This window comes from Plectropomus leopardus, chromosome 22 (genome assembly GCF_026936395.1).
Source record: "Plectropomus leopardus strain MGB_pleo_1.0 chromosome 22, ASM2693639v1, whole genome shotgun sequence".
Lineage (NCBI taxonomy): Eukaryota > Metazoa > Chordata > Actinopteri > Perciformes > Serranidae > Plectropomus > Plectropomus leopardus.
Genome location: NC_142197.1, coordinates 26,892,181 through 26,964,269, shown reverse-complemented (window position 1 = coordinate 26,964,269; position 72,089 = coordinate 26,892,181). Strand labels below are relative to the sequence as shown.

Sequence of the window (72,089 nt, the reverse complement as noted above, 5' to 3'; positions counted from 1 at the left end):
TGATCCTAGATTGTGTTTCCCTTTTTCTTGTTTAGTTGCATGTCCTAGCGCCTCAAGAAAAACTTTTTTTTGTCAAAAAAGCGTTGGAAAACTGTTTGCATGTTATGAACGCTGTTCCTGATAATATTGTATAGATATATACTTTTTTTCAACCAATGTATAGAGAACTGCAAGAGAGAATTAATAACATCCAGTTTGCAAAAGGGCTACTAGACTCTTTTGAAGATGAAACCCACTTTCCCTCCGACCTTACACACTTGGTTATTTTAGATGACCTCATCTTACAAGCTTCCAATCATCCAAAGGTGGTGAGAGTTTTTATCCAGTACCATCATCACAGAAACATGAGCATCATGCTCACTCAGATGGTTTTTCATCAGAGCAAATTTAGCGGCACCATTAGTCTGAATCGTAATTACCTAGTGTTTAAACATCCGCAAGATAAAATGCAGATTATTCTAGCTCAACAAATGTTTTTACTTGTTCGGAGGATGCTACCAGGCATTACAGCAGCAGTTCCTATACTAAGACAGTTAATAGAAGGCCTGGTCAGAAAATCAGATTGTCCTCGACAGAAGATGGCGTCCAAGACAGTGCAGAAAATGTTTTTGGTTTCGCCTCAGCAGTTAAACCCTCTGACTCAAACTGCCTCAGCAACGATCAGCAACAACATCAGACAAAACCGCCGAACACGATTTAGATTTGAAGATGAAAGAAATATTAGCGGAGCGAGGACTCAGTCCTTAAGAAAATATGAAAAAGTACAATGCTCTTCTGTAACATTACCTTAATCTCATCAAACAAGGGCAGAATGAAGTACACCGCTTGACCTTGACTCTACCATAAGATGAATTAAAAGACGAAGAATACGAAGAGGAAAAACGAGATATTGAAAAACCTTCCTGTTCATGATCATACAAATGTGGAGTATGTATTGAATAAACTACCAGAAGCTCAGAGCAGGTGGACTCCTAGAGAAGAGTTTATTTACAGAGGTAGAGCAGTGAGAGGTTCCCATGTGATCGACCTGATCAAACACCTAATCAGTTAAGAAATTCAGCGCCCCCTCACCCAGAGGCTGGACCCTGTTTCTTGAAACTCTATCTGAACTGAATATTCCAGAGACCTCTGATCTAACCCGCATGCTCGTGAACAATTTAGAAAACTAAAATACCAAGGACAATTTCTCATGCAGGATGATTATGAGCTTCCCTCCTCAAAAAAACAGCGCAGAAAAAATAAGAAGAAAAGAAAGGTGTCCAGTGTGCCATAGCTAGGGTTTTTCCCCATAATAATGCATGATTCAAAACAATGTATTATTACTATAAAGACTCTGTAATGCCAGTTGATGTTTGTTCTGTATGATTTTATCAAATTAAATAAAAACATGATTAAACAGATGCAAGGTTTTGGCTTTTTTTTCTACATCTCACAGTCTATGACAGTCTTTAAACAGTTGTATAAACATGACAGTTGGTCACAAGACCTCATGCAGGGAGCGAAAATACAATGTTGATATTTTTCAACAAATTCTAACACCATCACATAATTTTTTACCACGTTGTCTGAACAGTGAGATCATCATGGCCATCTCTTTAAGATGACCCACATGCTCTCTGACAAAAGTAATACATGGTGTATTGCCCACATACACTGGATGGTTCATGTTGAAGTTGACAGGTATAGTAGAAAATGTTCTTCATCCCACAGTGATTTTCCAGGAAAGAGAGAGTGCTTTTAGGGTAACAGTCCAATTCAGGGCTAAATCTAAAAGAGCCAAAGTGTCATGAACTGTGGCACAGGAAGGTAGGACCCAAATGCAAAACTCAGACCAGGTAAGAGCAGCGAAACAAGGTTTATTCCCAGCAGAGAAGTCCAGAGCAAGAGGCAAAAAGCAAGGTCAAAAAACAAGCGAGGTTCAAACACAAAAAAGCTACTGACAAGGCTGCGGACCAAAGCTGTAACGTGGACGAGGAGGATCAACGAACTGGCGACGAGACAAGACACAAAGGGGGAATATATGCAGGACTGATGGGGCGTGATGTGACACAGGTGCGGGAAACACAATCAGGGATCAGGTGCACACCGACAAGGAGGGGGCAAGGCAGACAGGAACCTGAAACAGAGACAGAGGTGAGTGATACCAAAATAAAACAGGAAGTCAAGACATGAAACATGAGGGCGAAAACAAAACACTAGACAGACCGCAGACCATGACACAAAGAAGGTAGCCTTTCCCCCTTCTTCCAGAGTGATAGCCAGCCAGCATTCTCCTGCCAAGTGTCGAGGGTGAGTGTTTACAATATAGTCAGCAGATAGCAATAGGGGCTGCAGGGTGCTTAATTCATCCGAAGCCCAACCACCGCAGAATATGTTACCCAGTAAGCGTCTTAGGAGTGTATCAAGTTCACCAGTGTTTATCTTCTCAGTAATAATCCACCAGCACTTCTCGCTTTGAATTAATCTCTAAAACAGAATTGTATGCAGCTTAAACCATGAGAGTCACCATGTGAGGTAAGGGGACTCAGAATCTTATCTCGAGCCTTAAATTACCATTAGAGACAGGGGAGAGAGCCCCATCATCCTCATTGGGCTTTAAATTAAAAACAAAAAGGCCATAACCCTGCTCAAAATCTTCTCTGTCGATACACAGAGGTAAATCTTTGAGATGTCTTCCAGTGGCAGTGAAGAGGTTGTAAAACTATCTGACAGAAATCCCAATTGTTAAATTGGGGTTGGAAGGCTTTTGATGGAATCTGTCTACCATCTTGACACAGAGTCAAATACTCCACATTGTAGTGGGCAAAGTTGAAAGGTCAAAGATGTCTTCTCCCCATAAATGCATTATTATTTACAAGAGCAATGACCAACAATTTTGGCAATGAGCCAAAAGTGACATTATCTTGGTTACATATTCTGGAATTTTGGGGGATGGAGTAGGTTTTCACATTAATTCTGGATAATAGGTAGAGAGCATTGCCTTTCAGCAGGGCCACGGAATGGCCCAGACGCACCGCTAGGGAAACTGCCACCTTTTTCACAAAAAGAGAAGCCCCCAGTATTTTTAATCTGAAATCAGAGTTGGGCTGTCCCATTAAATAAAAAGCGTCACTGGCTCTGGTCAGCTTGATTCGTAGGTCTACATTGTTTAAAATAAGTTGGTTGCAGAAAAAGATGTCAGTGTGCAATGAACCAAAAATGTAAAACTCACTCGATGGGGTGCTAAACCAAACCCATTAAACCAACCCTCTGTTGGGTCCATCTGCCACAACAACAGTGGAGTCCACAGCCCCGGCTCAGACCCACTGTGAATTGACTTTTTAGTGAATTGTCGGCAGGGGCGTAGCCAGATTTTTTCATGGGGGGGGCACAGGGGGTACCAAGATCTATGTTGGGGGGGCAAATGCGAAAAAAATTTGGGGTTCTCAAAATGCATTTTCTGGGCACTAGGGGTGTGTGAGCGCTTAGACAACTGGGCACTGGGACATGAGGGCAGCTAGACAACTGGTGTTTAGGTGTCCACACGTCCCTAGTGCCCAGTTTTCCAGTTTGGGAAACACTGGTTGCTCTAACTGCATATGTGCAAAATCACATAACAAAATACTCAAGAGTTTTTCAGAGACAGATCTCATCAAGTTAAGGGTCTGTGGACCACATTAGAGGTCCCTGATATTAAAAGGTTGATAATCACTGCTATTAATTACAATTAGAGAATGAATAACAGTGTAGAAGAACTTTGTTTTGATATATAATACTGACAACCGGAATGAATGTAATCATTTTATCAGTTTATTATTATTATCATTTAAGCAAATGAATAAAGGTGGCCAAAAATACAAAATACAAAAAGAATGACTCATTCACTCATTCAGTCATATTATGCCAGACATAAGGCCAAATACTGCATTTTCTTTTTTTTTTTTTTTTTTAGAAATCCTCAATATAAAACACAAAGGAAATTGTTGAAAATAAAAGTATAATTTTAGGTGCAGACACTTCAAAATAATAGTATTTTGCGATTTCCATGTGAGTCACAAAACACCCTTAGGAACTCATCCATATCCAAGGCCTTGGCCCTCTTGGACTCAACACTTAGCACCCCAAGATCACTCAGTCTGTCATCATTCATGGTGGTGCGCATGTGATTTTTTATCAATTTCATTGCAGAAAAGCTGCGTTCACAAGAAGCTGTGCTGACAGGTAGGGCCACTGCAATTTTGCACAACCTGAACAGTTCAAAGAAGACCTCACTGTATGGCTCTAGGAATACTGTGAACTCCAGTAAACTGGTTAGAGTCTGCATCCCAGCCGCCTTCTTCCTCTCCAAGATGCGCTTAGAAATAGAATGATCGTACTTACCTCACGTAAACAGAAGGACCGAGTTCTGACGCGGCAGTGACGGTCTTGAATTTCGTCATGTCTTCCGGAAACAGGACGTGCGAATCCAGTCAGATTTCAAAATAAATTAGATTAAATGAAGTTTATATTGTGTTGCTTGTCCATAGTCGGGCCAAAACACGAGAGATAAACACACACGCGCGCGAATAGACGCCTGTCCAAACACACGATCTCACACACACACACACACACACAGCCTAGAAGGAGAAAAATGAGAGATCCCTCCCAAACGCTCTGTGTTTACTTACCGCTAGTGAATGTGGAAAAACTAAAAGCAGGTGGAGATAGCCAAGCACTGCCGAGCAAAGTCGATGTTTGACCGGCGCAGAAAGAACGCAGCAGAACGCGATTATGATGCATACAGCCAAGCGCCTTTCAGATTTGACGATTTAAAAGCACGTCCCGCATGATGATTGACGACCATCAGAGCCAATGGAAATGGGGGGGCACACGGGGGGGCCAATGAGATTACAGGGGGGGCAGGTGCCACCCTGTGCCCCCCCCCAAGCCCCGCCCCGATCGTCGGAAAAATTCAACAAAGTCTCAATCATAGCTCTGTAGGGGAGGGTGGCACTGGAATGAGAAATCAGCCTGTCGCCTAGGGTTACATCCACCTGCAAGAAGATTTTATTAACTGGATAGTTTATCATCCCTACGCAGGCATCCTGCACCAAGTTTGTTCCGTCCCCATTGACAATTTGCAAATGCAGATGAAGCAGAGTGTTACTGAGATCTACATAGCAATCGCCTTGACCTTGAAGCACAAACTCCAGGGGACAAAAGTCAGTGAGAGCTGAGATTGGTGTTACCTTAACATACTGACTTTGTTCGATAGAGAGCTGAATGGGTGGGGCTGCAAGTCCAGCTCTGACGTGCTGCATTCCGGAGATTTATGATGTAGAAGATAGAATCACAATATATTTGAGAGTCAAAATAATGTATCGCTGGACCTCCTTCTCATGGCATGTCTTTCCTGCATTGATTTGCTCCAACGGTTGGACTTGCACTTTTTATGATCCCCTACACGACGCCCTGGGGGTCTTTTTCCTGGTCTTGGAGCTAGAAGCATAAGACCTGCGCTGTATTGATCTCCCGCAACTGAAGCTTGTTTGTGAGATACATGTCCCGGCCTAGGGGGAACCTGGACTAAAGTCACTTGAAAGTCAGAAGTGGTGTTTTCTGTATACACGCTGAGGCTGGCGTTAGAAGGCAGAGTCACATGAAATCCTTCTTCAGACTTTGCGTCCATGGCTCTTTGTGATTTGTATCAAAAGCTGTGTGCTGCCTCTATGCATCAGTCAGCTGAATGGCCTCCACCTAACTATTGAATTTCTCTGGCCAATTTTTCTAGTGCACTAGGACATACTTTTCACAGCGAGAATCTCTTCCACTTGATACAGTTTATTTTTACCAAGCATTACTTTTTGTAATTCAGCTTCATTAAAGGTCCTATCAGTGAGCTCTACATCATAATCTTTTATTTTGTAAATTGTACAATGGGTAAATGTCCCATACAGGTTTTGAAATACCTGCGGGGTGTTTTCAGGAGTGACTTCGTTCGGTTTTATTTTTATGCTTTGATGATAGCTGTCATTATAACTTTTTAACAGATCCTGTAATACATCTACGTAACAACGTGCATTTTTAGCTGTAAAGTATCTCCACATTAGTGCACAGTTAAAACTCTCAACCACAGAAGCTTTCAGATTACTGCCAGTGACAAAGTGAACAATATTGTGTTTCCTCATTAACACCTTAAAATTTTTGTTGAAAAATTCTCTACCAGCATCGGTTTGCACCTACTCAGGCACTTTGCTGTCTGTTAACACTGAGGCAAATTTTTTATTTTTTTTAATAACTTTATTAAACGTTTCACAGAACATAACAATACAACATAAAAACAAGAAGGGGGTTTTGTCAGGGGGTTACATACATGGTATTCCTTTTTTTTTTTTTTTTTATAAATAAGTTTCTTTACAAAAAGACATTAAAAAGGGTACACAGGTTCAGGGTCTTGACAGTTTTACTGTTGGTTGAGTTTTTGATTGTTTTTATATACTGTTTGGTTTCATTTATAAAAAAAGAAAGCAAGGATTTTTATTTATGTATCGGCATTTATGAATATGCCATTTAGCCAACAGAATAATAAGATTAATTATATAATATTGTTTGTTTTTGGAGGGTGTAAAGGAAGTGAAGCCAAACAGTATATTTTCAAAACAAAGGGTAAAGTTATTTTCAATAAAGGAGGAAATAAAGTGGCAAACATCTATCCAGAAACGGTTTGAAAAAAGGCAAGACCAAAACAAGTGAAAGATATCTTCAGGGCATTCTGAACAGAAAGAGCAATTAGTGTCAACACAATTCTTAAACCGCTGTAAAAAGAATATTTTACATGGATAAATTTTGTGAATTAATTTGAAAGATACTTCTTTAATTTTATTATTGATCATGTATTTGGTTGGTAAAATCCAGATCTTTCCCCAATCAAGATTTGGTAATAAGTTATTCCAATAAGTAATTACATAGGGGAGAGACACAATGTCCCTTTGAAACAAAACACGTACAGTGCGATTGCTGCTGCGTGTCGCCGAGAAACAAACCCTGCCGACTTCGAGCTCAGTTGGGTCTATAGGCAAAAGAGCTGGGATCTGGTCCACTGTGCTCCTAAATAACAAGGAGACACCAGAAGGAATTGCATTAATGATAATGTTAAATTCCTCAGCAGGAATTAGGATGTTGTATTTTGAAATAAAGTCTTCATAAGTGAGTAATGAACCATTGGAATTAAATAGCTGATGAACCAGGAGTATATTATGAGAAAACCAAGCAGGGTAAAACAAGGATTTGTTTCTGTGCGTTATGTCTTTATTATTCCATATGTAATATCTGTGTGGGGAAAAGTTGTGTTTATATATTAATGACCATGAAAGAAGCATCTGTTTATGAAAATTTGACAATTTCAATGGGATTTTTTCAATTTTGTAATTGCACAGTAAAAGAAAATGTAAGCCACCTACTTTAGAAAAAATAAAGTTTGATGTAAAATTTGAGGAAGGGTTTTTAATGAATTGTTTCAGCCAATTAATTTTGAAAGTGTTATTTAAGGTTTCGAAGTCTAAAAAGTTGAGGCCACTTTTGTTGTAGGTATTCATTATCACTGACTTTTTGATGTAGTGTGTTTTGTTTTTCCATACGAAGTTAAAAAGCATTTTGTCGATATTCTTTAAAATGTTCTTGTTAACGTCAAGTGATAGGGCAGCATAAGTGAGGCGGGATACGCCCTCAGCTTTAGTTAATAAAATTCTGCCTCGCAAGGATAAATCTCTCTGCAGCCACTGATTGAGCTTTTTCTGCATTTTGTCACATAATAGGGTTAAAATTTAGATCACATCTGGCTTCCCTATCTTTGTTAATAAGTATGCCTAAATAGGTGACACAATCTTTTGTAGGTATGTTGCATATGGAGGGGATATTACAGGTTTTAAGGGCAAGCAATTTACATTTTCTAATGTTTAAACAGAGTCCGGATGCAAGAGAAAAAGTGTTGATCACATCAATGGCTAGAGGTATCATCAGCCAGTTGACTGATGATAATTTCCTTGTCTGCTATTAGGATACCTTTCAACGGACTAAGTTTAATAGAATCGGTGAGAAGCTGTGTGCAAAGAAGAAAAAGATATTGGGCATCCCTATCTTACCCCGCGTTTTAGAGGAAATCGAGGGGAGGTGCCAGCAGACAGTTTGATAGAGGAATTCCCATTTTTATACATTGTTCGGATAGCACTTTTGAAAAAAGGGCCAAAACTGAATTTTTCTAAGGCATGGAATATAAATTTATGTTCGATCGTATCAAAGGCCTTGTAAAAATCTAAAAAAAGGATGAAACTTTCGTCAGGACATAAATCTGCATAATCAATTAAATCGAGAACTAATCTTATATTGTTGGAGATGTGTCTGTTTTTCATGAAGCCGGATTGGGTCTCATCAATTATGTAGTCTAAAACAAATTTTATTCTTTTGGCAAATATTGAGGCAAAGATTTTGTAGTCATTGTTAAGTAGAGAGATTGGGCGCCAGTTATCGATGAGGAGTAAATCTTTCTTGGGTTTGGGTATTAGAGTTATAAGGCCTTGGGTAAGAGTGGAGGGAAGGGATTCATTATGAATACATTCAGAAAAGAGAGCAAGGAGGAAGGGTGCTAACTGCTTAGAGAAGGTTTTGTAAAATTCAGAGGTAATACCATCTGAACCTGGAGATTTATTTAATTTGAGATGGTCTACAGCGGATATAACTTCTTGTAATGTTAATGGTTTGTCACAAAATTCTTTTAAGTTGGTGTCAATTGATTTAGTGTTTGTGAGAGATTCCATAAAATGACAAGTAAGTTCTTCACAGTATTTGGAATCATAGAGTATAGTATAAAAATCCGAGCAATATTTTGCTATCTTTTGAGGATCGTCTGTGATGTTACCAACAATGTTTAATTTTTGTATGGTATTAAGTTTGGCATGAGATTTTTCAAGTCGAAAAAAGTAAGCAGTATTCTGTTCCCCTTCCTCCATCCACCTCCTTCTACTTCTTACAAAGGCCCCTTCAGCTTTTACCCTATATAAATCATCTAATTTGAGTTGTAACTGTGTCAAAAGATGAGACTCGTTTTCAGTTAAGTTAGCTCTGTTTTTTTGTGTTAAGGATGTTATTCCTGAAATAATGTTTTCTTCTTCAGCTTTTTTTGCTTTAACAATTGAACTGCAGTATGTCCTCAGAAATTTAGATCATTTGAATTTTAAAAGTTCCCAGTTACTGCCAAACTTATTTTCAATTAGGGATTTTTGCCAGTAACGATCAATTAAGGATTGGACAGTTTTGGATACAATTTCATGTTTAAGAATGGAGCTGTTTAGTTTCCAGTAGGAATTCCTATGACTAGTATGAGGGTTTAACGAGATTTGTATTGATATCGCTTTATGATCAGTAAGAGGAGTTGGAATGATATCAACATTGATGGCGTTTTTGTCAAAACCATTGGAAATCAGCCAAAAGTCTATTCGTGATAAGCTAGTATTTGTTTTATTGTTCCAAGTATATGAGAGCACTCCAAGATTGTTTTCTCTCCATATGTCAATCAAATCAAATTTATGCATGAATTGTATTGAAGTAGAGGCTAGTGAAGGGTTAGAATGTGGAGGCCACCTATCTTGAAGACCGTCAAGGGCAATATTGAAATCACCGCCCATCATTATCATTGCGCTTGGATATTTAGAGAGCCAATATAAGAGGCGAGATTCTAAAACCCCAAATAGTGTATCGTTTTCATCTTTCGAATTATATCCATATATATTACAACAAAATTATGGTATCATTGGTATTAGTAACTATAATAAGAAAGTGACCTTTAGTATCAGCTTCATTGTGTTGAATTTTCCCATTGAAAGAGTTTTTCGAGATAGCAGCGCCCGCTGCTCTCTCTGAGCCATGAGATAACCAAATGTCATTGCCCCACTGAACCTTCCACAATGGAGCATCATTTTTAACTGAGTGTGTTTCTTGAAAGAAAAAAAAATCAGTTTTTTGTTGTTTAGCAAATAAAAATAAAGCTTTTCGCTTAATATTCTGTCTTAACCCCCTGGCATTAAGAGAACTAACAGAAAAAGACAATGTATCAGATAAGTACTGAAAACGAGTACTATAAAGAAGAAAGTTTCAAGTAAAAGGGAGAATGATATCAGTATAAGCCAGTGTTAAACAAACTCTCCATGAGGTAGGTAGTAATAACAGTTTAACAAGACTTTTCATCTTATAAAAAAAGATAAGAGGTTGAGTGGGGAAGGGATAAGGGTCCAAAGTCTTTCTTTAGATTATAGAAAAATAAATTATCTCTTTTTTTTTTCTCAACCTTCCCCTTATGTCTTTACCCACTGTTTATAGTAATGAGTCACTGTAACGAAATTTGTCTTCAGTATTCCACGACCTGCTAAAGGAAGACAAAAAAAGTTTTTCAAAAAGATTGGCCCAAAAAGCCTATTGGACCTGAGCTTAAAAAGAGAAAAAAAAAGATTTTTTCAGCTTTTTTCAAAAATTAAGAATCAAAACTCAAAAAGAAGAAGAACCAATAAGTGTTCTGAGAGGGGTTTTTTTTTTATTTATTTTTTCTCTTTTCTTCTCCTTTGTCACTCAACTCCGTCCCTCTTCATCACGTTTTCATTATTCCTCTTCATCAATCATCCTGAGTAAAGTTGTGTTGAACTTTGCATCCCTTTAATTGTGGGTAGTTGCACTGTTGGATGGTGTGTTAACCTGTGGACCATCAAGGTTCTGTGGACGTATTTCTTTTCCATTGATGATGACTCGGGTACCTGCAAAGTGAGCCTTTTTCCCATTTTTCTTTGCTGCTTCAATTATGGGCCACAGTTTGTTGCGTGTTGCCTTGTCTTGTGTTGTTAGATCTTCAGCAAATCTCAACCTGTTGTTTTTGAGGTATTCACTCTTTTTTGCCACTCTCCACAGAAGATCTCTCGTGGATCTGTCCGTAAAGCGGATGATGGTGGTCCTGGATCGGTTTTGGGAGCCCTGGTATTTCCCTAGGCGGTGAACGATGTCGATGTCATCTGTAATTTTTTGTTGAGAGCCAGGTAACATAGCACAGCAAATGTTGATAACTTTGGCCTTAATATCTTCTGGGTTGTATTCAGGAACACCATGGAGTCTGAGATTCCATCTGCGGCCATATCTTTCCGCTTCATTGACCTTTTGCTGCAGGTCTGCAATCTGCTGTTCGTATTTTGCACTGGCAGTTTTTACTTCCTTCATATCAGATTTTAATGACTCAACTTCGGCAAATGCAAAATCAACTGATTTTTTCAGGGCTTCAATGCTCACCGCATTCTTGGTAATCATGCCTTCCAGGTTGTCAGCATGCACATTGATTGCTGCAAGGATGTTAGCCTGTAAATCAGCTAAAGACATCTCTGCTTTTTGTTTTTTCTCTTTTGGCTTGATTGGAGTATCTGGGGCAGATAGTGGCAGAGGAACAAGATCGGCATTTCCGTCGCACTGGGTTTCAAGGCCTGAATAGTCGTGGTCCATATTGACCAAGGAAGAGGCTTTAGGTGTAGTGCTAGCTGAAGAGCTTGATGATGGTTTATTTGCATTAAGAGGCACTCCAAAAATCATACCTTCTTGATAGGTAGCTTCTTTGTCTTTGTCTTTGCGCTTTGTCCCATCTGGTAAGGGTTGTGGAAGTGTCGTCACGTTCAGGTAACACTGTTGACTTCCCTAGCTTAGCTTTAGCTTAGTTGTTTATCGGTTGCCGATGGGGTGGAAAAGGTGATTATCTTCTTATTAGTTAAAAGACGAGCGTGTCGGAGTCCGGGAGGTTGTTTAAGCACTGTTTGTATTTATTTATTATTTATAGCAGCATAATAACACTTACAGAGCGATAGTAAGGGATAGAGATCCAGAAAATGCTCAGCTACAATGACAAGCGTCTGCCTCGGTCGCCATCTTGGCCGGCCAGTTCAAAGATTGGACTAATACCCGCCGGTCAACACTGAGGCAAATACCTTGGTCTCTTCACTACCTGTTTTTGTCTTCAGCACTCTGGCATAAGCCTTCTTTGAAAAAATGTAGATAACAGTTAAAAGATACTTGAACCCAGCATTGTATTGCGACAACGCCTGCAAGTCACAGAGGTCAAGTTGAAATTGATTTAGGAGTCAGGGTACGAATACTCTATTTCTGGGAAAATGTATCCTGACAGGTTATTTAAGGTATACGTATCTTCCTCTGATAGAATTTTTTTCACCCTATCTACTTTGACTTTACTCCCCGTTTCATCCTGCACGGCCCTGTGAAGACGGTCCACTCCCCCAAAACTGCGGGGATGGGAGGGATTGTAGTAAATTTTTTCCATCAAAATTTCTTTTCCATCTTTCTGCAAGCTGTGTCATTTAAAGAATGACAAGCGTCACGTAATACTCCTTCTCTTTATATGTTTTTTATTGACACATTATGTTATACACACATTACAATTAACACACATACACAAACACATTGTCATGTCAAGGAAGTTATGTTAAGTTGTTTTTTGTCTTGTGTCTATGTTGTCTTGTGATGTCCTGTTTTATTTTGAAATCCTAACTCTCCTCTTGTTTCAGGTCACCTTACTTCCTCCCTTTGTGTGTTTTCCCGCCATTGTGATTGTCGGCCCCGCCCTGATTGTCTCCACATGTTTCCCCTTACCTTGTGTATATATAATCTGCGTCTCCCTTTGTCCTGTGCTAGTTCGTCTTGTCTCGTCAGCCAGTGAACCAGCCCCGTATTCATGCCAAGTCTTGTTGTTGCTCAAGTTATTGTATTGTTCAGGTTTGAAACCTATTTTATTTTGATACTTTGTTGGACTCAAGTTTTCTGTTACCTTGTAAGAGTGAATTTTTGTTGATACTTTGTTGATCTCTAGTTTTCCTACAACCTCATTTGAATGAATTTATGTTGATACTTTGTTTCTTATCTCTGAGTATTTTTGCTGTTACTTTTCCTCTTCGGAGTGATTTTGTGTTTTGCATTTGTTTTTGTAAGAGACTTTTGGTTCTGGTGTCGTGCATTTGGGTTCATTGCTGTTCAGTCTTGTCACACATTCTAAGATACAGTGCTACAGGCACTTATTCTTCAGAAAATGCAATGCTTGTGCATTAATGGACTGGTGGTACTGCTGTTAATATCGACGTGTAACACTTGTAAGGTAACAAGATGGGCCAGAGTATCTACAAGCAAAGTATACCATACAAACAAATGATACTTTAATTTCTGGAAAATCTTTGATGACATACTGAAAAAGCGAAGTAAAACATCAGTTGCAAAAGTTTCTGACATTGTAACAGCTTTTAGCACACTCCCTTCCCACTGACCTTCTGAAGACTGAGCTCTTACTGTTTCCATTACCTTTTCTAATTTTTCTAATACAACTCCATTGTACTTTGGCACTTTGTTTATAGTGATTTCAATGGCCTAATGTAAAAGAGCCGATAGCTCAAAAATGATGTACCATTCCCTCACAGCTTGAAACAGTCCTCTCAAACAATTTCTCATTGTGCAATTGTCTAGCAATAACTATATATGAGAAAAAAGCATGCACTTTAAAAAAAGAAAAATAGTCTTCTGAACCACTCCAAAGGTCAGCAGCTGCTCAAAGTTGAGCTATTTTCAGAGTCCTCTCCAACAAACAAGTTTGTTGATTTTGTCCACAATCTTCTCTGATGACTTCAGATCGTGAAGAAATGTCTTCACAATGCCTCAGATGCTGGATTCACTAGTATATATGTGCTGTGAATACAGCAAGTTGAGGATGGCTGGAACAAACCATGGTGTCCAGAGATTTCTCATAAGTGGGTTAATGTGAGTCCGGAATAAACACTCTGGGATCTCCCACAGGCATTCATGCTGTATCTGGCTTGGGTGGCTGACATGGCATCCGTAGCAGGTCTTGGTCCGATACTGGCTCAGAACAATGTTCAGCAGATGAACGATGGCAGATTTAACACCGTCAAGAAGCAGCGTCGAGAGCACAGCATCCGGCTGGTCACTCTTTGAGCGTATGCAATTGCACTACAACCCATCACGCAGCTCCACGTGAGGAAGGGGCGTGCATGCCCGCCGATAGGGCGGGACAAACAGGTCTGTTGTCCCGGGCCCAGGGTGGGGGGGGCAAAACTGGGCCCTCATTAAGTTAAAAATATTCCTATATGTGAAAGAAATAAGTAATATTTGAGTTGCATAAAAGCTTTTTCTTTGTTTTTCTTCCTAATTGTTGAAATAGTGATCAAAAATCCCCCCACCCCCAACACAAAAATTGTTTGGCCATCGATCAAAACTTGATGTTGCCATTTGATTTGAAGTTCAGTATCGTCAAAATGTCTGGTCAGCACACGTCTGGTGCTCAGAAAAGGAAAGAAAAGATAAGAGCAGACGAAACTAGAGGCCTTAGAGATTTTCTAGATAAATATTTTTAAAAAAAAGGTGACGGTGAAGCTGGGACTGGTAAAGTCAACGTAGAGCGAGGTAAGAAACAGCACCAATTTTTACCAGCCTTGTAACGTGACTTAGCTCTAACGTTAACGTCCATAAGCTTGTAGGAAAGCCTGACACAAGACGTAATCTTTGGCAGAAACAGTTGAGTTTGAAAGAGACAGAGAAGGTGAGTCAAAGGAGAGAGCCCCAGCTGCAGTCAGGTGACAGAGAGAGTGATGTGAGAAGCGCTCACTCTCCTGCACAAACCCCCAGGAAGTGCGCCACCCTCTGAAGCAAAATTTACATAGTGGCCAAAAGTAGATCTACAGCGTCACATGATGCACACTGGCCCAGAAAGACTTTTCCCCATTTGTTAACATTGGGAAAGAGACCTCCTTAAATAACTGGATAATTTTTTTTGAGACATGTTGACTTTTCAGAAGGCATTTTTTTATAGCCATTATTAAAAACATTAAGTCCTAAAGACGTAAAATGCACTATTTTCCGAATCAAGATTTGGAATTCGGTGTTTCTCCAGACATAAAATGAATGTGCATCAGACCCGCGGGACTCTATCGCGGGAACGCGCATGTAACTCTTGGAGTCCCTGACACAGCACAGGCTTCGTACCGGCCGTAGTAATGGATTTTTTTTTTTTTTTTTTTTTTTAATCACAGTCATTTTCAACACATCCATATGCTGCTGGCTGTAAAGCTGTAATATGGACGTCTTTCCGTGTCTGTATCAGAGACCGTATATACAGTCTACGGTCTGTATTCAAACTACCGGTTATCAGTGAGCAGCGCGGAGCACTAGTGACAGTTACTGAAAGGTACTGAACGTAGTATTCTTAAAGTTGAGCTGTGTAATAAAACACGGGGCAATATTACAAGCAGCACCTTTTATTACCTTTTTATGGGCACAACACATTCTGATTCTGTTAATTTGATTTCTCCGGTTGTGATTACGATATGATTCCCTGATGAGTTGTATGTATATGTGTGTGTATGTGTGTGTGTGTGTAGTGAGAGATAAATATACCATTATCTGATAATCACGTAAATATTAAAACCGACAGCTCTGTCTTTATACCGCCAATTAGCTGCTGTTGCTAATAAGCTAATGCTCGGGTACACTCAGCCGCGTTCAGCTGTCGTTAATCACTTCTACGCATGCTCTATGGGCCAGTAGATCCGGGTATTTTGCACTTTTCTAAACCCGGAAAAAGAGTTTTCTCTGCTTCATGCGCCACTGAGCAGCTCTCATAGGAATGAATGAGGCCCCGCCCCCACGGCTGTATCCAGACTTCCTTATAATGGTCCCGCAGCGGAGGGACAGAGTCAGGTTGCCAGTGAGAGAGACGAGAGAGACGAGAGAGACAGAGAAATAGTCACAGTGGAGCGGGAGGGGCCCGCTGTCACGGAGTAGAGGGACAGGGACAGGGTCAGGTTGCCGGTGAGAGAGAAGTGAGAGACAGGGAGCATCACAGTGATGCAGGAGGGGCCCGCTGCTCCGTCGGAGGGTCTGAGCAGGCTGGATCAGAGACTGATCAGACACTTGATTTTAGCGACCCTGCATTTTGGCCAAATAAAGTGACAGACTCTGATAGAGTAGACATCATATGTGTCATGGCAAAACGAACAACATTCTCTGAGAGGGCAAAGGAATTGCCAGCAGATGCAGAGGGCAGGGAATTCCCAAACTAATTGACATTTTCCACATCCCCCAATGGATGGGAAAAAATCAATAGGGACTGGATAATATATAGCAGCTCAAAAAAGGCCTCTTCTCCTGTGAAGTAAAGAAACTGGACTTTAAAGACATCATAGACGATTTTGCCACAGGGAAAGTTTGGCGCATGGCACCCCAGCAAAGCTGTCAGCTGGCCTGGAGGCGTGTATGCGTAACAAGAGTGCCTGAATGGCGAATATATGATGTTCAAAACGACGCAAAAGCACAAGGTGGTAGAGTCACAGGGTCCTAGAGTCCGATCTATATATGTTAAAGGAGAGGGGCGGGGGAAAACAGGTGGGAGTGACCTCGTAACTTGATCTTTTTTTTTTTTTAGAATAAGAGAGATTCTTTTTTACACCTCCTGATAGCATCGACTGGTGCAAAACAGCATGCCAATTTGGATCTCACAGTCATCCAACATTTTCATCCACTCCTTCACCGGCACACTCAGGTTAGTTAAAAATATCCCATTTTCAGAACTGAAACTCTCCACAATGGATTGACCCACAGGAGTTTTTCCAAACATTTGAAAAGTCACTCTTAAGAACCATTGGGTGGAGACGTCTCATATTGATTTCCAAATCACTGTGACAGTCTTTTCCAACTCTTGTTCTTCAACAAGGCTCTGATTCAGCGTTGCCTAGTCCGCTCCATCCACCTTTACAATTTGGATGCTGTTTGGATGGCTCTGCATCTCATCAGATGATGGTATTGCCTCACCTCTCAACCATCTGAACACCACAGAGAACAGGACTTCTCAATCGTTTGAGGTGAACCGGGCTCCAATCTTCCCTGGACCAAATTGCTCCCCTGATAAAAGCGGTAGAAAAGCACTTGGCCAACATAGTAGTTAAAGTGGTAACCCCACTTTTTATTCTCTTCCAGGCCCCATTCAGCCTGCAGGTCGCACGTCGTAGGTTCTTGAATTCTGCAATTCTGCAATGACCATCAGCAGGGTCTCAAGATATTAGATATTATATGTAATATATTTATATGATGTGGGATATGATATATTTATATAATGTTGTGATATTGTGTATATATGTATATGTGTTTGTGTGTGTGTGTGTGTTTAGGTACGAGTAAATTAAGGACACAATTTTAATGCGCTCATATGCGGAGTTTGAACACGTTTTTAGAAAGAAGTGCAACACCGCTGCAGCTGCAAAAGAGAGGGAGACGGCGTGGGAGAACATTGCTGCCCGGGTCAATGCGTAAGTTTAAATGTAGTCCTTTGCAATCACAATACTATTACAGGGGAAAACTGTTTGAATGGTAGTGCATTAATTTATTTCATTTTATTACATTTAGGTGCAATCCCGCGGGGGAGAAGCGCACGTGGCAGCAGCTTAAGATGAAATATAAAAACATTGTTCAAACAGGTAAGACCTCGACACAATCTCATGGAGGTACCTCATTTTGATCATGTTTTACATTGTAAAGTAGCCTAAATATTAAGTGGCTGTTATCCCACACATAGCCTAAATGTCTTCATCCATATAATGTTTTGTTAAATAATTAAGTCTATTTAAACTAACACAGACTTCTACTCAGCCAACAGAAAGAAAGCAGATGCCCGTAAAACGGGTGGTGGCCCAGCACCTCCACCTCTAACAGAGGCAGAGGAGCTGGCCCTAAGCCAGAATTTTGGGAGGCCAGTGGCTGAGGGAATCCCTGGAGGGAACTCATCCTCTGAGACCACCCCCCAAGACACAAGTGCTTTTATAAAATGTAATATGCCTATAAATATATTTTTAAAGCATATTCGTACAAATATTAATTTCTCTTTCATGTCTTTTTTTTTTTCTTTTGGCCCAACAGATTCTGATGGTGCTATCTGCCTGGTGGAGCCCCTTCATGCCACAACAGGCCTTGTAACTGTAAGTAGGCAATACTCCAAAGATTTTGCCAAATGGTAGTTTAAGTATACTGAAACATATCACTCATCTAGGATGAAGAGGATGAAACTGTGTCTGCTGCCTTTACAGAGGGGAATTCAGAAAGGCATACAGAGGTATGTTACTAATAGTTCTCTTCCCATTCACATTTCTTAACATTCTCGTGGAATATAGAGTGTGACATTTAGCCTACACTGAAGTATTGCACGTTCTCATCCTTTTTAACAGAGCATGGCTGGGCAACAGCAGGACAGTCCCTCAACTTCCACTGCACAGATGGACACAGTGAGATGGATGTTCAGTAAACTCCAGAGGTTCATTCTGTGGAATTCATGTACAACTGTATAATTTAATGTTGTCTATGTGTTCCCAGTTACCAGTAAAAGAGATATACAAAATACACTTGCTGAAAAAAATCCAGAAAACAGATAAAGAAATACAATACTTGGACCGCCAGATTAGGAGGGCCGATCTGGAAATTGCAATACTGGAGCACAAGTTAGAGGTGGGTGCATGGTCACAGATGAATTATGTTAACTATTGGAACATTAACTAAACTAGCTCTTTTATTTGCAGGAAATAAAGACGACCAAATGAAATGTGTATCATGTCTTTATTTGACTGCTGTGGTGGTGATGATGGTGACTTAAACTCTGAAGTGATTATGGCATATGGTGTCTCTGACTGCTCCGCCGTCCTGGATAGCTGGCAGGTGGATGGGGTCATCATCTGGGTCTTCAATTTGTAGGGCAGGGTGTTGCTCTCCTCTAATAGTGGCAATATTATGAAGAACAACACATGCCACAATAATATTACAGGCCCTCTCAGGGGTCACCCTGAGGTGACGCAGGCACTGGAAACGGGCTTTCAGCAGGCCTATGGTCATCTCCACCCGGGCTCTTGTCCTGCAGTGAGCCCGGTTGAAGTTCTGTTGGGGGCCTGGTTCAGGGTCAGGGTATGGGGTCATCAGCCTAGGTTGGCATGGGTAACCCCTGTCACCCAGCAGAAGGCCATCAAACTCTCCTGTAACATATAGTGGATACATTAGAGTATATTAAAGGAGGGAGACAAGTGAATTATATTTTGAAAATCTTTAGGCTGCTTACCACGTTGCAGTCTGTTGCTCAGGTTAGACTCATGATAAATCCTTGAGTCATGAACAGATCCAGGCCACTTGGCCTCCACATTGGAAATGATGTGTGCAGCATCACATACGATCTTGACAGTGCAGAGACAGATGTTGAACTATGATGCAGTCTTTAACATTTTGAAACAGTAGTCAATCTACCTGTAGCCTACCTGCACATTTATGCTGTGAATGGACTTCCTATTCACATAATCGGCTTCATTGTGTGAGGGAGCTGTGATGGGGATGTGTGTGCCATCTATGCAGCCAATCACACTGGGAAATCCTAAAAGAAATTAAAATTACTAATCCCAGTCTGAGGTTGCAGCACAATGTCATTAACGAAATATGATTCAAAATTAATTTAACAGATCTCTACATCATTTACCTGCAATCCTGTGGAACTCCTCCTTGATGGCTCTGACAGGTTTATGTCCAGGGAAAACGACAAAGATGTGTAAAAGTCGTTTCAGGGCCAGGCACACTTTTCTGACCGCCCTGCATACAGTTGCCTTGCTTAAATGCTCTGCATCTCTGACATTATACAAGAAACTGCCATTTGCAAAGAACCGCAGCGCAACACACAATATCTGATGGGATGTGAGAGCATGACTGCGGTTGGTAATGTTGCAAATGTACGGACGGATTAGGTTGTGTATGTATAATATGGACTGTGATGTGAAACGGTACCGCTCAAAAAGATAACTGTCCGGAAATGCAAGAACATCTATCGGCGGTCTGAAAACAATCTCCCGATGAATATTTAGGCCTAATTCTCTGCGCAGTAATGCTGCTCCTTCATCCACTGGATCATTAATGAAAGGGCATGCCATTTTAACAGACGGCAGAACTATACTCCGACACTCGCCTGCTGACTGAATGAATGAATGAGGAAATCAAATAGCGTATGTGGCTGAAAGAGGGCGGAGACAGAGAGAAACTCGAGGTTCATTGAGAAAAACCTGGTCCCGACCAGGTTAGGGTCATAGAGTCTGTTACTACGGTAACTGACCGAGAGCATAAGTTACCCCTCTCTGTGAAACAGGCTAGAGTTACACTTCTTTTCTGGTTTGAGTTACCTCCCTTTTTGAAACGGAAAACTTGAGTTTCCCTCATTTCAGGGTTAACAGACTCAGAATTTTCACTAAACCTGCTTTGTGAAACGGACCTCAGGGCCACCGCAGTTTTGCCCCACTCACTGCTAAAGCAAATGCTTTAAACAAATTATTATTATAGTATTAAGTCATTTAATTTTAAGTTACACTTGAATGATTGGGTAATTTTTGACCCATGTGTGTAAACTTGATGTAGTAATATAAAAACTATTTTTGTTCATAATGCACGAAAGGAAAAATGGAAATGATGATCGGTGGTAATCAAAACCAAGATGTTTAAAGAATACTTGGAATATTCAATCATAAAATAAATTGATTTCAAAAGATATAATAAAGAAAAACTCAGCCAGCATGAAATAACCTGGGAAATGAATGGTCATTTTTGTCCCATGTTGTACATTAGAAGGGGTGTTCATATGTTGCGCATCAAAGGGTTAAAGGCAGTTCACTCCTTCAACAGATTATCACCACAGAGGAGCGCAGATTCTCCTAGAATCTATATATACTGATGAGAAGCCTTTGCTAAAATGACAAGTTGTGGATGAAAGTGCAGATAGAATCCAGCGTGCACTAATTTGTACATGCACAGGAAATGTTTTCCAGCCTACAGGTGCTCCTTCATGTATTAATACAAGAGTAAAGAAAAGAAGTGTTTCATAGACTAGATATGAAATGTTCCCTCTAATTGAGCCCTGTTGCTCTGCCATGTGGCAGGAAGCAAAGCTGAGTGTATACGCCCGCTAAGCCGTGGCAGCTGTCCAAACAGCGCCATGTTCACATTCTAAACTCAATGGGCCATGAAATCAAAGTCATCTTGCTAGGATTATGACATTCAGCATTCAGCAAGGGCTGTCTGCCTGGGCTAGAATTCACCACGACATTGTCTCCTCTATATTAATGCTCAACCTGGGAGAATATCTTGTATAATTTTGCTGAAACACACATACACAAATGCCAGGGGCAAGCAGTCAGTCTTCTCCATTCTGTGTGTATTGATTTTATAAAAGCCAATATCTAGAGAGGACACGTATTATTATTTCAAAGACTCCTTTTCTCAGCATCAAAGGAGATTTTAATTTTGCTGCAGCTCATACAGCATGATCACATAATCTATCCATGCATTGCTCTGTCTAGTTTCATTCACCAATGAAGGTAGTCCAGATGTCCTTCTTCCCAGCCATGTCCTCTAGCTCTTCCTGTTGCTCTCCAAGATATTCCAGCCGATTCTTACTCTGAAAGCTACCATCCGTGTCCAACCAGAGCGTGGCCGGATGGTGTCAGATGAAATCTCAAATTAAATTTTGTTTTTTAAACTTTGTTCAAAAAATAATTAATAAATCTACCTTCCACTTTCAGACAAGAATGCACTAGGCCAGGACAGCTAGCATTGTTATTATAAGCCATTGCACAGCCACATGGCACCAGGCGTGTCCACATGCAACTCGCACAAGAGGTGTCACCTGTAAACGTGAATATATATATACATATATATACACACACACACACACACACACACACACATATATATATATATATATATATATATAAGCACTTATATAACGCTTTATAACTGTAATCATGACAAAGCATTTTAAGGTCAACTATCATAATACTTAATAACTGCTGGTCACTCACTGACATTTTTGCATGTATGGTGGTGAATTATAATTCTTGTAGTTACTAGTATATAATTCTCATAGTTAGTTAACACAGTTAGATAACACTATAATCACTGTGTATAATGTTATGTGATTAGTGCTTTAGGTGAAGTAATGACATTACATAAGTATAGGCTGATATAATACATCACAAGATGGTTACTATAATGAGTGGGGATTGTTTTCTTTGATAAATTTAGTAAATTATACATGTTCTCATCCCAACTCGTTACATTGAGCAGCACTGTCAGTGACCTTCCGCGTCTACGTCTGATGTTTTAAGTATCCTGATGTTTTAAGCGACAGCTGTTCACACTCCAGGATGCCCTTACAGCAATGTCAACAAATGCACATGGTAAGCTCAATCTTTAATGCATTATGAAGGCATTCCTAGTGAATTACAATGCATTCATAATGCTTTATGAATACACTTACAAATAGATAAAATGCTTACTGATGCACTATATCAATAGTCATAAAACATATAGATGTGGCTTAGAATAATTTATAAGTGGCAAGGGCCTTATGGACGCTCTTGACTTGTTATAACCTAGAGGTTGAATGCTGGGGCTTATAATGCATTAAATCTATACAAACTCATTGACACATCAACAAGGACTCATAGTGTGATATAACAGTCCATAAGTTATAATTGTATGTGTTAAATGGGGTACATATTGGTGTGTTTATAATAGTTTATGATAATTTATGCCTCATCATAATGTTTCATTGTCGGTGTTAAGTAAAGTGTAATCATTTCCATGCATTTACAAGAATATATGCCATGTCATAAGTGATTAATGCCTACCACACACTAGAATACTTCAAAAATGCATTTAAAAAGACTGAATTCTGACAATGGAGGCTGGGGATCCTGCAGTGTCAGAGGTGGACAGAAATTGTTGCAGCCCTTGAAAACTGCAGTGAATATGCTATATGCTGTAGCTAGCTAGCTAGCTAACCACTGTCCCCATACCAAACAGGCAATCTCCAAGCTATGTTAGCCACTGGAATGTTTGCTATTAGCCTACAAGCTAACCGTATGATTTAGCTGAAGATTGTTTGGTTAAAAAATACATGATTACTTGATATATTAATTTTGAAGCTAGCAATCTTTGGTTGAACCATACATTTATCTTGCAGGCTAATGGTTAACAATCCAGTAGCTAAAGTTAGCTTGCATGAGGCCCCTGCAGTGGTTAGCTTGCTAACTTACAGCATATAGCATACTTACCAGGGATTTCAGAGCTATATCTCTGTCCACGTCTTTCTTCTCCAGTGTTTAGTGGTAAAAATGGGAGGCCATGTCAAAGAGGCACTCTTTATCTATAATCAAATCAACTTTGTCCCCCTTTTCCACACACTGTTGCCAACTCCTCTGTAAGGGAAGTCGCTATTGGCTCTCCCAAAAGTCGTTAGAAGACGCTAGATGATGTCAACAAGATGAAGTTCTGAGAGGTAAAATTAATAGAAAAGGCTTACCAGATAGTTTACAAACTAACTATTTATGTATTTACAAGCTTTTTTTGTTGCCATATAACTATAATGTTAGCTTCTTTTTTTTCTTTTAGTGACCTAATGATTGTAGATCAAAACAAAAACGTGGTCTTGTAGCTTATATTTGGCCAGTGGGACAAGAAACTGACTGAGTGAGACTGACTGAGACAGAGAGAACTGTGTGAGGGATTTTGGAGTGTGAAACTAAAAAAGAGTGAATATTTAAACAAAAAAATAACGTCTCTGCTGTAATTGTACAAAATCAGCTTCTGTAATTGGTCATAACCTGCACACACCATTCATCTGCAGGGCAGGCAGCTCTCAGAGTGACCTCAGAGTTCGCTGCCGGTTGGGACTGCAGGGCTGCTGGTCAGACTGACTGCATGAGTGCTGTAAGAGTGATGAGGAGAGGAGACGGCAGCCGCCCTTGCCCGTACTTTACAACCAGTGAGCTTGGTTGTAATGTGAACCACGGAGCGGGATGTGTTACAAGTGGGATGTGTTACATGCTTTTTGCTGAAGCTTTGTCAATACAAGTCGCTAGATTTGCTTTGTCAACACAATCATTCCCCAAATGACCAGAAAAAAGCAAATTAAGTTGCCAAGGGAGTTTGGAAAGTGATTATGAACCTCAAAACCTCAATCTCAAAGACTCAACTGACCTAGCTGTCTATAACAACTTCCAATAAACAATAAATTGAGTACAGAGTTCTATTCTAGAAAGCAGGTTAAACAAACTGAGTCTAAACCTGAGTTTATGAACCCTGAGAGGAAAGATTTCAGCTGATTAATCAGAGCAGAGAGATAATTAATCATTCTGAGTAAAACTCATCTTCTGTGAATGAAGAAAAGCCATCATCAATAGAGCTCAAATACTACGATTTACCATGGCAACAGGTAAATAAAAGGCAGCAGACGATGTGGAGATATTAATCATTGGGATCGTGAGCTCAGCTGCAGGAACTAGACAGGATTGTGATAAATTGGTCATGTTTCTGAAGGCCTAAACGTCAACTGTACATATTCATCTTAAAAAAAGAGAGCCTGAGTCAGAGCAGGGAAAGTTTTATCTTTATCTTATTACTCATTAGAGTGATCGTCTATAATGCAGTTAAACTTTAATCTGACAGAGACACAACAGGGGCCACCAACTGAAGATGAAATATACCTTAGAGTTCTATAGTTATGTTAAAAAAAAATGATAAAAAAATCTAAGCCATAGACATGATTGTAATCATATCAAGTAATAATGTGGTCAGTGATTTGCACTTAAGAAGAGTAAAAGCCTACAGTAGAGTAGTCAGCGGCTTTATTTAAGCTACTGTAACAAATTTAGGTTAGTCTAAGATTCAGACAGACTCTCTGAATGTTATCATTTCATTCACTCTGGCTTCTACAATATCAGCTGATTAGGGGCATCATTCTAGCAATCCAACAAGATTTTGTCATGACCTCCCAAAGACAATTATATCTCTGCTGTCAAATATAAAACCATTCTCCTCTCTGCTGTTGTCAGTTGTCATCTTAGCACAGATGTTAATGGAAATTCCTCTACTTACCATTCTCAGTTTCTCCTTATTGATATCAATAACAATGTCAGATTATAAATTTAAACCATTTCTAGAAGGTCCAGAGCCAGCATTCACATCAGTTGGTGCAGTAGCACACACTTTGCTCTGTGCATCAGCTCCCCCACAGACGAGTTTGTTAGAAAGACAATTTTTAATTTATACCTATTGATTGTGATATGTAGGCAATTTCATATGTCTAATTGTTTGTACAATATGTGAAATTTTCAAGTAAGAGGCATGCGCCCTGCTGCTGACAGGATTCAGTGCAGCTGTAGCTGTGTTAAAACACCTGTGCACTGTACTGTATAGCAAACCTGATGAAGCCATGAGTGAAATCTGTTGTTTGCACTTCAAACACCTCAAATAAAGACTAAATAAAAGAAAAAGCAATTCAGCCTTCATGTGTGACCAAGGGTTTTAAACACTTCACTTTTTTTGCAGGCTAAATTTAAACTGAAGTGAGGTGATAGTAGTTATATTCAAAATGAACATTTCAATAGGAAGTTTTACATTTTTCAGTCTCAACCTCAATCAGCCTGCCAGCAAAACCTATAATATGTGTATGATAGGGAATTTTTGGTGACGCAAGAGTTAGGTGAGTACCAAGCCTATAAGAGGCCTCAAGATCAAATACTTATCTTTGGAATGAGAACAGGTTAGCTGAGATGTATGCCCAAACTTAGAGAGAAAACCTGTCAGTTTGTCAACCAGTCACTCAGCTCCTCTGTGATCCTCTGTGATGAGCGGTTACCCCAAACACCCTCTTTTGAAGATGCAGAATTCCACCTAAAGAGAAAAAGATAACACAAGTGTCATTGGCATTTTCTCTCCAACAACAAATAATAATGAATATTTCTTCTGTTGTCTATTTTCTGTAGAGAATGGAGTTAAAATATATGGTACCGGCCTCTTTTCTAAGTATGCTCTATGTGGCTTTCCTCCTCTGTGCTCTTTGGTGCACCTGACAGAGGACAGGAAATTAAAATTGGGCCTGGGAAAAAGATCGAATATCCAGTAGGCATGAAGCTGAGGAGATAAAGAGTGAGAGAGGCAGAGGTAACTAATGGCAGAGCAGGGAAAAAGAGAGAGAAATATATTATGGAGCAGAAACTCACCCCAGATCAGTCGCTGGCTCCATTCATAATAGAAAATGTGATTCTCATCCACTGTCTGTCAAGAAACCAGGGAGGTAATGGCCTCTGTAACGATCTCCCACCTTATGAATTAGTGTTGGCTACTGGCCTCACTGCAGTCAGGAAATAGATGCAAGAAAATAAAATGCATGACTCAATTCAGTCCTATTTATTTCCCCTGCGGCCACATCTGGTAATAAAAGGGAAGCGTATCAAAAGGGTTTCATGTGCTCAAATTGATCAAATACAAAATAGAACATGTAAAGAGATCTACAAAAGTGTCACCCTGAGCCATGTGAATAAATAAACTAACAATAAACTAAAAAAGTCTGGTAAAGAAGACTCACCAAATTTATTTACCAAATTTAGGCTCATTATAGTAAAAATACACTAAATGGTTCTATTATTGTAATGACCACACATTCCATATCATTTGCGTACATCTCAGCCACTCCTTGCATCCCCCAGGCTTGTACATATCTTGAGAACTATCCAGATCTGCAATTCACCACCTCCCTGCCCTCCCAGTTACCTTCAACACAGTCTTTACAAATCAGTACACCTGCCTCTCATTCTCACATCAAGAAACAACCACACTACAGGGATGCACAGTGAAATGTAAGTTGCACGCCCTTCATGCTACTCACACACAGAACTTATACAAATATTTGTATAAGAATACTTATATATAAAAGCCTTACATACATATAAAGCTTGAGAGACTTTAGCTATGATGGGAGTGGGGGTACTGCAAAGGTAGTAGTATACCACTGCTTTTGCAGTGATTTGGGTGAGATCCCAATGCCTAAAGCCCCCTTTCACAACTGTATGACACACCGCCAGGCAGCATCAGATGAGAACATGGCCTGACAGAACTGTTCACGGTTTTATGATAAGCAGCTGGACGGCCAGATGGCTGGCACCTGCTGCTGCAGCATGATACATGGACAGGCAGAGTGAGTTGACAACAGAGACAAAAAAACGTATTGCATCCACATCATACACAGCCAGACAGCATCAGGTTGAAACGCTGCTGGTAGCAATGTAAAATAAGGAATGTGATGGCTGCTATAGCTGTAGCTGTTCACCTGCTCCACCTCAGCTACACCGATATAGACAGGGGTGTGTGTCTTTGCCTCCTTCTTTCTAAAATCAACAATTCTCCTCCTTGGTTTTCCCCTTGGTTTTACTGACGTTGAGCTGTAGGTTGTTCTCTGTGCACCACTCAGCAAGATTGTTGATTTCCTCCCGGTATGAACTCTCATTGCTGTTTGTAATAAGACCAATGGTAGTGGTGTCATCCACATAGTTCACAATAGAGTTCTCCTGATGTCTGGGAGTGCAGTCATGGATGTACAGTGTGAACAGGAGGGGGCTGAGCACACAGCCCTGGGGGGCTCAGGTGTTGAGCACTAATGTAGAGGCCAATCCTAACTCTCTGTGGTCTGGATGTAAGGAAGTCCAGTATCCAGTTGCAGAGTGTCATACTGAAGCCCAGAGTGTTAAGTTTTCCAATCAGCTTCATGGGAGAGACTGTGTTCAATGCTGAGCTGATGTAACAAACAGCATCCTGATGAAGCCGTTCTTATTCTCCAGGTGAGTGAAGAGCAGTAGATATGGCATCCTCTGTGGATCTGTTGTTTCTGAAAGCATACTGGTGAGGGTCCAGGCTGGCAGGGATGTTGTCTTTGATGTGCTGGAGAACCAATGTCTCAAAGCACTTCATCAGGATGGGGGTAAGAGCCACAGGGAGATAGTCATTAAGACTAGACACAGTAGACTTTGTGGGTACAGGGATGATGATGGCTGTCTTGAGGCAGGAGGGAACAGTCTCTTGTGATAGTGAGGTGTTAAAATGTCAAGTATAACATTAACAAGCTGATCAGCACACGCTTTTAGTATTCACCCTGGAATGTTGTCTGTGCCTGTGGACTTGTTTATATTCACTCTCAGCAGGAGTTTTCTTACATCTGCTGTGGTCACTGAGAGTGGCCAGTCCTCTGGGGGCGTGGTAAACTTCATAGCTGAGTCCTTATTGGGGAAGTCAAAGCAAGCGTAAAATGTGTTCAGCTCGTCCAGCAGCGTGGTCCTTACATATGATGGGGGCACTCCTGCTTCTGTAGCCTGTGACATTATGAATCACCTGCCACATATCTTGAGTGCTATTGCTGTTAAGGTCTCTCCAGTCTCTGCTGGTGTCTCCTCTTAGCCTCCTTGATGCCAGCTCTCAGAGGTGCTCTGGCAATGATGTATGCCTCCTTGTTCCCTGACTGTAAGGCAGCTTTTTTAGCTATGAGAAGAGCCTTCACCTCCCTGTTCATCCAGGCTTTCTGGTTGGGGAATGATCTCACCATCTTTGTGATCACCATGTTATCAGCACATTTGCTTACATATGATGTCACCAGAGGCATCGCAATGTGGTAGTCAAGGTAAGCAATTGCCTAGGGCCCCGAACTGGAAAGGGGCCCCCAGAGACAGCTGACATTGGTCCATATTATGACAATATGATGGATCCCCTTTAGACCCTGCAACAACGACAACATGTCTGGAATCCCCCTAATGGGGACCCCTACTAGCTGTCGCTGTCTAGTGGCTAGAAGGGGGCCTCCAAGAGATGGCTGACATTTGGTCCATATCAGCGGCACAACTTGAAACCCAGTTAGACACTGCAACAACAACAAGTTGTGAATCCCCCTAATTGGGCCCCCTACTGGCTACTTGCTGCTGCTGGTGTCAAACACATGTTGAAAAATTAAGCGCACTTATCCTTCAGGGCGCGTGAACAGAATAAAAAAAAAACAAGAGGAAGACGAAAAAACAACGCAACAGTGGTAATGTAGTGAGAATGTGTTACATTAAAAAATGTTATGCCACCTTGTCCCAGTCCCACCAGGCATCAGAAAAGTTTATTGTTCAATGACAACAACAGCTAACCTTAGTTAAACGGTAGACCAGTTTCTAAACTGTTGAGACATAAACAATATATATATATCTGTTTGAATTTGTTTGAATAGAACAGGTGTATAAAACTATGACATAAGCTGCATTGCCAATGGCTGTGTACACAGATCATTGTGCATACAATAAATTAGTGCTGCAAACTGTAACTGTTTGAGGCCACGGGGGGCCAAGTGTCTGGAAACGCCCCTAGATGTCACAGAAGATGCATATTCATCAGGATTGATCTTGTTACCTTGAGTGGCGGCATCTTTGAACATTTGCCAATCACAGTAGTCCTGTAGAGCTGCTGTGGCTTCATCTGTCCACACTGTAACAGTTTTAATTGTTGGTTTTGGCCTTTTTATCAGCTGACAATATGTTGGCAGCAGGAGCAAAGAACTATGATCTGATAGGGCAAAGTGAGGGTGTGGGAGGGCTTGGTAGCTGTCAGGAATAATTGTATACATGTGGTTAGTGCACTAGAATAAACAGAGAAATGACAACAGAGGTTAAAAATGCTCTGGAGTCACATGACTCATGGAGGCTTCGAATAGTTCCCAGAAGTGTCTGGCGGGCCATTTGAATACATTATACAGAGAGACAAAACTCTGATTTTTGCAAAATAGCAGTCAATAACCACATTGATTTACAATATACATGGAGCGCATCGTATGTAGTATTATTTTGTTTTTTAAAGTAAAATGTGCTTATATCTGAAGATGAATGTTAACAGCTAGGGTTAGATTAGACTGATTAATCTCATACTCGAGAGATTCAAACATTTCAGGTGCTCAAGAATCAGAGGCAATAGAAAAAAAGTGCTAAATAAGGGTTAAATATGATTAAAATACAAAAAATAAAATGTATTTTAAAATACAAAATATATAAATCTACACACACACACACACATATATATATATATACATTGTATATATAGTACTTTTATATATACACTGTATATATAGTACTTTTATATGTAAAATGTATATTTACATATGAGTGATGTGGATATGACATATATGGTTATGCTGACATATTTTAGACTTACCTTATCATGTTAAAGGAGCAGGTTGCTGTTTATTGCTTATATATATAAACGTCTATCCAGAAGTAGTCTTACACTCACCACAGATTACAACTACAAAAAAATATGTGAGGTTATCATTTTCAAAAACTGCATGAGAACATTTTCCTCAAACAAAGACCACAACACTGGGAGTCCTTGTATATGGTTTAATAAAAATAAGGAACAGGGAAAGGCTTGCAGAAGACAGGGAGCTGGCTCAGGATGAGGGTGCTGTCTTGGTGCAGGGAGTCTCCAGGCTCCCTTGAATCCTGTGTAGCTCTTTTGCTGAAAGAGCGAGGGAGAAAAGGACAGGAGAGAGGGTTAGACATGCCTATAAAGGCCTTCAGTGGGAAAATTTTTTCTCCCCTTTAACTCATTAATTTTAGATTAAAATTATTTAAGAGCAGGGCATTGTAAATAAACAGGCTTTCAGTGGCAAACGATATGTGTACAGTACAGTGTCCTAACATTAGCCTACTCTGTTAGCATGTCTGTTATTGCTTCATACGTAAATCTACTAATTTAACGGGGGATAATCCAATATCATGCTTTGATGCACATGTTTATTTAGCTAATATATGCTGATAATATAAAAAAAACGACTATTTAGATATCTTACCCTATAGAAGCCCATCACAAATGGTCTTCTCTGCTGTAACTTCACTGCACTGCTAGCAATTAATGCTACTTCCGGGAACTATTGAGATGCTCCATTTTCAGCCATTGCTGTGAAAAAAACGGGCGACTCTCTTAAAGGGCTCTGCACGTGGTCAAGGATATTTCTTCCTCTAGTGTAGCAAGAATGTGAGGAGCCACTGGCTGCTGCATCTGCATGTGCTGCCGTCATCATAACAAGTCATTACGCTTTACCATGTACCTCTTTTGCCCAATCCTAACCACCTGTGCCTTTGTTGCCTAATCCTAATCATGTGCTTTTGTTGACTTCTGGTGTTAGTGGCCATGTGCATTTCTTGCCTAAAGATAACCACATGGTTTTGTAACATAATCCCATGTGCCTTTGTTGACATCTCAAAATTGGTATATAAGATGCATTATGCATATCATTAGATGCAGAAGGATGTGCAGAAGTCCACTGACAAAGCGGCAATATATGACAACTTGAGTTGAAAATGTGTGAAAAGTTCTATGTCATTCATTTATGGTGGATGCAGAGGACAACGTATCCTCACACAACTGTCTGTATGATATCTTACAATTTAGCGCTCCATGAATGACATTACATTATTAACCTAAAGTTATGCAAGTAGTGCAAAATTATGGAGGTTAGGTTTGGTAAGTAAAGTTATTGTGGTTAAGTTTAGGAAATAAGCATGGTGGAGACATAGAGTCAAAGTTCACATGGTTCCAAATACTGGTCTCCCAAAGGGAAAGTCCACCTCCCCCACCTGCCTCCCTACTGGACTGCTTTGAACAACACCCTTTTACTAAATCTCCACAGTGCATTGGTTACATAATTATAGCATTACAAAATGTGGGCTATGGCTGAATTACTGCTTCATTTCCTGCTCTCCTGAGGGTGCTGCCTTGCCTTTTAGTTGCCTTCAGTGTTGCCTTTTCTCGGCTTGTAAGTCTGTCACCACTTAAGGGCAGTCTATGTAAGGGTGCAGTGTCTTCCTGACTCCCTCCTGCTCTTTGCTTCAGGCATCTTCCTGGTCGCCTTGCTTCCTCTTTCCTGCAGGTAATGTAGCAGTAGCTGCATTGTTTGACTGAAAAAGTGATTTATCTGGCTCGCTGTTTTATTAAGACGCTTTTGCCTGTTTGTTGCTGCACATATCACCGATCCTATCCCCGTGTTAATGGCTCGTGGGCCATTCTCCAGGTCAACATTGTGATGTTCCTCTACCACTGCTCAAGCATGAATCTCCTCTCCCTCAGGTGGTCACCAAAGCAGCCTGATCGATATGTATGCCTTCTGGCAATTCAGGCAACTTGCTCCACTTTATAGTCTGATATAGTGATCAAGTACGTTTACACAGAACGTGGAACATCACAATGATTGGGATTAGCCACCAAAGTCACATTTAGTTTGGTTCAGGCGAAGGAGGGACATGGTAAAATGTAGCAAAAAACCTCACATCCACAGGGGAAGCTCTGGACTCCTGCATTAAAGTCAGGTGTTTGTGAGATCGATCTACCTCCCCTACAAGCACACTCATGCTCCTTGTATCACATTATTCCTGGTATTCCAGGTGTTATTACCTGACACTGTCTTTCCACTTTACATGTGCATGCAATCGATTCCGTGTTCTCAGGTGACGCCACCAGTTCACATTGCATGTGGACATGTCTGGTGCTGTCTGGCCATCCTCCGACGTTAAATAAAAAAAATGCCTGAATAAAATAAAATTCTGAAGTCATTAAATATTGCTGCTTTGACAGTGCCTTTGGTGAACAATCCTGATGCCAAAAGGCATCTTTTGCATCTGCCTGATATGCCCCTGGACTGCATCAGCTGAGAATGTGACCATACAGTACTGGTCAGGGTGTTATTTTACACCACTGAATGGCATCTGCTGCATTCGTATGAAACGCTGGCGAGCAGCATCTGTCAAGAACATGACTGGATGGAAATTGTCTTAGGCACCCAGCATCAGGCTGAAATGCTGTTGGTAATAACATAATATATGGAGTGCGAGGGTGCCTATAGGAGCAGTCAGGAGGGGTCCAACAAACCCTGGACTTTAATGTGGGAGTCGGATGTTCATGTTTGAATGCAATGTCTTTTTTCTACACTTTACCATGCGCCACCTTCACCTAATCCTGACCATCTGTTCTTGCATGTTTTTGTTGATGTCCCGGGTTGGTTACCATGTGCTTTTTGTTACCTAAACATGACCACGTGCAGCATCATCCCACAATGTGCTTGTGTTGACATCACAGTAGTGCCATCACAAAACATAAATAGCAGATCCAAAAGAATACCTAGACCATAATATGTAGACACAGAAGTTTACTGCAAAACGGTAACATTTGACCACTTGAGATGAGAATGTCAAATGTACAGTGTGATATATGGCATTGTTTTGTCGGCTGCCATTTCTTAAAATCAGGGTCAATTAATAAAAACATTGCCGTTATCAATGACAGCTTGGCTTAATAAAAAACTGTAGGTTTGTGCAGGATGTCGCATGTGGTGCTGGGGATGTCTCTCTCTGATCAGTCAGTGTTCTGCAGTGTTTGAACTCCACTTTTTAGTATCGGCTCAGCTCACTTCGAACCGTAACTAACATGGTAGCAAAAAAGTGCCAGATACTACCACAACTTTTGCTGATGGAAAGCAAATGAGTCAATCAAAGCAGAGTTGTGCTCGACCATGCAGTGGAAATGCACCATAATGCACCTTTAACGGCATCTACTGTTTCTTTTCAACTGTCTCTGTGAGATCTATTAATCTTTTGTGGCATCAAGTTTGACTACAAACTCAATAAATTATTATATCAGATTTGAATACAGTTAGCTGTTTGTCAGTTTTGCATTCTAGATTCCCAACAAAAAGTCTCAGTCATATTAACTCTGCTGTACATCAGAATTATCACCAGCAGTAACATTTTATGCTGCTGGCACAGAGCATCCAGCAGCAGAGAGGACATTAACGCTGTCTGCTGTCTTCAACTGGTTTTGTTGTAAATCTGATCTACTGATCTACTAACCCTAGAAACATTTTTCATTTCAATTGCAAGGAAAGTTTCTACACTCAAGAAAAGCGGACTGGGTGTCTGTTACATTAACAAAAGTGTAACATGGAACTTCTATCATATAAATTCATGTTTTGTGGATGAACATTTTTAAATCATGTAGTTTTAGCATGACATGCAGCAACGTACTAGATTCATTTATGTCAAAACAACCTAATTCTAAGGGGTTAAGACAGCCAAGCGTTTCTGATTACCACTCCAAAACAGAAGGTGGCAGTAATGCGCCAATAACACAGGTCCTAAATAGGAGTGTGCCTCTCTCTTCCAAATTCCTCGGTGTGTAAAGGTAGTGAACTAAGCCCCCAGGAAGTGCGCCACCCTCTGAAGCAAAATTTACATAGTGGCTGAAAGTGAAATTACAGCGTCACGTGATGCACACTGGCCCAGAAAGGCTTTTCCCCATTGGTTAACATTGAGAGACCTCTTTAAATCACTGGATATTTTTTTTTGAGACATGTTGACTTTTCAGAACGCATTTTTTTATAGCCATTATTAAAAACAATATGTCCTAAAGACGTAAAATGCACTATTTTCCGAATCAAGATTTGGAATTCGGTGTTTCTCCAGACATAAAATGAACACGCATCGGACCCGCGGGACTCGTGAACGTGCATGTAACTCTTGGAGTCCCTGACACAGCACAGGCTTCGTACCAGCTGTAGCAGGGCCGTGCAGAGACCTTTGAAGGGGCAGGTGCTCAAAGTTTAAACGGGGCACATGGAGCACCTACTTGAAGCACCATAGAGAAACATACCTTACAGTATAGCTGGTTAAATGGTAGCAACCTATATTCATAAAGAATGTAACATGGACTCAACATACATCACTGTCCTCTCCTTGCGAGGCATCTCTGCAGAATGAAATATGACGAAGATGAACTACAATCTGATGCACATAAAACACACACACGCACACAGAGTGACATTTCATACCTTCTCAAGGCATATACTCTATAACCAACATCAAATTGCTCCATGGTGCTGATTCGCAGCACTAGTAATTAAGTAAAAATGAATCTAATGATATAAAAATCATGTATTTTGATGTATTTGGGCTTTCATTCAGTTTGACTGACAGCAAAGTTATAAAAGTTTATAAAACTACATTTTATACTAATGCATAATATATTTAGTTTGTGTGTATACAACTAGAAACAAGTAGTGTACTGATATGTTTAAACAAGAGGTTGAGAAAATCACAATTCAAATTCTTCTAATTATTACTATTGTTATTGTTGTATATGTAGGCTACATTGCATAGTTTTACTGAAATAACATACAGTATAGCCTATGCCTCATTGCCTCTACAAACACAGGAAAACCACTGCAACTGACAGTAAAATTATACATCTCTCTAATGCACTCGGCCAAAGACAAAAGAAACATATAGAAACAAAAAGAAGCCTGACTCAGCATGTGTCATTAACTCGGCTATCATTCATGAGAGGTGAGTGTGTGTAGACTCAGTTGCACACACTCACTTGCTCATGCTCACTTTACTTCGTCCTTTTAGTCAACTTTCAATGAAAGAATACACCAGATGTGCACAAACAAATATCGCTGCACATCCTACTCACCGGAGTCATTGGGCTATCAGCTGTTAAATAATTAGCAGCAGGAAGGAACAGGGCTCCACTGGGCATGTCCGGGCACGTCTGGCCCGTCTGGGCACGTCTGGGCGGTGAGTGACTTAGTTTGGGCACGTTTACGTGGATCATGTGACCAACCGAGGGCAACCACATACACACACACATACTCGACAAAAGGGCACTTTGGGCATCGAGAGGAAAAGGGGCAGGTGCTCCAGCACCCTCCGCCCCCCCCCCTCTGCACGTGCCAGAGCTGTAGTAATGGATATTTTTGCTGTAATTCAACATTACATTTTAATCACAATTCATGCGCTGTTGGCTGTAAAGCTGTAATATGGACATCTTACCGTGTCTGTATCAGAGACCGTATATACAGTCTACGGTCTGTATTCAAACTACCAGTTATCAGTGAGCAGCACAGAGCACTAGTGACAGTTACTGAAAGGTACTGAATGTAGTATTTTTTAAAGTCGAGCTGTGAAATAAAACACGGGGCAATGTTACAAGGCACCACCTTTTATTACCTTTTTATGGGCACAACACATTCTGATTCTGTTAATTTGATTTCTCCGGTCAAGATTATGATATGATTCCCTGATGAGTTGTATGTGTATGTGTGTGTATGTATGTGTGTGTGCGTGTGTGTGTAGAGAGAGAGAGAGAGAGAGAGATAAATATACCATAATCTGATAATCACGTAAATATTTAAACCAACAGCACTGCTGTCGTTATACTGCCAATTAGCTACTGTTGCTAACAAGCTAAACTACTACGAGAGCAATGCTCGTGCACCGGCGCTGTTCGCTTCGAGCACTCGGGTCATCTGTGTGAGCGAGCCAGTGTGTCGGAGTCAATGCTCGGGTACACTCGGCTGCGTTCGGCTGTCGTTAATCACTTCTACGCATGCTCTATGGGCCAGTAGATTCACGTATTTTACACTTTTCTACACCCAGAAAAAGAGTTTTCTCTGCTTCATGCGCCACTGAGCAGCTCTCATAGGAATGAATGAGGCCCCGCCCCCACAGCTGTATCCAGACTTCCTTATAATACATCCATGTCTGAGCCTGGGAGAGAAGTTACATCATCTTGAATCAGCAGATGACGTGGGAAAAGGTAAGCTGAATCTGTTATCATCTATCAAAGCTAAAACAAATTACTATACAGAAATGTCAACAACCAGTACTTCTTGTCCTCTTTACCGTGTATGATGATTTATTTTGTTATTAAGTGCCATATTTAAGTGTATTTATATAGCCGTATATGATCATGTGCATAATTAACTATGCCCAGCAAGCTAGCTTAAGCACCGTATTTAGCTGCATGTTAATTAAAAATTACTCTGGCCACCTTTAAATGAGAGCAGTCCTACTAAAATGGAAAAGTCTTTCCACCGCGTGTTTATTTAAAAAAAATCTGTGTTTACACAAGCAACCATATGAACAGCGTTTGGTAGTGGCTATTGAGAAATCTTTTGACTTGTGCTAGCATGAATTTACCAAATTTTGAGGAATAAAAACTGAAATATGTTAAAATAAATAGCTAGTTAAGGTGAGCACAGGTAAATTTTCTTTTTTTTTTTTAAATTAATGTGAAGATCATGGCAATGCAGTCGTACTGAATGTATCCTAAGCATAAGGTGCTGCAGAAATTTATTGCAACTTTCCATGTATTTCTTCAAAATTGAGAACATAAACAACAAGTAGATATGATATTGTTATTCATTTGAATTCAAAATAAATATTATTGCATGTATGTTACAAATAAGCTTTGTTCTTTTAAAATGGGAATGTGCTATTTATCACAGGGTACTGTTAATAACTTGGAAAGTAATGATAGTGATTTTAATTTTATGCAAATATTCGTTGTCTTTTGGAACAAATGTGGTGAGTCACATAGGTATCACTTTACCCTGTGTTTTTTAGTAACATTACATTGCAGTTTTCAAAAACAATGTCGAATTAGAAAAGGCACATACGTTTTGAACTGCTTATAGAAATTGTATGCTTGTTTTATTTGTGCTACAAACATTAACATTTGTAGTTCCCTTACAACCCAGAATTGATCTCTCTCTCTCCCTCCCTCCTTCCCTCCCTCCATTTCCCTTATCACAGAAATGTGTGACTCTAAAAGTGTCCTGTAACATCTTGCCACAGTTCTCTCCTCTTCAAGTTTACCTCCATCAGCCATCTTCCTGTGAGAGTGTCCTGCTTGACCGTTTCAACAAACAAGAGGGAAACTGCAGGAAAGGGAGGTTATATACTGTATATATACACTCACCGGCCACTTTATTAGGTACACCTTGCTAGTACCGGGTTGGACCCCCTTTTGCCTTCAGAACTGTCTTAATCCTTCGTGGCATAGATTCAACAAGGTACTGGAAACAGTCCTCAGAGAGTTTGGTCCATATTGACATGATAGCATCACGCAGTTGCTGCAGATTTGTCGGCTGCACATCCATGATGCGAATCTCCCGTTCCACCACATCCCAAAGGTGCTCTATTGGATTGAGATCTGGTGACTGTGGAGGCCATTTGAGTACAGTGAACTCATTGTCATGTTCAAGAAACCAGTCTGAGATGATTCGAGCTTTATGACACGTTATCCTGCTGGAAGTAGCCATCAGAAGATGGGTACACTGTGGTCATAAAGGGATGGACATGGTCAGCAACAATACTCAGGTAGGCTGTGGCGTTGCAACGATACTCAATTGGTACTAAGGGGCCCAAAGTGTGCCAAGAAAATATCCCCCACACCATTACACCACCACCACCAGCCTGAACTGTTGATACAAGGCAGGATGGATCCATGCTTTCATGTTGTTGACACCAAATTCTGACCTTACTATCCGAATGTCGCAGCAGAAATCAAGACTCATCAGACCAGGCAACGTTTTTCCAATCTTCTATTGTCCAATTTTGGTGAGCCTGTGCGAATTGTAGCCTCAGTTTCCTGTTCTTAGCTGACAGGAGTGGCACCCGGTGTGGTCTTCTGCTGCTGTAGCTCATCTGCCTCAAGGTTCGACGTGTTGTGCGTTGATGCTCTTCTGCAAACCTCGGATGTAACGAGTGGTTATTTGAGTTACTGTTGCCTTTCTATCAGCTCGAACCAGTCTGGCCATTCTCCTCTGATCTCTGGCATCAACAAGGCATTTTCGCCCACAGAACTGCCGCTCACTGGATATTTTCTCTTTTTCAGACGATTCTCTGTAAACCCTAGAGATGGTTGTGCATGAAAAGCCCAGTAGATCAGCAGTTTCTGAAATACTCAGACCAGCCCGTCTGGCACCAACAACCATGCCATGTTCAAAGTCACTTAAATCATCTTTCTTCCCCATTCTGATGCTCGGTTTGAACTGCAGCAGATCGTCCTGACCATGTCTACATGCCTAAATGCATTGAGTTGCTGCCATGTGATTGGCTGATTAGAAATTTGCGTTCACGAGCAGTTGGACAGGTGTACCTAATAAAGTGGCCAGTGAGTGTATATATATATACATATATATATATATATATACTGTATATGATAGGATAAAGTGAGGTGAAGAGAGGTAGATAGGAAAATTGATGAGTTTCTAGAGGAACTGCACTACTTGTTAAGCTCAGCCTCATTTCCTCTCTCTGTTAATATTATTGAAAGTATTCTTCAGAAACATGGTTCCACAACTGATAAATCAGTGATAACAGAAGTAGCTCTCTATGCATCTCACCCCTTACTAAAAGCAATAGGGAAGAGTGGTTGTTTGAGCATGTCTCTGCAACAAGTTTTATAAAGTAAACTTTAATGTGATGCAACCCAGTGAGTGAGTACATACTTGATGATAAAGATAATAAGAGCAGTCAGTATGTGCCTATACTGAAAAGTTTGCATCAGCTCTTCATTAGGAAAGATGTTGTGGATAAAGTGGTTGAAAACCACAAAGCACATCAAAGTCATAAGATGACTGGAGAACAGAATACTTACAAATCCTCTCAGGATGGCTCACACTTTAAGGCAAACAGTTTTCTTTCAGGGGGTGAGTTGAGAATTTTGATAACAATACATAGATGACTTTGAGATCTGCAATCCTCTGGGTACTTAACGCAGGAAACACAAGCTCTGTGGAATCTACTGGACTTTAAGTAATTTGCCTCTAGGCTCACACTCATCACTTTCCTCGAGTTACTTGGCAGTCTTGTGCAAAACAGATGACGTGAAGAAGTATGGTAATGACTGTCTTGCATCCTCTTCTTCAAGATGTAAAAACTCTTGAGCAGGATGGAATTTTTGTTCCCTTTCTTGGTAGATGTCTTGAAGGTACAATTCAGGTTGTTGTGGCAGACAACCTTGGCGCTCACAGTATAGCAGGTTTTAATAAAAGCTTTAGTGGTGGGAACATCTGCTGATTCTGCACAGCAACCCAAGCAGACATCCCAACAAAAGATGTGAGGTCAGGTTCATTCAATCTGATGACAGAAGAATTACATGACTCTCATGTAAAGTCAGCTCAGCAGAACAGTTCACAGTTCCATTTTAGTCTTCACACAGGTTATCCCCCAGATGCCATGCACAATGTGTTTGTGGTCATTGTGCCTGTAGAGCTTGCACATTGTTTGAGGCTGCTGATACCCAAGAAATATGACTTTGACTATATAGTGACTTGCTGCCTAGTTTTATGCTTGCCAACTCTGATTTGTTTTATTTAGATCCAGTCAGTCAGTCATTTTCTGTAACCGCTTGTCCTCGTAAGGGTCGCGGGGGGGCTGGAGCCAATCCCAGCCGTCATTGGGCGGAAGGCGGGGGTACACCCTGGACAACCCATGCAGAAACAGGGAGAACATGCAAACTCCGCACAGCAGCCTCAGACCACCCCGTTCCAAACGGGTCTCGAACCTCTTGCTGTGAGGCAACAGTGCTAACCACAAAGCCACCGTGCCGCCCTTATTTAGATCCAGTAAATAATAATAAAAAACTATATGCAAAGCAGGGCACTCACACACAGATCTGACACTTCTATTTTAAGTAACGTTTCAATTTTATATTGTTGCTAATGTTACATACTGTAGTTCTTCTCAGAAATGAGACTTTAAGCTTTTGTCTGTTATACAAAGTTTTAGATTGAATTTCTTTGGTTTTTGACCCATAAAAAAAGACACTTACAATACCTTTGACTTTAAAAAACTGGAATGGGACATTTTTGATTTTTAGAGAAAATGGAAATTTATTTTCGAATTATTTACCAATGAAAATAAGTTACTTGTAACCTTGCACCAGATTTACTCCTGTAAAAAAAATAATGTTATTCAGAATCATCCTAGGAAAAAAACAATTCCCAGAGACTAATCCTGCAAGATGGGATTCCAGAGACTGCTGGTGAACTTGCACAGCAAATACAAAGGCAGTGTGGAGTAGAAGGCTTCAGTTCATGGATGCTGAGTTTTGAAATTAATTTACCAACTTCACCTCAGTATCAGATATCCAGGACAAAAGTACCATAAAGTTCATCTTTGATTCAGATGCATCTGCCCTGCCAGATGGCTCCCCACCCCCTCCCAACTCGGGTCATACTCCATCTCCCTCTTCAACACCTTCATCTTGTACATCTTCATTTGATCCTGACATTGTGTCTTCTTCTGAGTCCACCTCTCCAAGATCCCCTGGATGGCCTGTTTCTTTCCTTGTGCCCCAATTCCCGATTCCAATTAATTGTGAGCTACAGCTGGACAGGGCCAATGCTGCATTCAAAGAAGCTGAACTTTGTTGAATCCTGATACTAAACTTAAATTTCCATTCTGGACAGTTTAGCTGAAGCAATTGTTCAGTACAAAGTGTACCCCTCTGACAGTGAGTTTGAAGAAGTTGCAGAGTCCCTTGTAACAACGCATCCATGTTTGAAAGAGCCAGGCTCTGTCACTGGATATGGTGGCTGGAAGGTAAGCCTGAAGTATAAACTTGCCAACTACAGAAGAAGGCTCAGGCAGCTTGGATGCCCAGAGGTTGAACTGAATTCCCTAACTAATAAACCTGCAGACAAATGCAGCCCTGCTTATGATGTGAAGAAGTCGAGAAAAGCTGAAATGAACTACTGCCCCATCTACCCATTCAGTGAATCTGCAGAGATGCTTGAAAAGATAAGAGTGACCCTCCTTTCAGACGTAAAGAAAAGGAACAATGAGGACACAGTGGCAGCAATGATGGACAAGACCTTTGCACACAGAAGGCAAAAGGTAGTTTGAGATGCACCCATGATTGCTGATTTCAAAACAAGGTGGTCAGCTTTCTTCAGTAGGTGTGACGTAAGTGATTTACTGCACAGCACTTATATGAGCCAAACAAAATATGGGCAAACCATTAAAGTAACAAACTGATTCAAAATTTGGGGACAGACCGCAACAAATAAATTGTTAAACAAATAGTTTAATCGATTGGTTGTTTAAACACTTTAATAAACTTATTTTCATCTTCCCTTCTGTGTTAAGGTGACTGTTGAATTCAAGAGGATTTCTACGGTCAGTTTGCAGTCAAAGTTCTTCTCCAAGCTGAATGCTCACTCGTCAAACCTAATCAGGGTGTTTGGCAAGAAAGGTGGTGTTCGAGGAACAAGGATCAAGAGCATCATGGTACCCATAACCCAGGTAAGAATATGGAAAAATTACAAACTGTACAGCTTTAATATTTTCCAAAAAAAGTTGGAGATTTAAAGAGTGGAGATGTGGGAGGAAGGGAGAAAAAAAGAGAGATGAGAAATAAGGGGGGAAGGGGGGTACGTTTTTCCTGCTTTAGGAAGGCTTTAATGAAATGTGTAACTTTGATTTGAAAATGTCCACTTAATACGATTTTTTGTTTCATGGCATTACACCAAAATTTGTCTGACGACCAATGCCACATTATTTTACAAAAACTAAGAATTTGCAAAGCTTTTTAAATTTTGTTTGAGGTAAATCCAATTACCCACCTCGGGGAGTTGATTAAAGTATGACACCTGTAAATTGTATAAAAATGTGCAAAAATTGCTAACTTCCTTTAAAGCTAATCTCTGACAACCAGATTTTTCATCCATGTTAAATTGAAAGTTGTTTTTTTTTTTACTTAGAAAACTGTATGTTACACTTGCTCAGTGCTGAATTAGGTGTGTGACAACCACTCTACCTGTGGATTGAAATGGTGTTCTTAATGATTGTTCGTTTTTTGGTTTGTTTTTTTTGCATACTTTGTCTGGCCTAGACTGACAGCATTAATGGCAGAAGAGAGTGCATCCTCAAAGCCCTGTGTGTGTACCTGAATGAGGAGCCAGAGAATCTGGTGATAGAATACAAGGTATTCTAATTTAGATTTAATTCTCCAGTCCTCTTTTGACGTAAACAAGCCAGTCATGTACTCACAATAAGACAATGCAATTCTAAAACTTTTGACTATGTAAAGAAATAAATAATAGCTGTTTTAGAGCAGTTATGTTTACATAAGAGCTTTGTTTGGGTTTTTTTTTTTTTATAAAAGGACACATTGGTGGTGGCAGACAGATGGTGACAGCAGTCAGGCAGCAGTAATGGAGTCAATCTTTGGAAACTTTGCAATATGAAAAGAAGGTGCAGAGCCAGATGAGGACCATGAAGATGTGGGTATCATTCTGGAGGGTGTGGAAGTTCTGAATGAGCTGGGTAACGTACCATTCGCTGTAGCAGTGTTGTTTGCTCTTGTCTACACTCTTAATCGAAGCTACCCTCCAGAGCTGAAATATACATTTGAAGCTCTACAGAAGATCATCATGGAGCTTGATGTTAACAAACTCTTTTTTTTTTTTTGTGTCAGCTGCCAGGGGCAATATTCTGCACATAGTTTTGCAAACATCTGTGTTTTTGTTTTTGGTTTTTTTTTGTATCTGTGAAAACCAGGAAGCTGTGAATGTTTACACATAATGTTGACATATTCTTGAAGTATTTATTTGAAATCTTTAAACATGTTAACACGGATGTATGTTGCAGACTCAAGGTTTCTCAAAAGCCACTTCAGGGTTTTTGGCTACCAAGTTATGTTCCAAGGTACTTGCACTTTTAAAATAAGGAAGAAATGTTCATATTTTTCTGCGAAGGTATCTTGTATAGATTTATTGTAATTAATACATTTTAAATGTCACGGTTGATTGTGAGATGTTAACTGGGTACCAGCTAAAACAAAGGGTTCAGATTTTCTAGCTCAACAGTTAAAGTTATAGTTTGGGATTTTGGACATTAAATTGTATGAAATACTTGTCAGTAGTGTAGTGTATTCATAGCAGTTAGCTTACATACTGAGCTCCAGTGTCAGAGTTTTTGCTGGTTTTTTGCTGGTTCTGTTCACACAGTACATAGTTCTGGCAAGATGGCAGGGTCATGAATCTAAAAGGTTTTACTCCAAAAAAGTGCATGTACACTTAAAGGTCACTCCTTCCACACATAAAACAATGTGCCCAGTGAAGTAGGTTTCTGAAATGCACGATGTTTTTTTTTTTTTTAGTGTACACATAGTTTTGTGGAGTAAAACCTTTTAGTTTCTTGACTCTGCTTACTTGACGGAACTATATACTCACAAATGGAACCGGGAAAATCTCTGCTTGTATCCACTACACTACTGGCAAGTATTTCATACAACTTAATGACAAAAATCCCAAACTATCACTTTAAGATTGTCTATCTGTTAGCACTTCAAGAGCTGAAGCAGTCTGCTGTATTTTCACACTTAATACTTGAAAGCAATTGCTGGAAAAATTATTATTATTTTTGTCATTTTCTGATGAATACACTTCTATTCCAACAAATCCAGTTTGTTTTGTCATATCTTTCCAAACATTTGCTGAATGTAAAAATTCTTTGTAGTTAAGGTCATTCTTTAAGTAATTACAATTGTGCAATGTACTTCCATATTATTTAAAAGGCTGTCTCTCAGCATTAAGCATTTTTGATGATCCTACGTAGTTTAGTTGTGTTGTATCAGCACCATTAACTGGTGTAATTGTACTTTTTTAAAATTAAGTTGTACCTACCCTATTAAACTAAGTCACATGTAATCCTATTATGTAATCATTACAAATTAAGTTGGACTCAGCCCTTGTAATTAAGTAACAATAACACTAATACATTAAGTTGATCCAACATATATATATATATATTTAGTTGGCTCAACATAATGTTTCTTGCTAAGTGAAAGCATTTTAATCTGGTGGAAATTCTTTCCATAATTTTATTATGTTCACCCAACAAGTGATTCTTTTGAGTGTAGAAGCAGGAGTCATCGGCTGCACAGGTAAGGAAATTCTTGTAAAATCTGCCAGCTGTGGCTTCACAAGACTTGTGGGTTGTATAGTGTGCCACACCTACTGGGGCAGATCTTGTAAACTGAGTAAAAAAGTGTCAATGTTACTACTGATGCAGCCTGGTTGGATCAGGATAATAATCTGGGTTTAGTAGGTTGCAGGAATCAAGCCAACTACTCCTGAATTTACTGGCAGCGCTTACATGATCCCAACCCAGATGATCCACACTGTAGGGACTATGCATCCAGAGCCCAACAAAGCACAATATATATTCTTTTGAACCTTTAAATGCACTCTAGTTGCCACCCTGCTACTCAACTATGTACACCAGGCACCTGCATGTTAATCTTCTGTCGTCTGTGTCTTAGAATAGAAGTTGCCTCTCTGTTGCATGGGCACATAAGCTGCTTAATGTTTCATGCTGTGTTTGCAGGCTATCTCTCTCTTGCTCTCTCTTTCACCTTCTACTCAGTGTGGGTGGCTCCTGCCTGAGCAGAACAGGATGGTAGGCTGTAATGAAATTAGGCCTGTGTTAAGCTGCAGCGCCTTTTCCCTTCTCCACTCTGACCATCTAATTAGGCAGCAGACTGCTTCACCCTGCTGCTGCTGCTCCTTGGTTTCTCTGCTGATGATGGCAGAAAGAGAGAAGAAGCAGAGAAGGAAAAGAGGCAGAGGTCCTCAGTGATTTATTGGTGAATAAAAGAAGTGACATCCCTAGCAGTTCCCTTTACATCCAACATTAAAGTCCCAAGCCAATGTATTTCCCTGTGTTACCCAGTAACTACAAATTAGGCACAGTTCAGTCCACCTCCAGCTTGCTGCTTCAAAAGGAAAACAACTACAGTTTGTTAATTGACATTTAAGCCTGAGTGTTTATAAAACCAGTATAAGTGTTAATGGTCTGGGTGTAATTGAATTGTCTTATAATTGAAAAGTCTGAGTAAACCAACCTAAATGGAGCTTGTATATATAAGCAAAGGAGGAGCAGATACAAAAGGAGAACACTGTGAATATATATCTGAAAAGCTCTCTTGGCAATTTAATTATGCTCTAGAACTTCTCTTAAGTAAGTTGAGACACTCCTGCACGCAATTTTCAACAACAGAGAATTTTTGGTGAAGCAAGTTAGGTCAGTACCAGGCCTATAAGAGGCCTCAAGGTCAGTTACTGGAACCTCACAGCTGCTTTTCTTTATCTTGGTCCCAGTAGATTTAGTGTCTCTTCTTGGGGTTGTGCAGGGTGAGCACATTTGTTTGTTTAACTTTAAGGTGCAATAGAATCTTCTCTCACTCATGGATGTGTGCAAAATAACGTTATTTGGGAACATGTAGTGTCTTTCTAGGGAGGACTGTTGTGGTTAAGCACCAGCCTCAGACAAGGACACCCTCAGAATCTTTGGACAGCATACAGTCTGTGTATGTGTATGTTCAACTGTGATTCTCCTCAATTAAGTCTTTATTAAATACTATGTATAATTCCTTGAAGTCTCCCGAGTTTTCCCGAGTTCTTCCTCAGTCATGGAATCACCAACTCACACAGTTTTCCTCATCATGCACATATCTTAATGTATGCTGATGACGCTCTTATATATTTAGCAGAAATAACAATGAGGTTTAAATAGAAATATAGATTGGGGTTGAAGTTGTTTTTAGATTGGATCAACAGTAATTGCTGCCTTTTGTTTTTACATGCCCTGATAAAGACTTCAAGTTGAAACACAAAGGTGCTAAGCCCATTTATTAAAGGCTTTGTAACTTTTGCAAAACAGTGTAGCTTGGTATTATTTTGGTTATGAATTATTTGACAAAGCAAACTACAATTCTAACCTCCGCCAACTTTTTTGGTCATATTTGTCCTTGGATCCAAAGAGTACCTGTTGTGACAGCTACATAAAAAGTAGCACTCCTCAGGCAACCTATTCCATAGTTGTTTAAAATGTTTCTAAATCAACCAGTGCTGTAATTGGCATGAATTACTCTCTAGGTTCAAAACCAAGTTTGATCTCTGCATAACTGACATGTAAATAAAGCAAGCAGAGAAAGTCAAACTTTTGGAAATTATCATAGAAAAAACTAGCATGGAATAAAGACATACAGTCTGCTGTCTTCTGATTCCTTCAGATGTTTGGAAAGACTGGAATAAGTGTCTGTATAAGACTCATTTAAGTTGCCTTTGTTAAGAAACACAACCCTCTTAATATAAGCCAACACTTATATGAAGATGAATGTGTTTTCTTGGTTTTTAGGATTTGGGTAACTGTATTTTTCTTCTCTTGTGTTCATGTGCTGTCTTTCCCTCATCTACATTGGATCCTGTATCAGCCTCGCTGGTCCCTTTCTGGTCCCCTTGCTGGTTTTTCACGATCAGTCAGCTCCCCACCTGTTCTTCTACCTCATCACCGTACTCCCCTTACTTGAGCTTCTCTTTTCTCCACATGCACTTTACCTCCCCATCAGTCTGATTTGTATATAAGCCCAGAGCATCAAGAAAGCTTATCCAGTAACGCATTCGTTTTATGATGTGTTTTCCAGCTACCCTCTGCGTTAACCACAATGGCTCGGATTACTTTTTCAAGACATCGCTAGAGGCGAAACTTTTCATAGACGGTCTCAGCTGACGATCTCCGAAAAACACTATGTAACTATATTGTACCATTACAGTCCTGTGGGTTTGTAGCCTGCATTATTGTTCCACAGTATTATTGCTATGGTCCTGTCACCCTCTTTGTTTTACAAAGATAATTGTTTTGAAGCAGGGCTCATAGCTTTTCACATACAGTGATACTGCTGTACTTAATTCATGGACTATATAATTTAGCTGAGCCCTGATGTAGATCTTTTCACAATGTGTCATGCACAGTTTTTCCCCCTTTTTTATTTCTTTTGTTTTTTCCCTTTCTTTTAAAAACATATATGTTTATTATTATTATTATTTATTATTATTATTAGCTCAATGCACCCACAGTATTTTAATCATCATTTTTGAGTGGTTTACTGGCCAATATTTCTTCACTATCTTCTTTGGCCCTTGTACTACTGGGAGGAGATTTTAATTGCGTGCCTGACCCCAGTGTTGACAGATCTCCTCCGAATGTCTGTAGATCCCAGAAAAGTTCTCACTTACTGGATTTCTGCAATGATTTAGAACTTTTTGACGCCTGGAGGATTCTCAATCCTAAGGGACAAGACTACACCTTCTTCTGACAACCTCACCAGTCCTTTTTTAGGATTGATTACTTCCTATCATCTAGGGGAGTAATGGATGGAATCGCTGAATGCTCAATTGGGATTCGTGTTCTGTCAGATCACTCTCATATCAGCGTTACAATTAGTCCACCTTATATTAATCCATACTGCAGGCAGTGGCGTCTAAATTCTAATTTGCCGTGTAACCCTCAGCTTAAAGCTATTTCTAAGGAACTGAATTTTTCCTTGAGGTGAACAAATCACCTGACATCAACCCTTCAGTTTTATGGGAAACAGCAAAATGTTATCTTAGAGGGGCCATTATCTCATATACTTTAGCAGAGAAACAATCCCTCTTTAAAAACCAAATAGAACTTGAGAAAAAGGTCAGAGCCTTAGAAAGGGAGTTTAAGACTAAACCTAACATATCTATAGGAAAACAACAGGATGCTACAAGATCGGCTTATGACCAGATGACCAGATAATCACTAAAAAAGCTGAAACCTCAATTTTCTTCGCTAGATATAAACTCTACGAACATGGCAATAAGCCAGGGTGGCTCCTTGCTTGCCTGGCCAGGGGTAGAATGGAGGCAAACAATATTTCCTCACTAAAGGATGACAAGGGCAATAGCCAGTATACATCCCCTGACATTAATAGAATTATGAGGAATTTCTACCAAAATTTGTATTCTTCCGAGTGCTCCCCCTCCGATGAAGCTAGGAGTGCCTTTCTGGATAAACTGATGCTACCTGGCCTTACAGAGGCACAAAATGAAGAAACAGACAGACCAATTACAGAAGCAGAGGTTTCTGAAGCTATTAAAACATTAAAGGGGGGCAAAGCCCCTGGCCTCGATAGGTTCGGCCCTGACTTTTGCAAAATATTTAGCAAAATTATATTTTGACCATAGACAGATATGTACCGTGACTCTTTTGACATCGGTCATCTACCCCAATCTTTCAACTTAGCCAATATATCTCTCATCCAGAAGAAAGGCAGACCACCAGATGAATGTGGCTAACACCGTCCTGTTAGTTTAATCGGAGCTGACTGTAAAATACTCTCCAAAGTTCTCGCAAGGAGATTGGAGCTTCTCAACATCCAATATTAGACGGCTTCTGAACGTGATCCAGCACACCACTCAGAAAGGTGGTAAAGCTCTTGCGGTGTCACTGGACGCAGAAAAAGCTTTCAGTAGAGTAGAATGGTGCTTTCTGTTTGATAGAAGAAATTTGGTTTAGGTGGTAATTTCCTCAAGTGGATACAAACTATTTATCATTCACTGGTTGCCAGTGTCATCACAAATAGGCTCTGTTCCGAACTGTTCACACTTGAGTACCAGACAGGGCTGCCCCCTTAGTCCATTATTGTTCGCCATTGCACTGGAGCCTCTTGCGGTAGCCATTAGGTTTCATGAAAACATTAAAGGAGTCTCAGTTGGGGGCATTGTGCACAAAATTGCTCTTTATGCCGACGATATTTTGCTATTCCTGTCATCCCCTACATTGTCTATTCCAGCCATTCTGAAGGTGCTAAATGACTTTGGTGATATATCTGGCTACAAAGTCAGTTTAGGTAAATCAGAGGCGATGCCAGCTGGTGAGCTTGTAAACAGGATATTGCTGAGAACTTTCCTTTTAAGTGGTCTAAATTTGGATGTACTTATTAGGGGTTAAAGTGTCCCCTAATCTGACTGAAGTCTGGAAGGTAAACATGTCCCCAATTATAACTGCTATCAGGAGAGATCTACAACGCTGGTCGGCCCTTTCCCCATCCTTTATGGGACGAATTAGTCTGATCAAAATGAGTTTTCTCACTTGGCTGTATCCCTTGCAGGTATTGCCCCTTTGGTTGTCTAAGAAAGTGGCATCAGACATTGAAAGGATGTTTACTAAATATATCTGGAATGGGAAAAAGCCCAGGGAGACTCAAGATTTTACAAATGCTAACCAAAGCGGGTGGCCTCGGCCTATCCAACCTATTGCTCTATAACTGGTCTTGCCACGCCTATCTGATTTGGGGTTGGCTACGTTCATATTTAGATTCAACTTTTTGTATAGAGTCTTGGGCTTCATCACCTCTCTTGCTGTGGGGGCTGCTAACCTGCAAACGCTGTAATATCACCAAAGATATTAAAGTTAATCCGATAGTGTATGACACTGTCAAGGTGTGGGGGTGTGTTATTCAGTTTTCTGTAAGAAAAGTGCTACCACATGAGAGAATAGGCTCAGTGTTTAAAGGTAATGCTCAGTTGTTTCTAAAGATTTGGAAGCCACTCATGAACTATCTCCCTATAGAGACTGTTGATTTAATATCAAAAGGATTTAATTCGTCATCCTGGAAATTCTCCTTATGAAACAATGTTGCTGGAAATTCTCACCTGGGCTGAGGAATGCTAAAAATAACACGGCCAGTGGTAGAGGGTCCTGAGAATTGTCTCATTTAAGCAAAGGAAGTGGAGTCGTAATGTCTGGATGGATTGTCTACTGCTATTTTCGTGTTGTTGTGGGTTACGTGTTGTATTTGCCTTCTTAATCTGTAAAAAAATAATAAAACTGTTCATACTCAAGCCCAAGGCCCAGTGGTTTAAAACGTTTAATCTGAATCAGAATGATCCAGATTTGGAAATCCCATGTTTTACTATTCAGGATCAGCTACTTACTATAAAAATAATAATGATGATGAGAATCAGTGCTCTAAATGGGACTGCATATCACAATGTAGGCTTCTGGCTCTGTAAAAGACAGGAAGAATAGCCAGCATTGGGTCAGTTTAAGTGTTGTATTTGAGGAGAGATTGCATCATGGATGCAATTGTTAGAATTTAATTTGAATTAAAGTAACTATATCAAAGATTTTCATGTAAAAATTCTAAAGCTCAATATACACTGCAATTTTGGGTTGTCTCAGACTAAAGGTGACTGAAGATCTAAGGTAAGATCCTGCCGTCATCATGGCAGAAACATGGCGATAGTGAGAGAAATTCAAAGATGGCCGTGATCGCAATCTTGCGATCAAAGACAGCCTGGGATCAAATTCTGACAGTGTCAGAAATTTATGACGAGCATGTATCTGTGTGGCTGCTGTTATGACCTATGTCTACTAACCAACCAATAGAAATGCAGCATGAAATAAGGCACTGATCAGCGCAACTCTGCAAGTGCATGCTAAATGCAAATACATGCTAATACTTACTTGCTCCGAAATTGGCATGCCAAGTTGGCCTCTTTTCCCACCACGACTGCGTCCACATTTTCCTCCTCCTCCCCCTCTTCTTCTACACTCATAAATGCCATTACAGTGAGGGCTCAAGCGGCATAGATCGATGACGCAATTCAGCAGCCTAGTTTCATGTTTTAGTCTGCCAACATTCACACTGCAGTTACTACTTTTCCCCATGGGTGCCACCAAAGAAAATGAAACAAAGATCTTCAGTATTGTGTTTTTTCATGTATTTTTATATTTTTATATTTTTAGTTTAACATTGACAGCTATTTGGAGGATTGTTTTATGGGGATAAAATACTTTATTTTTTCATCTGTTTTTAATTACCTTACTGAAAGCAAGTAGTGTAATGTCTACTTAGACGTATCGTATGCAAAATATAAACGAAAATTTACATATATTTGACCAATTTCAAAGTTTTATTACATTTTCTTCCTGAATCCAGCCTTCTACTAAATCAGGACAATCCTAATTTTTGGGATCAAAGGTATGCCAGTCTAAAAAAATACAATCTGAGGCTTTCATCAAAACAAAGATTGGATTATATGATTTAATCCGATTTGAGATTCTTTTTTTTTTTTCTTTTGAACAATACCTTTTCATGATTTGATCCAATCTGATCGATAACGTTTGAATGAAAGGTTTTCAGTTCAGTTTTTGTTGGCTCCTTGTTTTGGTTGTGTGATTTTCTGTTTGCTGTTACTCTGCTCCGACCTGGAATAAAGAATCATGTGTTTAAATTCCGGTTTTCTGCTGTCTCCTTCATTTTTCTGTCCACCTGCTACAAATCTCCTGACACAATCTGTCAACAAGTAATTCGAGTTTTGGTTTAGTCTCACCTGGATTATTGCTCGGCAGTTTGGTCCAATACCTCATTCATTAATATTTTTTTCAAAAATGCAACTGGTCCAGAATAAAGCAGCACGTTTAGCTCTTTCTTGTGAGTTGAGAAAATGTCACTAAAAAGCATCACTGTCTCTCCTGGTTTGATTTGAAAAAACAGATTGCTGTACTTACTGAGGGTTTTCATCAGGAAGGTTTTTATAAGATTGCATTTCTCACAGGAAAAACTTTGTCTTTTACTGCAGACACACAATTATTCAACAAGGCATGCTGCAAGAGTTTTTTTGTTTTGTTTTGTTTTGTTTTGCCAAAATCCAAAACTCAGTTCCGAACTCAGTTCAACAACCAAATCATAATACACAATAAATTAATATATTTGTTTGTTTTTTTTTTAACTATTAAAAGAGAACTTACTTAAAAAGAAACTATTTACTGAGCATCCTTTGGTGTGTAAGCATTTCCTGGGCATTGTATTATGTGTTAAGTGGTTATAGGCTATTCATCTGTTAGATCATGATGGATTAAGGCGGAGTCATTCTGTTTTCTTTTTCTTATAAGCTACATCAGCTGTTATTGTAGTATTTACAGTAGATATGTATTATAATGTGTGATGTTTGTTTTGTTTGTTGTGTAATGTGAATGTGTATTTTTGTATTGTCATATTGTATACTATGTGTATTGTATACTATGTGTAGTATAGCTGCTGCAATGCAAGGGCTAACGGGATCTTAATAAAAAACAAACAAAAGATTGTCAAAATCAAAGAGCTCAATATTATATCATCAGGTAAAAGTAGCAGCTGTGCAACATCACTGTAGCGTATGGTGACTTTTACATGTTCCTATATAGCTAAACAAATAGGACACTAATGGACAACTGGCTAAATTATGGGAGGTTGTGCATGGACCGAGACCCGACACCTTTTTAGGGCCAATATCCCACATTTCAGGATGTCATCTGCAAAGTCACAGACAGCACTGTGAACTCTAGGAACACAGGACAATTGGGACTGACCTTTCAATGCAAAATGAAGAGTACACTTACTGATGTGTTCTGCTTAGCTAAAATAGCTTTAACATGTTCATTATAATGCAGGAAGCACAGAAACTAAATCAAGCTTGTGGATGTGTCTGGTCGGCTGTCAGGCTCCCTCCTCTTATACAAAAACCATTCAAAACACATATATGTGGCAGCACTAGTTTACGTGGCAGTTTAATAAATGGAGGTAATACCCCTTTTCTTAAATTTATGTTCAAATAGCATGACAGCGCCACCTTGGGAATTGCACCCAAAGAATTAGAGTTAACAGTATATCAAACAGACACTCAGGTTCGTTCAACTGAAGAGCAGGGGATGTGGTTCCAGTTTAAAAGTATAGGAAATTTCATTACAAGAGCAGATTAATTGGCAATTTATAAAACCTTTTAAAGGGGACGTGAGGGAAAGAGGGGTGCCAGTCAGTAGCTGAGGCTTACCGGTGGTGAGAGGAGTTGACACAGGTTGAGGGGGGAATCCCAGAAAACCAAAAAAAGGAATAAATCACCCCAACCACACGTGTCAATCGCACACACACACACGTGCACACGGTCGTGAGGGGACGAAAACCAAGGGGGAAACACAGCACACCAGAAGGAGACACCGCCACCCAGAACACTAACACCTCCACAAGTGGCTCTCAGCAACTGAAAGGACGAAGGAAAAGGGAAATTAGATGGGTAAATTTCAAAATAAACAAAAAATGTGTGAGAAATAAAAAGTGAGAAATAAATAAAACAAAAGATATATTTAACTGTGGTTGACAACAAGCAAATTACAAATTTAACCAAACCAAAAGGCAATTATTAAATGTCGTCGAGAAAAATGAAAAGAAAGAAACTAAATAATATCCAAAAATACACTAAATCATATCATTGAACTCAAATAAACTAACTCCACAGATCACCCAATCCCCATTCAATCTTAAAAATATAGCCCAGTGCTGAAGCAGTTGGCAGCTATGTCAGCCAACATTAAAAGTCCATAACAAGTGCAATATTCTGTCCATATAAAAGACGGTCAAGGCAGTGTTGCAACACCAAGCGGCAGCACCAAGTGGACATGCAGCAAAGCACGGCACAGCCGCGGAACAAGCCAAAGGCGGGTTAGCAAAGAAGAGTCTAAAAACAAAGGCAAAATGGCTATTAAAGCAATGCAATAGAGTGATAATTCATTAAAAACAAGGCAGCTACAGCTAACCTACCTGTACCCAGTGTTGCCAACTCCACTGTAAGGGAAGAAACTGTTGGCTCTCCAAAAAGTAGCTAGTTGACGTGATCAACCAATTTGCATAGTATTCTGAAAGAGGCTAAATGAATAGAAAAGGCTGACCAAGCAGTTTACAAACTAACTATTTATGTATTTACAAACTTTGTTTGTTGCCATATAACTATAACGTTAACTATTTTTTCTTTTCTTTTTTAGTGACCTAATGAATGTAGAGCCAAACAAAAACGTGGTCTTGTAGCTTATATTTGGCCAGAGGAACAAGGAGAGAGACAAAGAACTGTGTGTGAATGAGACTGACTGAGACAGAGTGAACTGCGTGAGGGATTTTGGGGTTTGAAACTAAAAAGTGAATATTTGAACAAAAATATATCAACAAATATGTACTGAGCAAGGGCTCTGCTGTAACTGTACAAAATCATCATCTTTGATTGGTCGTAAGCTGCACACGTGTGACTCATTTAAAGGGCAGGCAGCTCTCAGAGCGGTCACCGAGTCCGCTGCAGGTTGGGACTGCGGGGCTGCTGGTCAGACTGGCTGCATGAGTGATGAGTGAGTGGTGGTGAGGAGGAGACGGCAGCCGCCCTCGCTGTATTCGGCTCTCGTGAGCTTGTTTGTAACATGAACCGCAGAACCGGATATGTTTGATGCTTTTGCAGAGCTTTGTCAACACAATCATTCCTCAAATTACTAGAAAAAGTCGCTAGATTTCTCGCTGGTCACTTTTGACTAATTAAGTCGCCAAGGAGGTCCAGAAAGTAGCTAGATATATTGTCAAAGTTGGCAAGTTGGCAACACTGCCTGTACTGGTGGAGGCAAAAAGACGCGAGCCGGGCAACCAGGAAGTGGGCGGGGCCACCATAAGAGCAAGAGGGAGGCAAGAGGACTCACTACCTCCTTATATAGGGTGCCCTCAGGCAGCGATTGGCTGACACATACCCATAACCTGCAGCACAGATGAGACATCTCATCCTGCTACATATATCTAGATAGATAGATTAATTGATTGACAGATTGATTGATTGATTGATTGATTAATAGAGTGTGACATTTATGCAAACCTCACATGTCATGTTAAAGGATGTAACATGATTGCGTAATTCATACTGTCTAATTAAGAAGTTTTATTCTGTGGGTGATATCAGGAGTCTGGTATCTTTGAACACCTGAAAGAGACAAACTTCCAAATGTTGAAGAATTAGATATATGTGACAAAAAGTATCAATTCTGTAAAAGGAAGTGTAATTAAGTAAATATGCTCTCATCCCATGTTAACACATATTCCTGCTTTGCAGTGAACTTCCACATTTACATATTACGTTTTGTTTATCCCTCTGTGCCTGCTCTTTACATCCTGGGATGCCACTATGGTGATGTCAACAAATGCACTTGGTGGGATGATGCTGCATGAGGTTATGTTTAGGAGACAACAGCATATGGCAACCAACTCCAAGATGTCAACAAACACACAGGCTGGCACTGACGATTAGGATTAGGGGAAGGAGGCACATGGTAAAACCTAACATTTAGACAGGAAGCAAACACTGGACTTCTGCATAAAAGTGCAGGTAATTGGGACCCATCCAGCACCTCTCCCACCTGCCCTATAGGCACCCTTACACTCCTTATGTCATGTCATGTCGCCATGTCAACCTGATGTAGTCCTGCTGTGTATCAGGTGAGCGTAGTAGGTGCCATCCACCGGCATATCTTAGCATCCCGACTAGTGCTGTCTGGGTGCATCTTCACCTGACGTCATACAGCAGTGTTTCATACGAATGCAAAAAGTGCCTTTTGGTGTCACGCTGCACTGACAAAGGCTAGAAACCATGTATTGACACTGAAATGTGTCACATATTTTCCCACAGCTGCTGAACCATACATTAATCTAATTATCATTTGTCCAAGGAATCCACTGATTTACCCAACATGATCGCATTCCTAAGTCATCACATGTTACCCTAGGTGTCCTCCTGCATCTGCTGTTGACATTCTAGGATGCCACTACCAACACCAGGACATAAATAAAACCACATGGTTATGAGTAGGCAACAAAAGTACTCATAGAGCTGCAACAGCTTTGGTCTGGCTGCTGTACCATACTGCCGTGCCAGGTGCTAGATCGAAACCTGGTTCTGCTTTTTCAAAACTAAAAACTTTAAATAAAACTCTAAATAAATAAACTTTTCATTTGTAAAGAACCTTGCTCGTGGTCTGTATATAGAAGCACTATATGGTCACTGTGCATAACACAAGAACTTAGCAACCACCACAACGGAGACTGAATGTATAAAATATATTAATCATTTTTCTCTTTAAAAATGTGGTGCCCCAAAGTTGATTTTATGTTAAGTTCAATTCTATTATTTATTATCAACAGACTATTTCTGACAGCGGAAGTACAATCAGTCTTCCTCATCTTTCTTACCAGTTTACATGTCAACAAACAGGATTACTATGATACTGTGAAAAAGTCCTAATCTTATGTTTATGAGCAAAAATCTGATTACATTATGCCAAAGCACCTTTTAAATATGATATCTAAACAGGCTTTTTATTTTCAAAGGACATGTCCACAGTTTAGATCTGAAAATGCATTCTGCTTCTTGAAGGTGTACTTAAAACTACATGGTGATGCATATGCCACCCATGTGAAGTCTGCAAATTATATAATATGATGTATTCTGTCATTTCTACAGTATGTGATGATGAAAAGGAGAGAAAGAGAGCAAGCATCCCAAGTTTCAGATAAAGAGACAGAGAGACCTGAGCACACAGAGTGACAGTGCTCCAGCTGCTGTACTCAGACAGACAGTCTGTGCTTCATGTCTCAGGGCAAGAGCAGCAGTGCTTGCTGTCACACCAGGCCAACACTTGTTCATTTTCTTCATACCTCGCTCTGCTGATCATGAGCCGGGACTTCTAACAGTTCCAATCCTCACAGAGCCAGAAAGGCTACAGGGTCAGACAGCAGGGACAGTCCAGACTGAAGATGATGGGTAGCTTTTAAAGACAAGTGAATGTGCTTGAGCAGAACAATACAGAACAGTACAAACCAGTAGTTTGATAACTCCTTAATTGTTTTTTTTTTTTTTTTTATTATTTACTTTGACTTTTACCCTAGTTTTAGTATTTGGTTGTACTTACAGTTTATATCCATTCATCCATCAATCCATCCATTTTTTTCCACTTATCCAGGGCCGGGTCGCAGGGGCAACAGGTGGAGCAGAACATTCCAGACATCCCTCTCCCCAGCAACACTTTCCAGCTCGTCCTGGGGGACCCAAAGGCGTTCCCAGGCCAGACGAGATATGTCATCCCTCCACCATGTTCTGGGTCTACCCCGGGGCCTCCTACCAGTAGGACATGCCCGGAACACCTCCACCTCGACTGACCCCTTTTGACATGAAGGAGCAGCGGCGGTCCTCCCAGATGTCCAAGCTCCTCACCCCTATCTCTAAGGCTGAGCCCTGACACCCTGCGGAGGAAACTATTTTCGGCTGCAGTATCCACGATCTCATTCTTTCTGTTACTACTCATGATGATGCTCATGACCAGGTGAGGGATGGAACATAGATGGACCGGTAAATCAAGAGCTTCACCTTCTGGCTCAACTTCTTCTTTACCACAACAGTCCAGTGGAGTGCCTGCATTACTGCAGATGCTGCACCAAACTGCCTGGCCATCTCACAGTCCGTTCTACCCTCACTTGTGAACCCGAGATACTTGAACTTCTTCACTTGGGGCAACAACTCTCCCCCCACCCAGAGAGGACAGTCCACTATTTTCCAGCAGAGTACCAAGGCCTCAGATTTGGAGGTGGTGACTCTCCCCATTTTTGATCCCCGTTTTTTTCTTTCTCTCTGCCGGATCGTCTCCGAGGCAGCGGTGTGTGCTAACTTCCTGCTGCGGACTATGCCGATTTTTGTCTGAGAGGGCCAGATATTTTAAGTCTAAGTCACTTTTATTGTCAGAGCAGAGAGTGGAGCCTTCCCTTTTTGCCATGGGTAGATGAGCGGACCGTGTGTTTCACAACAGAAGCGGAGGAGAACGTGAGTTGTGTTGATTAGCATTCGGCGCTAACTCCAGTCGTTAGCCACATCCATTGCTAAATTGTAAAGGTTACACGTTACTGAACTCCCATGTCCCTGTCTCTTAAAAAGCGGGATCCTGGACTGATGAGAGCCGTGTATTGTGCCCTGTGCCTGGAGTGTGTGCGTGTACATGAACTGTGAGCCTCTGGTGAGTAACTTTTACTGAAGTTAGTCTGATAAATTGAGTGAAATGTGCTGCTGTAACAGGGTCAGTTATACACTAGCAATGTGTGTATTCTAAATGTATTATTGCCATAATTACACAAAAACTGTGTATGTGTAAGTTTGTTTTATTTATGTTTGGTTTTAGTTAATACCTGACCATTTAATCTTCCGGGTCGGTAAGTGGAACCTTTGTTCCAGGTTGTACCCCTACGGGCACATTATGGTGTAACGCCGCCTTTACAAGTAGCGGTTTCGCGCCAATTCGCTTCCCTTTTGTTACTGATCTCCGTGGGAGAGGTAAGCGAATCCGCAGTCCGAGGAAATGTCTTCCTTAACATGTGCTAATTACATTTTCAAGTTCACTGGCTAGCTTGAACACATTGCGAGACACTTACTTTGCACCGAAACATATGTTTGTGTTGTTTGATTCGTGTAGGGGCGTGTTTTGTGGTGATTGACCGGAGGATTTGTGTGTTTTGCGCTGTTTCGTCAGGTATGTTATGTTCTTTTTTTTAATTATTTAATCTATAATTTGTGTGTCGTGCCCTTTTGTTACTGATCTCCGTGGGAGAGGGGCGTGTTTTGTGGTGATTGACCGGAGGATTTGTGTGTTTTGCGCTGTTTCGTCAGGAGCCATGTAAGAATAAATGGAGACTGCCTCCAAAAAGATCGACGTATGAGTCTTTTCTTCAACACAACGCAGAGTCAGACACGCCGGTCACCCTTGGTGCAGTAACCACCGGTTACACTGCTTCTGCTAATGTTAATATGGATCAATGAGGCATTATTTCCATGAATGTGGTGGTTAAAAAAAGTTTTATATTACAGTGTTTTGTTTACATTTGCCCTCATTCTGTGTTTTTTTGAGTGAGCGGCAGTAGGGAAAAAAAGATAAAAGAGGGAAAGAAATGTTCAGCTGTTTTGCTTCATGTTAATACTGAGAAATGTATTTAGTTCATTGAATTTACAGTAAAAAGTGGTTAAAGTAATTATTAAGAAGCTGTGTTACAAAGTGTATGCATAAAATCGTGTGTTTATATGTATTTATTTAAATTTAAAACTATATTTTGTTTATGGGAACAACACAGTAACCCTGTTTTTGGCCTTTATAGGCCGGGTCTTTTTCTTTCCGTTCCCTTGTATGGATTCCTGTGTTGATCTGCAAGACATCTTCTTCTACTGGGGATTCTTCCTGTGTCTGTAAAGGTAGAACGGGACCTCAGTAGTTGTGGCGAGCCACCCCAAAAAACAGAGACTGGAATTTACACAGGGACTGTGATTTATTTAAGAAAAAAGGACTGATTTATTGAGGACTGTGGTTGATACTTCATGTCTGAAGAGCTGAAAAGCTAAAATTGTTTTTTATTTTATTTATTTTTTTTCAACTTCATTTCTTATTCAATACAATACAACACACTTAAAAACTTACCTTTGATGTGTGTGAGGTTCTTTACTCGGTCACTCATTGCATTTTGCTAATGCACCCTTTCTCCTGTAGCGACCTAAACTTCTGACTACTGGTCCACAAGGTGATTAATGCACTGATGAAATAAATATCTGTATCTCCCAGTCTTTTACCATTAGCAGTTAGAGCTGAGGCAGGTTACATATGACCACCAAAATTTAATCAGCTTATCCTTGAGTCCACTCAATTTTTTTCCCGAAGTTGAAGAGATTCCTCCAAGGTGTTCATGAGATATTGTGTTTACTGTTATTATTGTGGGTCTGGAGCTCGGTGTGACTTCCACCTCTCCTGATGCCACTCAAGCCTCATCTGTAATCAAGCCACCCACACTCTCATTCTGCAGATTTCAGGAGATGCAACTTGGAAAAAAAAGACTAAAAACACAAAACAAGCCTTTTATTGCAGCCTATCCTGTAAAAGCTGTGAAGCGTAATGCCAAATTCACTCATCATTTCTGTATTTGAATGTGTATAGCCTATGTGTGTGTGAGAATTAATGCCTATAAATGGGATTTATATCTTGTTACCTGCAAGGACAAATGAGCAGACACTTTGGTTTATTTCACTGTGTAAGGGATATGAACACCTTTTCACAGGTGTGAAGCAGAGTATGGTAATGATGGAATATGCTAAAATGACTTAGTAGTACATTATGCATATCACAAGAAATTAAATAGCTAAATCTTAAAGACTTGCATCTTGTTATATTGTGGAATATTGTGGATTCTTCCCAAAAAAAATTCTCACTGAAATGGAGCTTAATGGTCTTGTATCAAGTGAGTAAGCACAAAAAAATATGTGAAAACCTTAAAAGAAAAAACTGGGTAAAGAAACAGATTGCTATAAAGTGCTTTCTGTTCAATGGATGCAGGGTGACTCAGGCCCTTTTTATGATATAAGGATTCATTCAGATGGTTGCTGAAAGTCAGTGGAACTGTGTTCATTAATATTCTTTCAAAGGGGTTACTCATCATTTGTTCTCACCTTCTTCTTTTTCACCAAATGCTTTATTTTAACAGGAACTAATTTTTATAAAAACTGAGAGTGGAGAACCAAAAGCTGCAAGCTGGAAATTATTTTCTCGTATGTGCAGTACCGTGGGCAAAGACAAAGCATCCAACTAATAAACACCTCAGACAGGGAGGAAAGTCCTTCTAATTAAGCTCACTGCAGTCCTGGTCCCTCTACTGAACACTCTTCCAGAGCCACACCAGAAGCACCTGTGATCTGATTTTGAAAAACAGTTGAAAAAGTAATAATTGACTTTTGTCTTTCTGTAAGCCATATATTTTAATTCAGATGTGTCCTTGATCTGTATTGTGATCATCATTGTTCATCATTTGTTTTGTATAAAATAAAAGGACAGCCTCAATTTTCTGAAACATAAAAAGATTAAAAATGTCATGGCAAGAAAACAAACTGTTCCTTTTGATTAACCACATATTAAGATCCAAGATTCAAAACACTGTCTATTACATGGTGACAGAAAAATGTCTGACTGGGGGCTCAAACTACACGGAAAAGCATTCACACCCAGAGACTCACATTAAATCACAAAAAAATCACACTACAGTTCCATAGATCAGTAAATGCACTGCAAAGCTACATTTAAAAAGTAATGACTATCTTTCCTTGTTTAAAAAGTATCTTATAGAAGCTGAGATCTTTTGTTGTTTATAAAGTCTTCCACATAGAAAAAAAAACACTCTCACTTGTTATTGACCTTGCTGGGACAGAGTAATTTGCTTTGTCCTCGGGTGACAGCAGTGGGTAAAACTGTGGGTAAAATAGAGGCACCTCTGTGGTATGAGTCAATTTCACCCTCTGTCCCAGAGTTGGCCCATGCATTGTCCATTCCTTCAGTAAAAGACTTCTCAAGGGGATCTACAAGTTCTGTCTTTTTGGAAGGAGGAGATTGCTCTTCCTCTGCTCCATGTGCTTTGTGTTTCAAGCCATCAGCAGACTCAGGCTGACTTGCTGCATGTGTCAGACTGGAGGCAGCAGAGTGGTTTGGGTGATTTAATGTTCAAAATTTACTCACAGCAAACAATCCAAAAACAGGCAGGCTACAAAGGCTTTTGTTTTTTTTTTTTTAGTGCCCACAGATACTAATCGTTTGTAACAAATCCACCTGGTTTTATGTCATTTACCATTCCCAAATGGTGTAAAGGCTTGAGTGTAGATGTTTTTTGTTGTGTGTTTGCATCGAATGTATGACCTTGCTAATCAGAGGGTTAGTGGTTTGATCACTGGCTCCTCCAGTCAACATGTTGAAGTATCCTTGGGCAAGAACCCCAAATGGCTCCTGATGGCTGTTCCATTGGTGTGTGAGTGAATGGCTACCTGCGTAGCAGATGGCACGTTGTATGATAACCACATTACTGCAGCCTCAGGCCTTGAGCCTTATAAAGACATGAGGAGCTGACTACAGACTTCACATAAGTCAAAGTATAGAGTGACTAAAACATTAGGCGGGTTTCCATTAACCCTCAAATTGTGCAAATTCGAATTGCAAATATAAAATACACCTAATGGAAATACGTCAGTTTGAAAAAAATTAAAAAGAAGACTCTCCCCAAAAAGCTTTTATTTCTGCAATATCTGATGAGGACCAAATCCGTCAAACAAATAATACAAAGATCAATGAATGCTTTCAGAAATTTTATGAAACATTGTATACCTCAGAATTGGACAATGATACACTTTGCAGCAGTAATTTTTTAGATGGCTAAACTGTTGGAAGGACCCGTTACAGTAACAGAAATTGATAAAGCGATCTACTCACTCCAATCAGATAAAAGTCCAGGGGCTGACGGATTCTGCGCTCAGTTTTATAAAAAGATGAAAAGCAAAATTAACAAATTATTACAACGCGTGTTCAACAAATCCTTCGAAGAGGGCGAACTCCCAAAAGTTATGTATTTAGCTCACATTATAGTTATCCCCAAAAAAGGGAACGATCCAGAACAATGTGCTTCTTATCGCCCGATCAGCCTACTTGGAGTGGATGTAAAAATACTTTCAAAAATATTGGCTAATCGACTAGAAAAAGTGGTGACTGATATAGTTAATGCAGACCAAACAGGGTTTATAAAAGGCCGTACTTCATCAAATAACCCAAGACGTTTAATTAATATTATTCACTATCTTAATTTTCATCAAATTCCAAGTGCTATAGTGACGATGGATGCAGAAAAAGCATTTGATCGTATTAAGCGAAAATATATGCTTGAAGTGATTTGGCTTTCAATCAGATTTTGTTCGATGGGTACAGCTTTTATACAAAATACCCACTGCCTCAGTCTCAACAAATGGTCTAATTTCTGCCCAATTTCAACTTAACAGAGGTACAGCTCAAGGGTCACCTCTGTTGTTTTCTTTAGCTATAGAACCGTTAGCAATTGCTGTCCGGCAAACCTCCAATATCAAAGGAACTATGATAGGAACAACACAGCACAAAATTCTACTATACACGGAAGATATCCTTCTGACATTAACAGATCCATCAAACTCAATACCTGCATTGATCAACTGTGTGAAAGAGTTTGGCCAAATTTCTGGATACAAAGTTAATTTTACAAAATCTGAAATCATGCCTCTCAGTTTTTCGTATGAGTATGAACCTGACTTTGTAAAACCTTTCCCCTGGATACCTGAGGGATTCACCTATTTGGGGGTTAAAATAACACCTAAAATGAGTCAACTTTATGCTGAAAATGTGAATCCCATGGTAAAACACATTAAGGATAAGATGTTAGGCTGGAAAAAACTTCCCATTTCCTTTCTTGGCAGAATCAATCTTATTAAGATGATAATTCTCCCCAAAATTATTTATCCTCTATCTATGCTCTTCATATCTCTGAAGAAAAACAACATTAAAGATATAAATAAAGTTCTCTCTGATTTTATATGGGCTGGCAGAAAACCCTAAAATTAAATTAGATATTTTACAACTACCAAAAGAACTAGGAGGATGGGGCCTCCCCAACATTACAAACTACACAACCTCAATGCAAGCCAGAATATCTCAATATGGGCAACTGCTCAACTGAAACCACCATGGTTTGAGATTGAAGCAATCTTCTCCTAACCATACTCTCTCTTGATAAACGCAGAAGCGAGCTACCAATTATGGCGAAAGATAATTTTCTAATTACCAATGTGAGTAGTACTTGGAATTCTCTACGGAAATTATTCGAGACTAAACATAAATTGAGTTGTTTAACAACAATGACTGACAATCCTGATTTAATCAGAGAGGTCACTGGATCCAACTTTCAGAATTGGCATGAAGCAGGAATTCACCATATGTATGATCTTTGGGATAGGGGAAAATTTAAAACATTTGAGTCCTTACAGGCTACATACAAGCTACAAACAAAAGAATTTTACAAATACAGATCAGACACTATGTACATAGTAAAATGGATACTCTCAGTCTTCCAGATGACTTTAACTTACTAGAAAAGACTCTTTTAGATAGTCTCAAACAAGGTCACTTTGGCTTCAAATTTTATTCTAAACTGCAACATCTGAATACAGACAGATTATCATTCCTAAGGAAATTGTGGGAGACTCAGTTGAAAACAACAATAGACAGTGAAATGTGGGAAGAAACCTTACTTTTACCTTCGAAAATATCCATTTGTAACAGATTCAGAGAAATGCAGTATAATATCTTACAAAATGTCTATATATCTCCATATGTGTATAGTAAATATACAGCAGGGGCCTCTCCCAACTGCCCAAAATGTAGGACTATTTTAGGGACAAGATTCCACTGCCTCTGGGAATGTGAAAAGATTCAGCGGTTTTGGCAAAATGTATGTACTGAGGTCAGTGTGATAATTAAGCAGCAAATACAACCTAATCCAATATTATGTCTATTGGGATATATCCCTGAATCATTAAGATCACATAAGAACACCATACATTTTTTGTTCTTGTTGAGCCGAAAGGCTGTCATGACCAAATGGGTAGGAGATGAACCCCCTTCAATACATCTGTGGAAGTCTCTGATATCAGACTGTATTTCTTTGGAAAGACTAAGATTTGGTATTAACAGTCAGAAAGACCTTTTTACAGCAAAATTTGGCAAAGTGTTGGAGTACCTAGGAACTCAGAGTGCAACTACCTGAAATGGTAGATCTAATAAGGATTCTTTGGATCATTGCTGTGGATGTATTGTGGATCTGCTGCATATTTCATATAATCTGTATATGCACTGTGCTGGACTGTTCTAATTTTGAAAATGTTCAATAAAAAGAATGTTTATAAAAAAATTGAAGTAAGCGATCACACTAAGTATTTGATATAAATTAAGAAGTAATTTTCATTCAACCTACATTTATTTTAAATTGTGCTCAATTAAAAAATATAATTGCTTCTATTGACTTAATGTTCATAATTCATTCAATATAACCTAACATTTTTAACTTCATTCAAATTCCTTTTGAAGGTTGGAGCAAACTTATTATTTAAGTTGTCTCAATTAAAAAAAATACTAGTTGTCATTATTTAAATGTTTTAATGTTGTAATTTTTTTTCATATACCATACATTACCATTACAATACATTCCTTGAGAACATTTAAAGTTATTCTAGATTTACAAACATTACAAATCATTTGCACAATTCAGATTTATAAAAACAAGTCTCCTTCAGCTAAACACCAAAGACAACTGATGTTATCAAGTGACAAATCCTGACATTGTCAACAATTCAGATTTTTTCTGAGCCTCACAATTATCTTAACACACTGTCTACTTTCAGCCCTACTAGTTGATATTTTTACACAGCTTAAGACAATTTTTACATTTATAAATACTGCAGTGACAATGAATAAGTGCTAATAAGTTTAATAAGTTAAACCCTGAAACATCTACTAAGTCTTGAAGGTCAACTTTAGATTTTTTTATGCAAGCACAAAGCCTACTTTGGCCAGCAAGACTGGTAGTCTCTGTGAAAATTAATCTTAATACTGCAGTGAAAATTAAGTTGTGCAAAAACAACCTCTAAACATCAATCTCTTCAAAGGATCCAAAGTATAAAGTGCCAACTTCACACATTTTTCATGCAATGGCCTACTTGACCATATGATGCTGGTAGTCTCTGAACTTCAGCATGCTTGTTTGTTAATACTGCAGTGAAAATAAAGTCCTGCAAGTGCAAACTGGTGACCAAGTCTCTCAGCTCCAAGCCAGTCAGTGCAAGCAGATTCCGTCTATTGTGGGCTGTGCAGCAGTGTACGTAGTCTGTTCATTTTTGGGGGCATCTTTTTCCTGTCAAGTGCCATCAGCTCTTTCTGCTCAAACTCAAAAGTGAATTGAAGCTTTTTTGGATACTTGAGGTTGAGCGCATATATCAGGCCAAACAAGATGGTCAAAGCTACTGGAACCGACAGCAGGTCATCCAGAACTGTTGTTCCTTCAATGACAATCTTCATGTCTTTGGACTGATGGACAGGATCCTCTTTCTCAATGATGAAAACTGTCATAGCTGACTAGTCCAGCTCTTCAGCCTCATTTTCTTGCACATCCTGCAAAAGAGAGAAAAAAAAGAAGTAGGGACTACTACAGAAATGCATAGAAGACTGCAAAACACCTCCAAAGTCGCCACACTTTTATATTATTTCAATATTCAAGATTTTACTGAATGCAGAAAGGAGTATGCAATTTGACCTAATGGTAAATCTAGGTCATCTGAAAAAAAAACAATATTGCAAAGGGAAATCATTGTATTCTTTTTTTTTTTTTGTTTTGTATTTTCTTGCACATAATGTCAAATGAACAGGCAGGACGGACGTGTATAGACATTGCTAAAAGAATGTGGCCATACCTCTTAATGTGGTCTGACTTTTCAAATATTAATACTTCCTCAGTGTGTCACGCATTAACATTAAGCTGTCTACGAGCATGTAAACAGGGCCTATGTAAGCTAGTGACGAAGATGACTTTACCTGGAGTTTTTTTGATGAGGTGATCAACAGGTTCACCTTGGTAGATTATCAACAGTTTGAGGACGCATTCTCTTCTGATGTTGATGTCCACAGCCTGAGAAAGGACATATACTACTAATTAAAATCACAGCCACTCAAGGACAATGTAGCCATATACCCCTCTGATCCACAATTCATCCATAGCTCATCAGACGCCTGCAAAATCCTGGTGGTCTTTTCTTTAACAACTCCTCCCTTGCTTCTGATGACCTCCAGCAGTTTGGGGGATTTTTTGTCTCCAAGGGAACTTGGTGATTCTTAGCATTCAGCATTGATCTGGAAGCAACAAAACAGTAGAGTATATAGAAACAAATTTGAGAATAACAATTGCTAAATAATTACTAGTAATAAATAAATAAATAATAATCAACTTTGATAAGATTCTTAATGACAGCTGTAGATGCTAGATTTACAAACCTTTTCCCAAAATCAGTGTCCTTGTGTCCTTGTACTACGTCATGTATCCCCTTAATTCACATACACCCTTGACCACACCTATGAGCTCCTCCACAGAGCTCCTCAATGGAAATCCCATTGCTTAGCTCTATTCTCACACTGTTGTCTTCATTCAAGATGACCAGCAATTGACCAGATGCTTTATCTGCCATTGTGTTCCTGAGAGAGAGAGAGAGAGAGAGAGTTTAGCTTGTGCTCTAATTACTTTTCCTGCTACATGCACAGGATATGCCATGTCATTAAACCATTTGAATTTTAAAGTGTGTGTGAGTGAGTGACATGGATTGAGAGAAAGTTTAACAGAGGGGAGGGAAAAAATTGAAAAGATGCAATAAGAAACACAGGAAGAGAGAATGAGAGAAAGCAGTTGTGAAAAGAAGGAAAGAGCAAGATTAAAAAGGGGGCGGGGGGACAGATGAAAATACAAAAAAAGGCCATAAGAGAAAAGAGGTGGGAGAGGGGAGGGGAAGAGAAGGAAAGAGGGAATTAGAAAAACACGGGCAGTGTAGCTGATCTAACCTGTTCCTGTGGACATCAAAATACAAAAACCCACACGTTCTGCCATGCACGCGTCGTGCTTAGCAGGTGGCAGGTTTGGCTGAAAGGACTCCTTCGGTGGCTAAAGCTGGCACATCATCACACACCCACCTCCACAATTAATAACATTCCACCAGTAACGTTCATGGCAGCTTTACGACATTTCTGCATTTAATTAAGTTGACATATCACGTATTTACTAAACTTAAATGCCTAAGCGTTCATTTGAGAAAACGACCTCAATTACTTAGCGTGCTGTGCTGGAATTACAAATCCATAACCTCAAGCCGGCTAAAACATTATGTTGATGCGACGTAGTTTTAACAGTGAAAAGTTACCCTTATGCTAACATTAGCGCTAGCTAATAGGCTACACTAGGGCTGATATTACGGACAGAGTCAAAGGTAAGGGAGACATACAGTAAAGTACCTTTAGCATTATCCTCATGGTCACATAATGTCAACTCTTTATTACTTGCCGGTGATAAATGAGCTGACAGTGACACAGGCTCACTCAGGGCAGTGAACTTCTGCTTGTAAACTTCCGCATCATGCACCAATGTCGGAGTTTCGCTCCTCTTTTTGTTTTCCCTCCTTCCTCCTCTCCATTCTTCTGGTTAAAAGGCAGGTAAAATAAGTCCATTGATCAAATGAATTCTAGTTTTAATGTCATGCTGCCATTGTGAATTCATTTTATTTGAAATAATAGTTTAATCATGCACATGAATTAGAAAGGCTTAGATCAAACAGGCAAACTAATTGTCAACTATTTCAGTGAGAAAAAATACATAAAATGAACAACACTGTTGTTTTACTTTTTTCGTTGTATGTGGTCTTGGATTAGAAATAATGACAGCTAGTGTGGTGGCTGCAATAGAAATAAAGCTGCTAATGCTTTGAAAATCCATCGCCATGCTTCTTGGAATGTTATCACCAGAGGAGAAGTCGCAGATCATCACGCAATGCAGTCATCTCGCAAATGTGTTTATTAACAGTTCAAAAATATTGCTTAAGTTTTGCGCAAATCTAATGGAAACCTGCCTACTGTTGACTTGGGTCTTTTCAGGAATTTTTTTCACAACAAGAAAAATAGAGAATAACACCACAGGAGTGAAACTGTAATTAATGTGAAAAAAAAACAACCCACAACAACAAACTTAATACAACCTCTCAGATGTGGGCTGCACTGATGCTTTGGGCTTATTGAATGTACACCTACGAACACCAGAGTGGAACTCAGTATGATCTCGATCCACCAGGGCAGCATTCAGCTGAAGCAGATAAACACATTGACAAGAGGAGAAAGCTGCAGACACTGTTAATTTATCTTATTGTTTACAACCTACACACACACACACACAGTCCAGTGGCTTCCTCAGGACATACACAGAAGAATGTTCCTAGTTTTCCGGAGGAGACCTGTTTTTCAGTGGGAGTCTCAAATGTTGATGGCAAGGGTCCAGTGGGCTTTGTTTGTTAGTGTGTGTGTGTGTGTGTGTGTGTGTGTGTGTGTGTGTATGTGTTTGAGCCTGAGCTCTTGCTTCTACAATAGTTTGCTCAGAGCTCGTGTCTCTGCGCCATGCTCAGTCGGATAGATTTTCCTCTTTTTTCACTTGCATTCACTTTCTATCTCCACAGTGTTCTCTGCCTCGCCCGGCCACGCTCTCTTCTTGCTTTCATGCTGCTGCCTGTTTTTTGGCTCTTTTCTTTATTTCGACCTCTCTCCTTCCTCTCAGTACCTCTCTGCATTTTCTCTCCTTCTCTCAGGGGGGGATTGATCTTGCAAGCCAGACTGCTGCTTTCATCCAGGCCATTCCCGGGCTCTCCTGTTGAGCTCAAAGCCTGACACAGAGCTCTCTCTCCTGGGTGCAGGAATGGTATACAGCACCTTTGGATGTGCTGCCATGCAGAGAGAGAATAATGAAGCCCAGCATGGGTTCCTGGTATTAATAAAAGCTGATCACTAGATGTAACTGTCGGGAGCTCCATACATAGACTCATACTAAGATAATAAGTATGTTTGAGTCTTCAGAGTGTGCTGTTGTGACAAGTAGCAAGTTTAACCTTTGTCAACTGTCCCTCGTCTCCATGGTGATAGCTATGGAGCAAAGCAGAGTCAGCTTGGTACAGCTCTATCTGTCCTAGCCCAGAGTGACCACGTCTGGTAACATCTACAGTATTCAGTGGAGCTCTGTTAAATTAGTGTTATCAGAGTGGCGCAATGGCGATTTTAGGGGGTGGCCTGGGGTGGCCGGGGCCACCCCTGAAATCTCATTGGCCACCCCTGCGGCCATCCCAGATCTGATAGTTGGTAGTTGGTCAAGTTCGTCAACACGAGAAACAAGAGAAATTCTGTCAATCAATGATGACAGCCGATCAACTGATTTAGAGCCAGTTTTACATTTTGAACTATCACAGTAATGGTTTTACCGAGGCTGTGACAGCTGATCTCTGTTCAGCGTACGTCTGGCCAATGACCATACAGGTGGAGAGTCGGGTGACCCACGCACATTGCGTCTTACGTTGCACCTGCTGCAGCTGCTGGACTGTGAGGATGGTGAAAGGAGCTTCACATGCTGGATAAGGAAACCGGTGAAATCTGTCGGAGGTATGGTAATGCAATATTTGTTTATATCGTAGTTCCCTCTGAATGTGTAGCAAAATTTGATCTAGCACTAAGTATCAGCTGAAAGAGTAAGACGAACTACACTGCAGTGGCTGCACTAGCTAGATTAAGTTTAGCAGCCTCAAACCAAGTCAAGAATTGAACGTTAGTTTTCTTTTTTTTTCCTGATATCGCCAGTGTCTCCCCGCAGAGGAGATTATAAACAGAAACGGACATGTGGTGTTAAACGTACGTGCTATAATAACCTGCTTCCTTATTGATGCTTTTATTTTGCCGTGTCGGTGCCGCGATCAAGTAGACTACACGTAGCAGAAACCATGAGATTTATCTATTGTTTACCTGAGTACTCTCGGGTTCCAGAGTCCCACGAACACCTGTATTTTGCACACTGATTCAAGCCCAAATTTATTATGATCTTGCTTGACGTTTGCTATTACTTAAAAGTGATTTCACTGACTGACTGACTGATTGATAGATTGATTGATTGATTGATTGATTGAGTGATTGAATTACATTTCCCCAGGGATATTAGGAGAACAGTTACAGTATGAAGAGAAGCAGAGATATTCAGTCCTTCTTCCTCAAAAAAAGAAAAGACTCAGAATCAGCCACAGCTTCCAGCATCAGTGAAACATCAGGTCAGCAGCCTAGGTACAGTAGTGATGAAGGGCAGTCAGCTCCCCCTGCACAGGATGGTGGTAAGTCATGCTTGGATAGTTTGAATTTTCCATGTAGGCTCACATTCAAACTGTTTGCAGCTTGAATGTGTTTCCAGCTATACAATTACAAGTGTCTGAAACATCAGTAGTTCAAACAGTTGTAAAAGACAGAAGAACAATAATAAAATGTGCATAATACACACACACAAACACACACACACACACACACATGTATGTATGATTGTGTGGGTATAAAATATATCTATACATATATGTATGTATATATATATATATATAATTATAATTATATTTCTCTATTTATCTGTGTATTCCCACAGCTGACCAGCCACACCCAGAGGAGGATCCCGCAGGGTCTGGAACTCCACCTGCGATGCATGGTACGTCAAGTTCTGTTATGTCCACATTTGTCATTCATGAACATTTATCTGAAGTTGTCGTGTACTCTCATAGTTGATTTAATTTCAATTTTGACTAAAGTGTATGCTATTCATTTGCTAATACACAGCACACTTAAACAGGCAATCTATTCTTTAAATCTCAATACAAAACATTATGAAAATTAAATCCTGAAGAGTTTGGTTTAGAACCTGCTCTATGTGTAAAGTGCCTTGAGATGACTTTTGTTATGATTTGGCGCTATACAAATAAAGATTGATTGATTGATTGAAAAGACAAAAGGAAAATGTGTGACACTAACCTGTCCACATACAGTCTATGGATGTAATGGTTATTGTTTTTACTACTTCAGGCAATGGTGACACCGATGACAGAGAGGCTCCTCAGGCTCCTCATGCTCCTCATGCACAAATACATGCTGCCCCACCTGGACCTCACGGTATGT

At 39.9% G+C, this 72,089-nt stretch overlaps 1 protein-coding gene and 1 pseudogene across 1 annotated transcript; both read left to right on the top strand.

The window, feature by feature from the left end:
• Positions 1–13,863: 13,863 nt before the first annotated feature.
• Positions 13,864–18,343, top strand: LOC148185946 (uncharacterized). Its single transcript, XM_088073064.1, has 6 exons — positions 13,864–13,977; positions 17,233–17,354; positions 17,452–17,522; positions 17,695–17,871; positions 17,962–18,024; positions 18,267–18,343. The coding sequence occupies exons 1-6, from the start codon at positions 13,864–13,866 to the stop codon at positions 18,341–18,343; spliced, it is 624 nt and encodes a 207-aa protein (XP_087929190.1).
• Positions 18,344–41,615: 23,272 nt separating this feature from the next.
• LOC148185945 (uncharacterized) lies at positions 41,616–57,593 on the top strand (annotated as a pseudogene).
• Positions 57,594–72,089: the final 14,496 nt, after the last annotated feature.

Bases quoted from the DNA above. Each gene is read 5' to 3' on its own strand.
- LOC148185946 (XM_088073064.1), top strand. From the start codon at position 13,864: ATGGCATCCGTAGCAGGTCTTGGTCCGATACTGGCTCAGAACAATGTT. The intron at 13,978-17,232 runs GTCACTCTTTGA...GAGTAAATTAAG, and splicing joins GAGAGCACAGCATCCGGCTG to GACACAATTTTAATGCGCTC. The intron at 17,523-17,694 runs GTAAGACCTCGA...ACTTCTACTCAG, and splicing joins TAAAAACATTGTTCAAACAG to CCAACAGAAAGAAAGCAGAT.